At 46.7% G+C, this 72,089-nt stretch overlaps 1 protein-coding gene, 1 long non-coding RNA gene and 1 pseudogene across 13 annotated transcripts; 1 reads left to right on the top strand and 2 right to left on the bottom strand.

Annotated features, from left to right (window-relative positions):
* Nucleotides 1-22,876: 22,876 nt before the first annotated feature.
* Nucleotides 22,877-29,051, bottom strand: LOC123153254 (BAG family molecular chaperone regulator 7-like; annotated as a pseudogene).
* Nucleotides 29,052-45,817: 16,766 nt separating this feature from the next.
* Nucleotides 45,818-47,841, bottom strand: LOC123152153 (UDP-glycosyltransferase 92A1-like). The gene has a single exon (XM_044571773.1). It carries the CDS (start codon nt 47,821-47,823, stop codon nt 46,408-46,410), a length of 1,416 nt encoding a protein of 471 aa, XP_044427708.1. The 5' UTR covers nt 47,824-47,841; the 3' UTR covers nt 45,818-46,407.
* A 4,607-nt stretch (nt 47,842-52,448) lies between these two features.
* LOC123150904 (uncharacterized) lies at nt 52,449-56,537 on the top strand. 12 transcript variants are annotated; one of them, XR_006475410.1, is made up of 10 exons: nt 52,449-53,122; nt 53,295-53,389; nt 53,584-53,661; nt 53,746-53,808; nt 53,908-53,971; nt 54,101-54,183; nt 54,327-54,440; nt 54,520-54,599; nt 54,693-54,894; nt 55,758-56,537. It is a non-coding gene; the product is annotated as an uncharacterized lncRNA (long non-coding RNA). The 12 variants fall into 12 exon arrangements; XR_006475404.1 differs by having other exon boundaries at nt 54,520-54,894; nt 55,758-56,536; XR_006475403.1 differs by lacking the exon at nt 55,758-56,537 and having other exon boundaries at nt 54,520-54,588; nt 54,697-55,185.
* Nucleotides 56,538-72,089: the final 15,552 nt, after the last annotated feature.

Here is a 72,089-nt window from a genome sequence, read left to right as displayed (position 1 = left end):
TTCGCCCCCCCCGGTTGGGCGGCCTTCCTTTTCTTGTCTCCCCCGGCTGGAGGGGGAGAATCTTCATCTTCCTCCTCCTCGTTTTCACGGGAGGAGTGCGTCTCGGAGTTATCGGACGATGAGTCCGATACCACCTGGCGCCGGGAACTCTTTCGGGTTCCTGTGGCCTTCTTCTTGATCTTCTTCTCCAGCACCTCATAAGGAGTCGGGGTCCGCATCTCCATCAGGAGAGCGTCTGCAGGGTCTTCGGGCAGAGGGGTCGGGCAGTCAATCTGCTCCGATGTCTCCACCCAGTCCTGTCAAAGGCATGGGAGCTCAGATCCCGCACATAGTTAAACTATGGAAAATAAATACCCTACGATATGTACAGAACTTACCGGATTCGCAGGGCGCGTCGCGCTTAGCCCGCGGTCCTCGGTAAGGGGAGGGGGACCTCGGCGCCCTTGAACAGCACCTTCCAGACGTCCTTATGCATCGTGTCGAAGAACTCGCGTAGAGTCTGGTGCTGGGCCGGGTCGAACTCCCATAAGTTGAAAGCTCGTTGTTGACACGGGAGGATCCGGCGAAAGAGCATGACCTGGACTATGTTGACAAGCTTGATTTTCTTGCCTATCATGTTCTGGATACACTTCTGGAGTCCGTCCAGCTCCACCGATGAGCCCCAGGACAGGCCCTTCTCCTTCCAGGAAGTAAGCCAAGTGGGGATTCCGGATCGAAACTCGGGGGCCGCCACCCAGTTGGTGTCGCGCGGCTCGGTGATGTAGAACCACCCCGATTGCCACCCCTTTATGGTCTCCACGTAGGAGCCCTCGAGCCATGTAACGTTGGGCATTTTGCCCACCATGGCTCCGCCGCATTCCGCTTGTTGGCCGCCTACTACCTTCGGTTTGACATTGAAGGTCTTAAGCCACAGGCCAAAGTGGGGCTGGACGCGGAGGAAAGCCTCACACATGACGATGAACGCCGAGATGTTGAGGATGAAATTCGGGGCCAGATCATGGAAGTCCAACCCATAATAGAACATAAGGCCGCGGACGAATGGATGGAGGGGAAACCCCAGTCCACGGACGAAGTGGGTGAGGAAAACCACCCTTTCGTAAGGTTCCGGGGTAGGGACGATCTGCCCCGCGGCTGGCAGCCGGTGCGCGATATCCGCGACTAAGTATCTGGCCCCGCGTAGCTTTTTGATGTCTCCCTCTGTGACAGAGGATACCATCCACTTGCCTCCCTCTCCGGACATGTTTGGAGAGAGTTGAGGAGAAGGATGTGGACTTGAGCGCTGGAGCTCGAGTGCGCGAAAATGGATGAGCAAGGAGGAAGAAGGAGTGGGAAGAAAAAGGTGAACCCTTATCCCTTTATAAGGGCGGACAAAAACTATGCGCCCCCACCAGCCTGGTAAAACTCGCTTATCCCCCAAGCGCCGTAATTGATGGCGCGGTTGGGTTACCCACGTCCGTATTGATGGGAATCTCGTAATAAGGGGACACGATCTCTGCTTCGACAAGACGTGCCAAGGAAACCGCCTCGCGAAACACGCTGAGTTTGGTTGTGAAAGATGATTCGAATGGTGACCTGGTTGTGGTGTGATGCCAGACTGCGAAACGCATCGGCAAATTAGATTTGTGGAAATATTATTCTCTCTACGGTTGTACGTGGAACTTGTTTTGCAGAGCCGGACACGATCCTCGTGTTCAAAATCTTCTATGAAGTATTCGGAGGAGGAACCCGCCTTGCAATGCGGAAGACAATATGCGTGCCGGACTCATCGTCATTGAAGCCTGGTTCAGGGGCTACTGAGGGAGTCCTGGATTAGGGGGTATCCAGACAGCCGGATTATATCCTTTGACCAGACTGTTGGACTATGAAGATACAAGATTGAAGACTTCGTCCCGTGTCCGGATGGGACTCTCCTTGGCATGGAAGGCAAGCTTGGCAATACAGATATGTAGATCTCTTTCCTTGTAACTGACTCTGTGTAACCCTAGCCCCCTCCGGTGTCTATATAAACCGGAGGGTTTAGTCCGTAGGACCAAGAACAACAATCATACCATAGGCTAGCTTCTAGGGTTTAGCCTCTCTGATCTCGTGGTAGATCAACTCTTGTATTACTCATATTATCAAGAACAATCAAGCAGGACGTAGGGTATTACCTCCATCAAGAGGGCCCGAACCTGGGTAAACATCGTGTCCCCTGCCTCCTGTTACCATCCGCCTTAGACACACAGTTCAGGACCCCCTACCCGAGATCCACCGGTTTTGACACCGACACCACCCATGGCAAGGGATCCGGCAGGGGCCATGGCCCCTTGGGGCAGGCAGGGCGGCGTCGCCGCCACCGCAGAGTCGCTAGGGATGACAAACCCTAGCATGATAGACTTCTTTGTCATGATGGACTCGAGTGCTTGACCTCGAAGAACCACAGCTTCATGCAAGACAAAGAACGAATTGATATGCCTACATGCAACATGCATACGCCAGATCATGGGCCCCTCCCAAGTCGGGGCCTAGGCGGCCGCCTCTCTGGCCATATGCCAGGGCTGAGCCTGGTTGTGTCTCAATACACAGTTTTGTCATTAGGAATTTCAACTGCTAAAAAATACCATCAATGCATTAGGCGCATGATCAAAAATGCCACTAGTCATCATTACTGCTAGATCAAAGCCTGTTTACCATGTAATAATGGCTAAAATATCCATGTACCAACATGTCAGATCTCCCTCTATCTCACTACAAAAAGTGTGGGTCCCACTTGATCCCCAACAACATTCATATTTTTCTCTAAAATGGTTCGCTTGCTTACTCCTAACAAGTGAGGCCCACACTTGTCATTATGCGATTGACAGATCTAACATGTGGGTCTTGGGGTATTTTGGTCATACTAGCAAAAGGGCATATGCGTTGAAACGGGAGAAAAAATCATAATCTCCAAAGACCACGATCATAGGAAACACATCTCCCCCCCCCCCCCCCCCCCGCTCCCGCGACGCACCCCGCGAGCGCGTCACGGGAGGTTCCCCTCGGTCGTCGGTGCAAGGCTCCCCCCTCACTCTCTCCTCCTCCTCGCCGCTGCCGGAGGGCGTCCGCCGGGCGAAGCCCGTGCAGGGCTCTCTCCTTTCTCTTCTGGTCGAGATCTCGGCGGCGCGGGCCACCGCTTGTGGGGGAGCTGGGTCCAGCGGGGCCTCCGGCGGTGGGGACGTAGGTATAGGTTTTTGTAATCTGAAAATATAAAAACAGCAAGGTAACTAATGATAAAAGTGAGCACAAACAGTATTGCAATGCTAGGAAACAAGGCCTAGGTTTCATACTTTCACTAGTGCAAGTTCTCTCAACAATAATAACATAATTGGATCATATAACTATCCCTCAACATGCAACAAAGAGTCACTCCAAAGTCACTAATAGCAGAGAACAAACGAAGAGATTATGGTAAGGTACGAAACCACCTCAAAGTTAGCCTTTCTGATTGATCTATTCAAGAGTCCGTAGTAAAATAACATGAAGTTATTCTCTCCGTTCAATCTATCCTAGAGTTTGTACTAGAATAACACCTTAAGACACAAATCAACCAAAACCCTAATGTCACCTAGATACTCCAATGTCACCTCAAGTATCCGTGGGTATGATTATACGATATGCATCACACAATCTCATATTCATCTATTCAACCAACACAAAGAACTTCAAAGAGTGCCCCAAAGTTTCTACCGGAGAGTCAAGACGAAAACATGTGCCAACCCCTATGCATAAGTTCACGAGGTCGCGGAACTCGCAAGTTGATCACCAAAACATACATCAAGTGGATCACGTGATATCCCATTGTCACCAAAGATAAGCACATGCAAGACATACATCAAGTGTTCTCAAATCCTTAAAGACTCAATCCGATAAGATAACTTCAAAGGGAAAACTCAATTCATCACAAGAGAGTAGAGGGGGAGAAACATCATAAGAAACAAATATAATAGCAAAGCTCGCGATACATCAAGATCGTGTCGACTCAAGAACACGAGAGAGAAAGAGAGAGATCAAACACATCATGGAGAGCACCGGGATGATGAAGATGGCCACCGGAGAGGGATTCCCCCCTCCGGCAGGGTGCCGGAATGGGTCTAGATTGGTTTTCGGTGGCTACGGAGGCTTCTGGCGGTGGAACTCCCGATCTATTATGTTCTCCGATGTTTTTAGGGTATATGGACATATATAGGCGAAAGAAGTCGGTCAGGGGATCCAGGAGGGGCCCACGAGGGTGGGGCGCGCCCAGGGGGTAGGGCGCGCCTCCCTGCCTCGTGACTTCCTCGAAGCTTCCCCGACGTCTACTCCAAGTCTCCTGGATTGCTTCCGTTCCAAAAATAACTCTCTCGAAGGTTTCATTCCGTTTGGACTCCGTTTGATATTCCTTTTCTGCGAAACACTGAAATAGGCAAAAAACAACAATTTGGGATTGGCCTCCGGTTAATAGGTTAGTCCCAAAAATAATATAAAAGTGTAAAATAAAGCATGTTATCATCCAAAACAGATAATATAATAGCATGGAATAATCAAAAATTATAGATACGTTGGAGACGTGTCAATCTGCTGGACAAGGAAGCGGTAGCTTTCCATGTGTAGCCATGCTCCATCTCGTCGGAGTAATTGTGCGTGGACTCTGAGGGAGGGAAGGGTCAGCTGCTAGAGGCCGGCCCGCCCCGAAGCTGCCTTTTGGGGGAGTGTCGTCTTCTGGGAGCTCATGGACAGGTAGGGCCCGCCACCTGTGGGCCTTACCGACTGCCCGTCGTGGGAGCATGGCCCCTACTGACGAGGGCCATTTCATGAGCCGCGTGGCTATAGGGCTGCACTGGGCAGGCAAGTGACCGCTTGGTCAGCTTGCACCGTAGCCACACTCCTCTAGGATCTGGGGGAGTGGGAGGCCCTGTAGCCATGCCCCGTCTTGTGGTAGTGATGGAGTGCAGACTTCGAGGGGAGGAGGGGCCGTCTGCTAGGAGCCAGCCTCCCCTGAAGAGGCGTCGCCTTCTGGGAGCCGGCCGCTTGCGACCCAGCCGGCCCAAGGAACCGGCCGCATGTCCGGAAGGTGCGAGGACCTTTGCTAGCCCCGATGTCTTGAAATGCTAAGGGGTGTGGATGAGGCTACCCGTGGTCAATCCCTCTGACAATAGAAGACCCTGGAACCCGAAGTCCACAAGATTACATGTTTCCAGAACGTCCTGAAGGCCTGCATCTGAACTTCATTCCTTGGAGAGGATGACATGTGTTCGAAATACCATAGGGCTTCATTGAAATCCCCTATAACACACCACGGGAGATCGGACTGCACCTTCAGATTTTGTATTGTTGACCACATACGGTGACAGTTTTCTGTACGTGGTTCTCCATAAACGTAGGTCAAATGCCACATCAGAGCACTAGGAGCCACACGCACATACACATCAATGCATCTTTCATTTGAATCCTTGATGTCCACATACATATGATCACACCAAAATAAGGCAAGACCACCACTAAGACCAACACTATCAACACCAGCGAAACCTCTAAGACCCAATCTTCCTCGAAGACGACGCATTTTTTTTGAACTTCGCCTAGTCTCACAAAGGAACACAATCTTTGATTTAATAGCTCCAACCAAAGCCACCAAATCCCGAACTGTCGGTTTGTTTCCAACTCCTCGGCTATTCCAACTCAAACAATTCATTGCTCCTGACAGGGCATCACATATGCCCCCCCCCAAGTTACCAGCGGCCCCTAGGCTAGTTGTGTCCATGTCCACCTGTCCATCCACTGTAACGCCCTCGATGCGGCTATAGCTCCCACGTGTCGAAGCACGACTTAGAGACATAACCGCATTGAAAGCAATGTCGCAAGTCAGGCAATCATTACAATATCCCATGTAATATATAATAAAAGGGGGAGAAGAGATCCGAAAATGGAGGGGGCTATATATAGGCATAAGTGGAGCTAGGAGAGTCCAAATGAGGTGCGGCTTTCGGCCACGCGATCATGATCGAGCGCTCTATGACATGGAGCAGAGTTTGGTGGGTTTTGGGCCAAATTGGAGGGGTGTTGGGCTGCAACACACACGACGCCTTTTCGGTCCCTCGGTTAACCGTTGGAGTATCAAACGAAGTCCAAATGACACGAAACTTGACAGGCGATCTACCGGTAGTAAACCAAGGCCGCTTGGCAAGTCTCAGTCCAATCCGGAAATGTTTAATCCCCACACACGAAAGAAAGCTAGAAATGACCACCGGAGGAGAACAAAGCACCGGAATGCAAAACGGACAATGGGGAAAATGCTCGAATGCATGAGATGAACACGTATGCAAATGCAATGCACATGATGACATGATATGAGATGCATGACAAAGAAAACAACACACGGAGACAAAGACCCGAACCCGAGAAGTAAATATAACTTAATGCCGGAAACGGCAAGAGTTGGAGTACAAATAGGGAAGGTTACATCCGGAGTGTTACAACACTCCACCACTATGAAAAGATCTCGTCCCGAGATCTAGGACTGAAAGAACTCCGGGTACTCAGAACGGAGGTGATCCTCGCGTTCCCACGTAGCTTCACGGTCGGAATGGTGTGACCACTTGACTTTGAGAAATTTGATTGACTTGTTGCGAGTCTTGCGTTCAGTCTCTTCAAGAATAGCAACTGGGTGCTCACGATAGGAGAGATCTTTTTGGAGCTCAATGTCCTCGAAGTTGACTATGAGGTCAGGAGTCTTGAAGCACTTTCGAAGCTGAGAGACGTGGAACACATCATGAACATTTGCAAAGTTTGAAGGAAGCTCGAGTTGATAGGCGAGGTCGCCTCTCTTGCTGACAATCTTGAAAGGTCCCACGTATCTAGGGGCAAGCTTCCCTTTGATACCGAAGTGACGAGTACCTTTCATAGGAGAGACACGGAGGTAAACATGATCTCCGATCTCGAAAGCCAAATCATGGTGCTTACTATCATAGTAGCTCTTCTGGCGGGATTGGGCTGCTTTGAGGTTATCACGAATGACTTTGCACATTTCTTCTGCTTCTGTGATTAAGTCATTACCCAAAAGCTGACGTTCACCGGTTTCAGACCAGTTGAGAGGGGTACAGCACTTCCTGCCATACAGAATTTCAAAAGGGGCCTTGCCCGAACTTGCTTGAAAACTATTGTTGTATGAGAATTCAGCATAAGGAAGACAATCCTCCCACTTCATGCCAAAGAGATCACACAAGCCCTGAGCATATCTTCAAGAATATGGTTGACACGCTCGACTTGACCGCTTGTTTGAGGATGGAAAGCTGTGCTGAAGCGGATGTTAGTGCCCATGGCCTTCTGAAAAGAATCCCAAAACTTCGAGGTAAAGATGCTGCCACGGTCTGAAGAGATCACTTGAGGAATACCGTGCAGAGAGACAATGCGAGAGGTATAGAGCTCCGCCAATTGAGCTGCAGTGATCGACTCTTTGATAGGCAGAAAGTGAGCCACTTTGGTGAGTTTATCGATGACAACAAATATAGCATCATTGCCACGCTTGGACTTTGGAAACCCAGTCACGAAGTCCATTTCAATGTGGTCAAACTTCCATTCTGGAATGGCAAGTGGTTGGAGGAGACCAGCTGGCCTTTGGTGTTCTGCCTTCACTCTTCTGCAGACATCACATTCATTCACGAATTGAGCGATCTCGCGCTTCATTTGAGTCCACCAATAAGCTTGCTTGAGGTCCTGATACATCTTCGTGCTCCCAGGGTGGATGGAGAGGAGAGAATTGTGAGCCTCGTTCATGATCACTTTACGGAGGTCACCTTTGGGCACAACAATACGATCCTCGAAGAAGAGAGTGTCCTTGTCATCAAGGCGGTAGCACTTGTACTTGGACTGACTCTTGGCAATCCCAATCTTCACCTTTTTCACCATAGCATCAAGAAGCTGGGCTTGGCGAATCTGGTCTTCTAGGGTAGGAGAGACTTGAAGGTTGGCAAGGAAACCTTGAGGAACAACTTGCAGATTAAGTTTGCGGAAAGCTTCACAAAGCTCGGGTTGATAAGGCTTGAGAATCAGACTGTTGCAGTAAGCCTTTCTGCTCAAAGCGTCAGCAATCACAATTGCCTTTCCTGGAGTATACTCAATACTCGGATTATACTCTTGAATCATTTCAACCCATCGAGTTTGCCTGAGGTTGAGATTAGGCTGAGTGAAGATGTACTTGAGACTCTTGTGATCAGTGAAAATGTCCACTTTTCTTCCCAATAGAAGATGTCTCCAAGTCAAAAGAGCATGCACAACTGCCGCCAACTCGAGATCATGAGTGGGGTAGTTCTTCTCATTAGGCTTCAACTGGCGAGATATATAAGCAACAACTTTCTTCTCTTGCATCAAAACTGCGCCAAGACCTAGGAGAGAGGCATCACAAAAGACCTCGTACGACTTGGATTCATCAGGCGGAGTCAGAACTGGAGCAGTGATCAATTTCTCTTTCAAAGTGTTGAAAGCAATATCACACTCCGGAGACCAAACGTACTTGACGTGCTTCTGAAGAAGATTTGAGAGAGGCTTCACGATCTTAGAAAAGTTTTCAACGAATCTTCGGCAATAGCTTGCGAGACCGAGAAAACTACGGAGTTGTTTCACGTTCTGAGGAGGTTCCCAATTCACAATAGCAAACAACTTCTCAGGATTCACAGAAATGCCCTTGGCAGAGATGATATGACCAAGATAAAGAACCTCATCGAGCAAAAATTCACACTTGGAGAACTTGGCATAGAACTGATGTTCTCTGAGCTTATCAAGAACCAAACGCAAATGCTTGGCATGATCTTCCTTGTTCTTCGAGAAAACCAGAATGTCGTCGAGATAGACCAAAACAAAGTCATTGGTGTAGGCATTGAAGATGAAATTCATCATGCGAGAGAATGTCGGAGGAGCGTTGGCGAGGCCAAAAGACATGACAGTGTATTCATATGAACCAAAGCTTGTTCTGAATGCTGTCTTGGGAATATCTTCTTCACGAATGCGAATCTGGTGATAACCCATATGGAGATCAAGCTTGGAGAATACTTGGGCACCTTTGAGTTGTTCGAACAGCTCATTGATGTTGGGAAGTGGGTATTTGTTCTTGATGGTCTTCTTGTTCACTGGACGGTAATCAACACAAAGTCGGTCCGTTCCATCCTTCTTCTTCACGAAAAGAACACCACAACCCCACGGAGAAGAACTAGGCCGGATAAGACCCATTCTTTCCTGCTCATCGAGTTGCTTCTTCAGCTCCTTCAACTCTTCAGGTCCGAGCTTGTAAGGACGTTTGCACACAGGTTCCGTGCCAGGCTCAAGTTCAATAACGAATTCAACTGGCCGGTGCGGAGGCATTCCTGGGAGCTCTTCTGGAAAGACGTCTTGATATTCGCAAATGACTGGAATTTGTGAAATAGCGTCCAATTCACCCTTCTCATTGAGAGAAAACAGACGGATAGTATCATCCCGAGCGGCAAAGACAATTACATCCTCAGACGAATGAATCAATTGAATCTGTCTGGCTGCACAATCAAGCTGAGCCTTGTGCTTAGCAAGCCAATCCATTCCGAGAATAAGATCAATATCCGAGTTACCAAGAACTATCGGAGAAGAGAGAAACTTGTAATCGCCGAATGTGATAGAAACATCTGGGGCAATAGAGCTTGCATTCATAAATTTACCCGGAGAAACAACAGATAACTGTCTAGGCAAATCTTGCAAAGGCAACTCATGCTTAGAAACAAATGGCCTCGAGATGAAACAATGCGATGCACCCGTGTCAAAAAGAACTTTAGCAGGAATATCATTAACAGGAAGGTTACCCATGATCACATCTGACGAGTCCTCTGCCTGAGCTGCATTCATCAAATTGACCTTGGCGGACTTGGGGTTATGCTTGACCACAGCTGTACTTGCTGATCTGACAGGAGGAGGAGGAGGAAGACGCCTCTGGTTGAAACACTTGTTTGCATAGTGACCCTTCTATTGGCACTTGTTGCACGTGACCTCTGAAAGCGGACGATGATACGGAGCACTCGATCTTGGAGCTTGAGACGAAGTCTTGTTCTGAAAGCCAGGGTTGGGTGGGTGGGAAGAACCACTGCCACCTTTGCCCTTCTGCTGATACGGCTGATGGAATGGAGGAGGAGGAAGCCAAAACTTCTGCTGCTTGGTCACTTGAGTAGAGGAAGAAGGAGTAACATCTCTGACTCGCTTCCTAGAAGCATCACACCTCAACTGAGCAGCCTCTTGCTTCAGTGCCATGTTGTAGAACTCATCGTATCTCAAGGGCTCGAAGAGGACAAGAGCGAGCTGAATATCTTCTCTGAGACCACCCCTGAACTGATATAGCATGCTCTTCTCATCAGGCACGTCCTGCTTGGCAAAGCGGGCAAGCTTCTGGAACAATTTGTTGTAGTCATAGACAGACAAAGAGCCTTGCTTCAGATTGCGGAACTCCTCACGCTTGCTTTCAACCACGCTCTGCGGAATATGATGAGCTCGGAAATCTCGACGGAAATCATCCCAAGTGATAACACGTCCATCTCTGGAATCCTTGTACTGCTGGAACCATTCTACAGCTTGATCTTTGAGTTGGAAGGAAGCGAACTTGACAAAGTCCTCAGGCCTGACATTACTGCACTCGAAATGCTTACACAGATCCACAAGCCAATCGTCAGCATTGGTTGCCTCAACACAATTGCTGAAAGTCTTTGGTCCGTTAGCAAGGAACTGGTTGAGTGTAGCAAAGTGACTCTGATTGCTGCCTTGATTCCCTTGACTGCCTTGATTGCGCTCTTGGAGAATTTGCATGATCAGCTGAGTGTTTGCATTGGTTGCGGCCATCACAACTTGCCATGCCTCTGGAGGAGGTGGAGGCGGTGGCGGATGTTGATTCTGATTCTGACTGGTGCTCTTAGCGGGAGCCATCCTGAAGAGGTTGACCACCATTAGCACATTGACAGATAATATTGAAGCTGAATCCAACGGAATGAAAATTGTAACATATAGTCTTCACATCCGAACAAAATGAACGAATGCATTCCTCTTCAAATGGTCACATATCCATAAATTGAGAAGCCACGTAGAATTAAGGTAGAAGAATTAAATCAACAAGGTACGGCTCAAGAATGAATAATCAGTAAGAAATCCCAATCTCAAACCAATATTCGTGGAAGAAGAACTAGAGCTACTAGAATTCCCACCTATGAAACTCCCGAACCTTTCCGGTTATGCAATTAGGTGTTGGGGATACAGGGGAAGCATAATATCTCACCCAAACTAGCAAATCCTACATCCAGTTGTATCCATCCTTCAACACATAACCAAGAAACCTTCGGAAACCATCTACCTCAACCTTCGAAAAGCATTCGTTATACAAGTTATGGCGATACTCCCGAACTCCCGCCCCAGTACTGGGTGGCGTCGAGGTTATCTCACCAACGAACTTCATAAAAGAGATTTTCGATGTCGGCGAACATATCTCAAGTATTCCAGAATTGCAACGATAAAATTATGATGACAACACCTCAGAGCTCAACTCCCCGGGACACTTCCACTAAACCCCTCACAGGAGGCACCAAGACAGTATTCTCATCATAAGCCATCGGAACAAATCCAAGATACTCGCGTGATCCTAAAAAAAATTAGTGAAATTTGAGAAGAGAAGAGTCAAAACTCTACGTCAGGATGCCTTACCAGAGCGATGAGGAGACTGGGAAGTAAAAAGAATTCCTAAGCTCTCCGATATATAATTCCTAAAGACTCAAAACATTTTTCTAGACACAACTCGGTCGCTAAAAACGATCAAGCAATGGGGCTCCTAAGGTCGGGGAAGGCTCTGATACCAACTTGTAACGCCCTCGATGCGGCTATAGCTCCCACGTGTCAAAGCACGACTTAGAGACATAACCGCATTGAAAGCAATGTCGCAAGTCAGGCAATCATTACAATATCCCATTTAATATATAATAAAAGGGGGAGAAGAGATCCGAAAATGGAGGGGGCTATATATAGGCATAAGTGGAGCTAGGAGAGTCCAAATGAGGTGCGGTTTTCGGCCACGCGATCGTGATCGAACGCTCTATGACATGGAGCAGAGTTTGGTGGGTTTTAGGCCAAATTGGAGGGGTGTTGGGCTGCAACACACACGAGGCCTTTTCGGTCCCTCGGTTAACCGTTGGAGTATCAAACGAAGTCCAAATGACACGAAACTTGACAGGCGGTCTACCGGTAGTAAACCAAGGCCGCTTGGCAAGTCTCAGTCCAATCCGGAAATGTTTAATCCCCACACACGAAAGAAAGCTAGAAATGACCACCAGAGGAGAACGAAGCGCCGGAATGCAAAACGCACAACGGGGAAAATGCTCGAATGCATGAGATGAACACGTATGCAAATGCAATGCACATGATGACATGATATGAGATGCATGACAAAGAAAACAACACACGGAGACAAAGACCCGAACCCGAGAAGTAAATATAACTTAACGCCGAAAACGGCAAGAGTTGGAGTACAAATAGGGAAGGTTACATCCGGGGTGTTACATCCACCACCATGTCCTGCAAATCAAATGTCATCTCTATCGGTGTCACCTTAACTCTGCCCTTTCTTTGGTTTGCCACCCTTTTCTTCCCTGCCTTGGTCCATCCTTGGTTCCTCATGTGTATCCTGCCAACCTGCAGCCAAAAGATCGCAGCCTGCATCTTCTATCTCCATGGATTTTTCCGTGCTCATCATCACCCGCCGTTCATGTACTGAGCTCCTGATGTGTGATTGTGGTGCCTGTGAGCCTCTTGCCACCGTCGTCGTGACACGCACAACAGGGCTTCCAATTGCTACACCCTCAGTTCCACCGTCGGACGGCTTCAGGAGGGCGGCGTCTGCAAGGCGAGCCTCGTTTTCGCCCCAACCATCCTTCGACTTCTCCTTAGCTTTAGCCAACAAGATCACTATGGGTTGCATGGTCGACCACAACGCAGTAGAAAAGTTCACCTTGATCTCTCACGTTGGAAGAAAGGAACGATCTGGGGGTTCACGATTGTGATGGGGAATTGTAAATCCAGCTGCCCTGTCCAAAGGATTTGTAAATCCAACCGTTTGGAGACGCGAGCTGCCGCAGACTCGTGGAGTCATCGATGAGCGAATGGGCAGGGCCGCAACGTGGCCATGGGGCGGACGGAGTCCACCCATGGCAAGGGATCCGGCAGGGGCCATGGCCCCTTGGGGCAGGCAGGGCGGCGTCGCCACCACCGCAGAGTCGTCAGGTATGACAAACCCTAGCATGACGGACTTCTTTGTCATGATGGACTCGAGTGCTTGACCTCGAAGAGCCACAGCTGCATGCGAGACAAATAACGAGTTATATATGCCTACATGCAACATGCATACACCAGATCATGGGCTCCCTCCAGGTCGGGGCCTAGGCGGCCGCCTCTCCGGCCGTACGCCATGGCCGACCCTGGTTGTGTCTCAATAATGAGTTTTGTCATGAGGAATTTTAACTGCTCAAAAATGTCATCGATGTGTTAGTCGTATGCTAAAAAATGTCACTAGTCACCATTACTGCTAGATCAAAGCCCGTTTGCCATGTATAATGACTAAAATATCCATGGATCAACATGTCAGATCTCCCTCTATCTCACTACAAAAAGTGTGGGTCCCACTTGATCCCTAACAGCGTTCTTATTTTTCTCTAAAATGGTTCGCTTTCTTACTCCAGACAAGTGAGGCCCACACTTGTGATTATGCGATTGAGAGATCTAACATGTGGGTCTTGGAGTATTTTGGTCATACTAGCAAAAGGGCATATGCATTGAAACAGGAGAAAAAAATCATAATCTCCAATGACCACAATCATAGGAAACACATCTCCCCTCACTCCCGCGACGCGCCCCCCGAGAGCGTCACGTGAGGTTCCCCTCCGTCGTGGTGCAAGGCTCCCCCCCCCTCACTCTCTCCTCCTCCTCGCCGCTGCCGGAGGGCGTTTGTCGTGCGAAGCCCATGCGGCGCTGGCAGCGGCGGGGCTATCTCCTTTCTCTCCTGGTCGGGATCTCAGCGGCGTGGGCCGCCGCTCGTGGGGGAGCTGGGTCTAGCGGGGCCTCCGGCGGTGGGGACGTGCGGATCCGGTGGCTTCGGTGCTGGGAGGCGGTGGTGCGGTCTCGAGGCCACAGCGACGGGGTTTGGTCTAGCGTGGCCGACCTGGCCCCTTGGTAGCGACGGGCGTTGTGGGTGGCGGCGGCCTCTGTTGGAGAGGGCGTCTCCCCCTTGTCGACGGGGTTTGGCACTGGCACTCGGTGCACCGTCTTGGCCATGTTGGGCGTTGAGTCGGCGGCGGGCTTGGATTCGATCTGAAGTTGGCGTCTTCACCACGCTTTTCCTCCTATGCAAGCCGGTTTGAGGGCTTCCTCCGGACGTCTTGCTCGGCTGGTTGGCAGAGCAATGGTGATGTGAGCTCTGGGTCGGGGGAAACCCTTGACCGGCAGTGCCGGTCATGATGTTGGCGACGCTCGTGGCGCCGTTCTCCCTCTGGTGGGCGACATCGTGACCCTCTCCTCGTCTCCACCCCATGGTCCCGGGCGAAAGCCTAAAATATCTTGATTGGGCGGCAACGGTGCATCGGCATCGTGCTCTTCTTGAAGACGCTGCCTTGGGAGTCCAGGATGGTCAGGGGCTCGGCACAGTGGTGGTTTGCTTGTTTCTGTCGTGTCCCTGCTCAGCAATGGCGGTGGTCTTCTTGGTCTTGGCAGGTTATGGGCGCGATGTATGGGTTCCTGTGAGAGGTGGGGTGGCCAGGGCTCGTCCTCTCCCCGACAACATGTTGGCCAGTCCATCCGTGCTCGTGGGTGAGCTGTTCTGCCTCCTGACAGTTCAGCATCCTTCGATCCAAGACGAGAGGGCAAGGGTGCCCTCTTTGGAGGTAGCAGCGGAAGGTAGGACAACAGGGTTGGCCCTTGGGAGCTGATGGAGCGTGGCCTCCCTCCGGTGGCGAATTGCTCACTTGCCGCGGTTGCGTTGATGGCATGATCGGAGGCCGTCGCTTGTTGTTCCGGAGTGTTTGTATCCTTGTCGATTTTCTTTTCTCTTCTTTCCCCTCTTTGTTGTGGTGATGGCTGTAATGTGTGGTTGATGTTTTATATATAAAGTGGGGCAAAAGTCTTTTTCAGTAATGACCACGATCACATTTTGCTGCATCATCGACATACTCTATCACTCACCATTTCGTGAAATCGTGAACATTTTCTAAAAGTCGTGACCATTTTTTAAATTCATGAACACTTCTACAAATTTTTTAATATTTTCTAAAATCGAAAACATATTTTGAGTTCATGAGCATTTTATACTATTTACAAACATTTTTTAACAATTTTCTTGAATCGGCAAACATTTTTAAAATGGACGAACATTATTTTGGAAATTGGCGGAACAATTTTAAAATTTACGAACAATTTTCGGATTTAATAAATATTTTTTGAAATGCATGATCATTTTTTAAATCAGCGAACATTTTATGAATGAATAAACTTTTTTGTAAGTCGCGAACATGCACCACCATACAAATGACAGTCGGGAGAGAAGTGATATGAAATTGAACAAATTCTAGCTCAACCACATAGGGTATGATAAATAGCAGACAGAAAAAAGTCATCGTGAAATGACAGAAAGCACCTGTGAGCTGTGAGCATCTTGTTTCTGAGGCTACAGACATCCATAAAATCTGTGAATCGTGGCGAAAATGGAGTGATGCTAATGTTGGCCCTAACAAGACGTGTTCCAGTGTGCGAGTGGAGGATGAGGTAAGTCACGTGGTACAGACAAGGTGACTGGCAGAGGCACATCTGCCACTGCGGGTTTAAGACCAACCTTATTGAATAAGTATACTGAGCTGGCATGTAGGTCATGGATGAACCGATATGCGATCTGTTCCAATGGATTAAATGGTAGCGCATCCATTGTGACCCTCTGGAAAGAAGGGGAATATTATACATTAGTAGTAGAACCCTTTGATAGGGTTGCGAATGAATGGATGATATGCCATAAAACTTACAGTCTGGTCCGACGATAATGGCGTGAAAGATGGCAGTTCCACTCCTAGTCTGTTTGATGTGAGCATATAAAACCTTTGCCGTTGTATCCCAATCTCTATAGATGTCCAGGTTTTCTGTTTCACCACTTTACATGTCTGCAGTTTGTTAACATGGTACAGATGTTTGAAAAATCTTATAGCATGCTACAAATGTCACAACTATATTTATAAAAACAACTAAGTACAGGAACCCGGTGATTAATGAAGGAGCCACAGGTGATGGTGCCATGTACATTAATAATAATAATAATAATAATAATAATAATAATAATAATAATAATAATAATGTCTGTGCATTGCAACGGGATATAAATATTCTGTATATAAATGTCCATGATTACCTAACCATATTAATGTGATTGTGTAAATAAATGTGCATCAAATCCAGTCCATGATTTATCTTATACTAGTTTGCTGAGAAATTTGTTAAATAAATTAGATGAATTTGGTTCAAAAGGTAATATATAAAAGGACATTTACATTTATGCCTCTAATTTGCGTCCACTCTCAGATTTATCCCTAATTTTTTATGTGCTCAAATTTGCCCCTAAAAAGCATTTTAGGTTGCAAGAATGTCTTTCAGCTGGTCAAAGTTGTTTGACCGAAACTTTGAAAATTCATATGAACTCAGAAGAATGCAAATAAGATAGCAAAATGTTCATAAAAATATCACCTATACGCGCATATCATTTACGTTCATCACCTACATGTGCATTTATTTGCATTCACCCTAAATAGTTTTCTAATGTTATAAATCCTAAAAAGATTTAAAGAGTGCTTTTGTTATGAATGTAAATGAGTTAGAGGTTAAATTTGAGTAGTGAGTTCGAGTTAGAGGCACAAATGTGAATGTCCCATATATAAATATTCTATAAATAAATGTCCATGATTTACCCGCCCATATTAATATGACTGTGTTAATAAATGCATATCAAATCCTATCCATGATTTACCTTATAGTTTGATGAGAAATTTGATAAGTAAATTTAGTTTAGAAGATAAGTAAATCAAGATGATTGATTAGCATACGAGGAAGGTACAGACAAATGGCATGTAGGCGTGGTGGGACAAAACCAACTGAAAAAAGTCAATGGAGGATTGTGGTGAAAGGGGAAAGAACCGGTTGACGAAGTGTTAGGAAAAGAAACACTATTACTTTTTAAAGTAATTTTTAAGTGAGATAAGAGAAGTTGATCAAACTTTAGAAATGTTGACATTAGACAAGTCTTACATGAAGAGTAAATAAAAACGGAGAGAGGACGTGTTTATTTTACGGTCCACATACTAGGACAATACTTGTGCGTTTCAACGGGGTACGGGTATTTTGTAAATAAATGACCGTGATTTATCTACCCATATTAATGCGACTGTGTATCATACTCGTGCAATCTGCAAATCGCATCACACAACGCTGATAGTACTATATACGGAATGTGACAATTAATGCAAATCTCATAGTAAATTAGACATGTATCCTCTATATATACCTGAGGCGTGAGGGGTTGTGGCCATTACCCAATATTGCGTCTATCTTATCATCACGTACGCAGTTTGTGGAAAATATGAAGGAGAGCAGCGTGGTGCCCCTGATTACTGTTTTGATCATCGGGTGCCTTTTTATGGTTGGACAATGTAAGTATATCATCACAATCATCTTTTTAATATATATTTGCATACTTTTGACTTGTATATTCATATATATTACCTATGTAATAGGTCGGCCTGAGCCCGAAAGCACCTACGAAGATGGCCATGCCAACGCGACTATGGCAGTCTCGTCGTTAGATGAGAGCAAACTTACTATTAAATTTTGTGTTATTAGGGATTGTCAGACCAAAGGTGAATACTACGGCTTCGTAGGGTGCTACTACTGCTTCAGTTTGAAGGGCGTTCCGTGTTATGATACCGTAGATGAGTGTCAGAAGATTTGTCCAGCTCAATCAACCTAAAAGAAGGTTGCACATTATCATGAGGATATAGAGAGGCATCGTATCCTGAGAATCCAACAATGATGGTGTACGAAAGTCCTCTTCTGAGCTCGCGCACATATGCTCTCGTCATCGCTCCCGTTCAGCCCCTTCGAGATTGCCAACCCGACATGTACAGGCCCAGATATAACTTTTGTATAGCGACTTTTTTTAAGAGCCGGTGGCCCACATCTGGCCCACTCCGACAACTATTAAAGTCAGACGCCGTTAGCTCGGATAGGCCGGCTCTGATTTTCGCTCACGATGTGGGCTGTTACAGCTAAGATTCTGTTCCAAAGACGTCCGTTCACACATGGCCATTATTACATGATAATATATTATTGTACATTATACACAGTTGCACCTAAAGCCAGGCATAGTACCTGCAATGACCCATCGGAGACACCTGAAACTGCACTGACTGCCACGCTGATTCACGGATGATTCTGACACATCTGCTTCCAACACCGTCACGTCAATTTCAGGTTACAAAATATCAATACAATACACAGGAACTGAGCTAATGCTCTGAACTTACCGCTGTTAATAAGAATCATCTATAATCAGTTCAGTATATTTTGAAACCCGTAGCCACAGAGGAGGCGCTAGATAAGTCGGTCAGAGCCATTCACTCTATTTCACCTCCCACTGAAACTTGATCTTATTCCAACTACAGCTTCACGTGGATGACTGAAACCAGAGTCTGCCCCTCAACTACCCCTCACCCCCTGCTTATACACTACACAGCTTGGGCGAACCTCCTGCCCTTGGTGTTAAATTTTTGAATTTTTTGTGTTATCCTCAAAATTTTACTGCAATCTACTGCTCCCATTCACCCAAATTTTACTGATTCACCCTTTCCTTATCAGCCTGCACAAGATACGTGAAATGTCGATCCTTTGCACCCAGTTCAGTGAAAACCTACATAGTTTTGCTCACATCGTCCTATGCCTGCTCATGGTTTATTTTCACACACAAATTATGGAGAGCTCGCTTGGTGAAAAAACTCTCTATGATGTTGTATACCTTGGCTAGATTGACGTTATTTTGCCGTAGCTGCTTCACCAAGTCTCGGTTGTAAACGTCGATGTGTTTGTGTGTATTGTCTCTCCGCAATTAGGAGACAAACATTGGATGTGTTGCTCCCGATGCTCTGATATGCACCAACCATTGCCTTCCGATCGCAACAATCGTATAAGAGCCCAACACTCACAATGGCATGACCGACTGTTCTCAACGCCAGCCTTCCCTGCATAGCACAAACAACATTCAGAACTTTAGATTTGGCCATTGACATCACAACAAACCAGCAGTGCAACATGGAGAATTCCAAAATGAAGTACTCACCGCACAGCTGCAAATGATTTCCGGCCTGCATTTTGTCCTCTAAACATTTAGTCTGCTTTTCCAATATGTGATACCAAACCCCTTCCCACAGGAGTACAAGTTGTAGAAGTTGTATGCTTCACCTAGAGATCAAATCTTATACCCAGTTTCAGGACAATCACATTCTCTCCTGGATTCTCAGCGAACCCACGAATTGCTTTCTCCAACGAACTTGGGCGATTAGGACAAGGTGTCCTCCTTTACGCAGCCACATCAATCGTTACCCTGCATGCATTCTAGAAATGTTTAAATCAGCAGATGCTTTCGTCGAACACATGATAGTCAAGTCAAAACTTTTGATATGCGTGTGCATATCACAGCTCAATGTGAAGGCACAATAAGTAATCAGACTGCCACCTAGCTGTGCCATCACCTAGATAAAATATTGTTTCAGTTATCAGAAGTACACATTGACTTTGCAGTACCAGTTTGCTACGAACACCAATCTTCAGGCTTCTACAGAAATCATCCACTTTTAAAGATGTCAAATAATTGTCAAAATGTACCAGCACTGTCTACATATGCCAATGAAAAATTACTGTCCAAAATAACTGCTAATTATCGAGATACATTGCTTGTTAAAATGCTCTTCATCACTGTCATGATTAATTTATTTGAGCACCCTCACAAAAATAAAAATATGCATATACACCCATCACTTCAGGCTTGACCCACTTTTTCGGAATTTGTAGCACTGAATGCACATACTGTTGTGTCCAGCTAAGAGCTCTAGGGTTCATCTCGCCTGTAAACCACTCAGACACCTGTAGTCGCAAATGGCTGCTACCATTCGTCCACATCAGACATTTTATTCGGCCCTCCAAATCTGCTTGAACTTGATATGTGAACCGCGGATTGTTGGCACCCAACTCCTTAAATAATTCCATCGTTTTCCTCACATCATCATCCGCTTGTTCACAACCCAAGTTCCTGCACAATGTTCTCAGTGATCACTTAGTGAAGGGGACTTTTCTATTTAACCAAAAAATCTCCTAATTATGTTGTAAACATCTATGTGTTTGTGGGAGGCCAGTGAACGGTTACCCGCCAATTTGGAGAGAGTGAATGATCACTACTGGAATCTGGCACTTTGCCATCTGCCATGGCAGATGGCAAAGGCATGGTCGGCGGATGGCAAAGGCTTTGCCATCTGCCAGCAGATGGCAAACAGTTTGTCTGAAACCCTGCCGGCAAAGGCTTCTTTGTCGTCTGCTGGCTGATGGCAAAGAGCCTGTGGCTTTGCCATCAGCTGGCAGATGGCAAAGCCTCTTAACGGGGTTAACCCCATTAGAAGGCTAACGGCATACTTTGCCATCAGCCAGCAGATGGCAAAGGCTGCAGGCTCTTTGCTGTCTGACAGCAGATGGCAAAGTATGCAGGCTCTTTGCCGTGTGCCAGCAGATGGCAAAGGCTGCATGCTTTGCCGTCTGCCAGCACATGGCAAAGAGCTCTGCCATCTGCTGGCAGATGGCAAAGAGCCCAAATAGGCCAGCCCAAATTTTACATGTAGATGACACGTGGCCTCTTTGCCATCTGCCAGCTGATGGTAAAGTGACTATATTGCCCCATTTAATTTTGTTTTTTCTTATATCAATTCATTTTCATAGAAAATCAAACACAAATATATTTATATGACCAATATAGCATATTCAGCACATATTACCAATAGTCATGAACACATATATCCAATACATGTTACCAATAGTAGCAAGTTTCATCCGTACATATACATAGTTTCATCAATATTACACAGTTTCATCCATAGGTAGCAAGTTTCACAAGGTCAAAACAAAAACTAAATACAAGCACTCCATCAACCCAAGCTTCCGTGATCTTAAGCAAATCTGTAAAATGGGAAAGAAAGTTAGAAGAAGACTAGAAGAAGATTATTATGATGCAACTAAAATGTGAAGATTATTATGATGTCCGAGTTCAATTTGTTTTCTATCATGTCCTATCATTGTGTTGTTCACTCCAAGGATTAATTCCCGAATATACTCACCTGCAATCTTGGATGCCATATATCATATATCCGGTTACAGTTTTTTACATCTTTGGACAGCAGAATAAATTGGTCCCATTATTAATGAACTGGTGAACACTTGATGCAAAGGAGCATGTCATCTATTAGTTTCTCACTGATCGAACTACCACTGTATAGGTCATTATGTTCACATAAAAAAGGAATTGGAAGTTGAGCATGCTCTCATGTGCTCTTTGTTTCTGAATCTCCTAGACTGAGCAAAGGCAGGCACGTGGAGATGATCATGAACCAACACGTTATGAATTCTGATGTCAATGGTGGGGAGTATTTTAGAAAACGTTTCGTGCAAAAGGTGTGCTCAAGTTTAGATGCAGAGAGGTCTGCACCACTGTATTCATAACCATCCGTACATTATGGTGGAGTTGAGGAAAGGAGCATTACCAGGGATGTGATTTTAGCAGCATCTATAGATAAATGGCTGCTACAAAGGGCAGAAGATGCATGCAGTCACCAGCATCAACTTTTGGAGTGTGCGCTACTGGGATCAGTCTCTCCAGCTTCAGGTAAGCTATTCACTCAGCCACTCAGCTATTTATGTCAGATCTAGAAGTATTTTCTATAGCACACCATGTGTTAGTTTGATCTGATAAGGTTGAAATACTATGAAGCTCATGGCAATCAATGGATTGATTTTGGGGAGTATAATTTCTGTAATTACTGTGACAGTATGAAACATATATTGCTATATAATCAAGATTTAATGTACACTATTCAGTATACCTGATATGACTATGATAGAGAGAATATAATATACTGTATTTTATTTGTAATTTTGTATACATCTATCTATCTATCTATCTATATGTATCTATCTATAGCTATACTAATTATATATAGACTCCCAACAAATTACACATTAATCAGAAAATAAGAGCCGTTCTATCTAATCCATGTAATCCTTGCTGAAATCTTGACCAAGATAAAATCAGCCAGAAAAAACTTCTTGAACGGCCCACAAATAACAAACTATCTTTTTTTAGAAGACTCGCAGTTTTCACGGCTGTAGAAGAAATAGAAGCCGAGTGAGATACTCCCTATCAACAACCTTGAAGATAAGTTAGAAAAAAACATGAAAGGATATACAAAAGCGCTTAAAAGGAGAAGAAGCCGAAAGAGATAAGGGTCACAGTCCTTTCACGTACAAGCCAAGGACACCCCAAAAGTATCTACCTTCTCCACGTCTCTTTCTCTCTCCTTTAAGAAAACAACCTGAAGCAACAACGGGCCATGTAATCTCCATGGTCTCCTTAGCCCCAGGAACAATTCATGTTGCTCTCAAAATGTGCAAGCAAGTTCGGGCGTCGATCCGATGTGCTCAAGGAGTGTATTGCATCACAATTGTTTTCTTAAGGTTTGTTTTCTCATCTAGATGAGGTTCGTTTTCTCATAATCTTTTGTTCTGAATTTCTTTCTTCCCTTGAATCTACCATGACTTTGGATCGGGTTCAATTTGTTTTCTATACTATCATGTGATAGTGTTCTGCTTTCCAAGGATTAAATCCCGAATATTTTCACCTACAACATATGGATATCTAATCGAGATCATCAGGTCAGATCTGGTGAGCTTATAAATTAAACCTGGTGTCTAGACAAGCAACATCACAAGAAGGAGCATCCTTTCAGTTGTCAACATCGAGCTGGTCAAGCTACTCCAAATTCAATTTTTGCACCAATAAAATATGTCCAGTAACTTTCTGTGAATCACATGTGACAACAACTATTTTTTTCTGACAACTACAGGTTAAATAGAGCATGACTAGCTGCATCGACTGCTCTTAACTGATTCCTACCTGCAGCTCTATAAATAAGCAAGTATTCATCTGATACCTATTGACTGCAGATTGGGGATAATTAGCAACATAATATTGATACATAGAAATACTGAGTGAGAGTATGACCAGCTGCATCGACTGCTCTTCTAATAATTCCGCATCAGCTGCCACTCATCTTGACGTCCACGCCAAGCCTCATATAGATGGTAGGATATCTTCTGTACATAGTAGTTCTTTTGTAACATGATTGTAATATCATTAATGATGTATCTGTGTAGTCCATATATATGTGAATATGAGACGGGCGAGGTGTGCAATTAGCAGCCCGTTCTTTCTGGGCTATACGAGTTTTTCTTGGTTATCCTATTTCGGCGGTTTCATATTTAGAGAAGCTTATGAAATTACACATCATATGCCTATTTAATAAGGATGTGTTTCACTGGTACCTGTTTTGGCTGATTGAGGTTAATAAGCAACAATATATTGTAAATAAAAATATTGAGCTTTTCCCAATTTGTGGCGCCTAAGTTTTATTTTGGCAGTTTCATATTACAAAACGTTATGAAACTAAATAGCATAGAATTCCTGCAAAAAAAGAAACCGTGCATTTCATAAATAATAAGATGTCTGCAAATGGTTTCGCATCTTGCAGTGATGCTATGAGAACTTTGAAATATATGATAAATTTTTACTAACAATATCAATGATAAATAATGGTTGTTTTTGTAAGTTGCATTGCTTAAAGATTTTTCGAAAGCAATACCTGAATCTGGCTTTTGTATAGTTCTTTTTGTTTTACCTTTTTTATGGATTAACTTAGCACATATACTGTAATTATTTTCGTTCTGAAGGGGACTATAGGAGGAAAGGTAATACGAGATGATCATCGCACTTCTCCAAATCTGCTCTATCCATGTTCTACCACTATGTTGTCTCTCTCTTTTCTTTCATACCTACTATTTGTATAAGGTCTGTACGTTCAAATTATCTATCTTACGACATTTTTTGTTGATCGGAATGCTTACTACCTGGCCCTGTACTACGTAATGCATGCAGAAAATATCCAAATTGATCTGAATTGTATACTTTTAAATTAAACCAAATATAATGCATGTGACAAACCAGTTTCAGTATTCATTTTTCACTTTCCCCAAGGCACGTGCTCTAAAAGATTATTTTTTTGATATTCTTACGGTGAGAGAGACATAGGTCAAACTCTCAAAGAATTTGTTGAGGAAGATGATTCCTCTACATAGTCTATATATGTGAACTATGAACCCTTTGGTTCTTTACACCGGCGTGAGTATATGATGCAGAGAATAAAGTGCTTTCCATTTGACCTGTTGGTCAGTAGCGTACACGTTGCACTAGAAAATCATAATTTAGAAAAGGTTCATTCTTAGGATCTGTTGGTTAGGACATCACTTATTGCTATATATGGATTAAATGCCCAAAAAATCCAATTCCTATGGTAAAATATAGTAGAAAGACTAGCCCGTGCATCGCACGGGTTTGACGACTAGTAGTGTTAACCACTGTATGCAGTAACTGAATTTCAAATCCACAGCACAGCAATGGCAATCAGCAATCAGCAATCGGCAATCGTAAACAGGCCGTGACGGAGCTCACCTCGAGCGCTTCGACAGTGAGGAGCAGGACAATGATCTTCTCGGAGAACCTCTGGTGCTCCTCGTGGTCGTGCCAGAGGCGGCGCCTATAGGAGAGGTTGTAGAAGAGGGACCGGAGCTCCTTGAGCTTGGCCTTGGCGACGGCGAGATCGCGCAGGCAGCTGAGCACCTGGGAGCGGTGGGCGAGGTGCGCCCTGTAGTTCATCTGGATGAGCAGCGCGGCATCCTGCGGCGACAGCTCCTTGGCCTTCCCCTTGCCGTTCCCCATGGCAAAGGCCTGCATCATCAGAAAGAGAGACAAATGTCAGGCGGTCAGTACACATATGACAGTAGTGCATTGCAAGGGAGCAGAATCCTCAAGCTGATATCATTCAGAGCAGAGTTCAGTCAATCTGTAGCCAGTACTAAGCACAGATCTAGAGTGTGGACACTAGCATCCTCTAAAATTCCAAATTTTCTCTCAAATCCAGCGAGAGGTAACTTGGTTCTATTGGAAATTCTACTGGAAATCACACATTTCGTTCAGATCAGGCCACAGAACCCAAACCCCCGCAAAAATCTCATCTTTTGTGCTGAGTACCGTACCTTGCGGATGGCGTCGCAGCCGGCGGTGTTGTCCTCGGGGATCTCCTCGATCTGGACGCACGTCCTCGCCGGCTTCTTCTTCTTCTTGTCAACCTCCTTGTCCTTGGCGGCGGCCTTGATCTTCTTGGGCTTCTCCGGCCTGCGCTCCTCGACCTCCAGCTCATCCTCGTCGTCGTCGGAGGCGGTGAAGTCCTCCTCCCAGGTGTAGGCATGCGACCATGGCTCGAGCGAGCCTTTGCCCTTGATCTCGGTTCCCCACTTGGTCTTGGTCTTGCCTCCGGCGCCGCCCCTGGACTTGGCCTCCCACCTCCACTTGCGGTCGAATCCGTCGTTGTTGGGGGAGGCGAGCTCAGCCTCCCACTTGAGCGCCCGGCCCCCGCCGCGCGGCTTCTCCTCCGCCGTCCACTTGACCTTCCGGCCGCCGGGCTCCGTGGCCGCGTAGGTGTACTTGCGGCGCGCCGGTTGCGGGGCGGCCGCGCGGGCCGCGAGCTCGAGCGCGGCGACACGGTCGGTGAGGTCGTGCAGGAGGAAGGCGTGTGGGGAGGGGATGGGGGGCGGGGCGAAGAAGGGGTCGGCGGGGAGGTAGAGGTCGAGGAGGTCGGGGTGGTGGGGGAAGGCAAAGCGGGATGGGGATGGGGGTGGGAGGAAGGGGCACAGGAGGCAGAGAGGGAGGAGGTAGGTGGTGGTGTGTGGATGAGATGCGAACGTCTTTTTTTACCTGGATGGGTGGGGAGAGAGGGAGGGGATAACCCCACAGTTTTTTTTTACCTGGAAAAAAATAACCCCATCTCTTTGCCATCTGCCAGCAGATGGCAAAGAATCTTTGCCGTCTGCTGGCAGATGGCAAAGAGGTGGGGCTAGTACGCCGTTACATGCTTGACGGCCATAGGATTTGCCAACCTCTTTGCCATCTGCTGGCAGATGACAAAGATTATTTGCCATACACTAGCAGATGGCAAAGAATTGGCTGATGGCAACCATGTTCTTTGCCGTCTGTCAGTTCTTTGCCATCTATTTTTTATAAGCAGATGGCAAAGACGTTCTTTGCCATCAGCTGGCAGATGGCAAAGAGCTGGCTGATGGCAAATTCCCTGTTTCCAGTAGTGGATTGTGTTTCTCCTTGTGCTTAGATATTTACAAACCATTGTCCTCTGACCTAAGCAACTGGGTCAGTGCAGGGCATTCACAAGGGCATGATTGTGTATTCTCTAACCCTGCTTCCCCTGTATATCAACAATATAGAAATTTAAAATCATTTCCTTCACAAACTAGTTCACCTTTTTTCCTGGTTTTTGCATCATCAAGACTTAGCACGCAACCTCAAATAATTTCCTACATGCATTTCGTCCTCTCAACATTTAATACTAACCCTGTTAGCACAAAAATACAAGTTGTGGAAAACCGCACCCTACATGACTTAGTTGATCACATTTGCAAATTTCCGGTGTCCTAAAAATTGATTACTCAACATTACTTATATCACGAGTGTGGTATATTCCATAAATTATTGAGGAACTACAGAACATATCCTATGAAGCACCCTACAACAAACTTATAACTATGAAATAAGCTATAATGTCAACTACAAGTCAACGACATGTTCCTAGCACTTAATTAACTAATTACACGTACCTATAATCCTTAATTTGTAATCTGACGAGGATAATAATGCTACAAACTAACCTTTTTGTCCATCCAGGAGTCTCTGGATTCACCTTCCCCATTGATTGCTGAGATATAGTCAGAGAGTTGCGCTTCCCCTTAACTGGTCCGGCATCCACATCTAGGAGCTATGCCTCCCACTCATCACTTCCACTGCTTATGACTCATGGCTGCCAGCAGTGGAGCTCCAAGGGCCGGCAGGCGTACTTCCCCATATCCAGCAGTTGATCGGTGCCATCCATCCCCTCAAGGATTGGAATCCTGACATGTTGGGAGGGGGAAATCTCTAAGAAATTGCAGCTCCAGCTATACCATCTTACATAATTGAACTAGTCTAGGGATACATCACCTGTTAACCGGCTGTCGAAAGAATTCCATGTCTTCAATGGCGTCGCCCTCCTACGCAAGCAAGCACGCCGCCGCCCCAGCTTCTCTTCTGTCTAGGAAGAACTGGATAATTGCAACCTTCTGTCAAATGGAAAAGTGAAGTTCCTGTCCCCGCAGCCAGACAGAATGTAACGTTATGGGCCACGGCAAGACCTTGTGTTCTCAACCCCAGCCTTACCCGGCAAAAAAATTCACAAACTGAATCGAATTACTGATCACAAACCAGCAAAAGCAAATTAGTCACTAACCGAGCACCCACAAACTATCTCCTGCATGCACTTTGTCCTCTCGACATGTAGCCGGCTCTTGCCGTACCGGATGGCAAACCCCTTTTCCCATGAATACAAATTGTAGAAATCGTATGCCTCGGCCACAGAGGTGAAAGTAGTGCCAAGAACCAATGTCATCACATTTTCAGTTGGGTTCTCCGCAAAACACCTGACTGCCTTTTAGAACATACTTACTCGGTTTAGGCGCGGTGTTTTGCTCGGGGAGGCAATACCAATCCTTAGCCTGCAAACACAGGCACATACAACATGAATTTTCTAATTGCAGATAGCAAACAACTTGCAAACACAGCCTCATATAGCATGAACTTCCTAATTGCAGAGAGCAATCAACCTACAAACACAGGCGCGTATAGGATGAATATTCTAAATGCAGGGAGCAAAACAGACTGCAAACACCAGTACATAAATCAATATTTTTTTCTTAACGATGACAGCAATCGGCCTGCAAACAGAGGCGCACATAGCCTGAATTTTGTGAATGCAGAGAACAAATCAGCCTTCACACACAGGCACACACAACATAAATTTCGTGAATGCAGTAGAACAATTAGCACTCATTCTAACTGCATGATTTACTCACTCATTCGTTTTATTCCTAAATCACTCAATACGTGTTGGAAGGCAAAGTTGTTATTCACTGACCTCTTGTTCCACCCCGATGCTCGGGGATTCGTCTTCCCCGTTCACAGCTCCGACGTCGGCGGCGAGCTCTCCCTTCTGCTCGCCACCGCTATCTGTTGTCCGCTGGTGTGCCGCGTCGTCCTCAGCCTGCGGTACCGCCTACAAATCCCCCACGCCAAAGACAATGACAACCAGCAGCCGGCACCAAGCTATTCCCTACCTCCTCCAGCGGACTGGATCTGAAAATTGGGAGAAAGCCATCCTCTGGATCAGCTAAAACAGAGGGCTCAAAAAGGAGGCGGCATCGCCGGAAAAGCAAAGATCGACTTACCTGCTGATAGGCTGCATCAGAACTCCATGTTGTCTCGCCGCCGGCGCTCATCGCCTCTGTGCCGCAGTCCTCAGCTTCCTCCAAATGGCCCACACCGTACCCGCAGCCCTCAGCGATTGTCCTGGTCCACGGATCAGACGGAGAACACCGATTTTGTTCCACGTCCTACCTCGCCGGAGACTGACGGCCGTCCAAACTATCGTCAGATCCGTCGACTCTCCCCACGCGAAAGCCCACCACCCAACGCTGTCGCGTACGTATTTCCCAACAGTGCTCGATTTTCTGGCGGACCGCATGCGCGCATACAGAACTATGGCACAGATCGAGAAGCTCCAACCAACGACCTAGATAACGAGCTCCTGTGAGCTCGCGGTCAGTTACTCCACGTCCCTGGTGTATCCATATATCCAGTTATTTTTAGTTGTCCGATCTACATTCTGAGTGTCTGCTTTAATATTTACAAGTTTGCACTGAAGCGCTCGCCTCCAGCTCCCTTATTTTTAAAGTGCCCCCTGAGCATTGTGGCCCCCCAAAAATACCCCCTGAGTGCCCTAATGACCCAGTCCTCGTCTTCACCTAAGACTAGTCACAATGGGGACTAACTTAGACTAATAACATCATACTTTACTAGATTATATTACTACCTCCACAGTGGGTAGTAACATATGTGTGTTGTCATGTTATGGTTCATTTATTAACCTATAGACTCATATTGTCTTGGTGTGCGTGATGTTACAGTAAGGCTAGTTATAGTGGGGACTAACTTAGACTAGTGTCATGCGTATGACACTAGCCTAAGTTACTACATTCATAATGCAAAGTAACATAATAGTAGTATCTTAGATGACTTCATTTATTAACTTATACTCATTTTATCTTGGAAAGTGCTATGTTTTTTATAGAAAAGGAGGATGACCCCCGGCCTCTGTATCTGGGCGATGCATACGGTCACTTTATTAATTATTCTCACAAGACCTTATAAAGTGATACAACAGTAAGACTAAAGCCACCGTCTAAGCAAGAGACTGTCGCTACACCTATCCAGCTGATGAAGGGGCGCAGATAGCCTGGGCCTAATACCAAACAGACATCGCAGCCAAGCCTAACATCTAAGACCTGAGACCCCAACCTAGCCACTTGCCGGGTCTAGGGCACACACTGGTCCCGCGTGCTCTCAGAGGCCGCCGCCGCCAACTGCCACCGCTCCATCTTCAGAACTGTACTGATGCATCAACCTTGCTCGGTCTAGCTATCGTCGACGCCACCACGGCGCCCAACGGCACCTCCTCCCTGCACACAAATAGCTGAGCACGTCGCGGTCGCCACTGATACACCTCAGCGCCATGCTGCAAGTACCACCAGCCAACACAGTTTGAAGTCCTTGGAAGATCAGTCGTGCCTAGCACCTGCCGACCAGGCATGACAAAGCGTAGCACCTATCGGTCAGGCATGACTTGACATCTCCACCGAAGCTCCATGCAAGACGAAGCCGCTCCACCTCCTGCCTCTGACTTCCAGCGCTGCTCCACAAATGATGCTCCCAAGAGAGAAACGACACCGCAGTGCCGCCATCGTCTGAACTGGAAAACCAGATCATAGGGTTTCCCTCGGAGCAGCACGAGTGAGTCGACAGTAGTTACAGAATGATGCCTTCATCAAGGTAACGGTGCAGAACGCCGCCATCGTCCGCCATCGGCTCGGTTTTCACCGACAACTATGTCTCCCCGACTCGTAGCTGGGACTAGATTACAGATCACGGGATCCGATCATCCAGTCTTAGGTCGACCACCTCCGACGTAGGAGATGACCACCATCGCCATAATCCTCGTGATGCGATGCAGACCCGGAGTGCTTCAGCGAGCCGTCACCGAATTCGATGAAATGCAGCAGTTTGAGGACGTAACGGCAGCCCGGGACGCGCCCTGGCCGCTGCTGCCGCCATCTCGTACTACTCCCGCCGGCTGCAGCCAAACCCCCCGTCGCGCCCCGGCCTCCGCTGCCCGCCATCCTCGTCGGGAGGGAGATCCAAATCAGGCCGCCGCCGCCTCAGATCTCAGGATGCCAGAGGAGGTCCGCCGCCGCCGCGCCACGGGGCCTTCGCCCATCGACGTTGTCGGCGGTGGCGCGGGGAGGGGGTGCACGGGGAGTCGAGGGGAGATCGGGATGTGACCGCCCGGTGCGGCCCGGCGGCGGCCGCACGGGGTCGGGAGGAGGAGTCTGGTCGGGAGGAGGAAAGAAACATATTATGTTACAGTAACATATTATGTTACCACCTCTTATTTATTACTTGCCACATAAGAAAAAATTAGAGTGCACTATGTTACTAGCTAAGTTACTCCCACTATGATTAGCCTAACTAGCTAAGTTACCATCATCACCTCTCTCAACATTAAATATGTGTCACATAAGCAAAATTATCTTGAAAAGTGTGATGTTACTAGTGATGTTATTCCCACTGTGGCCAGCCTAAACAACACACGGGCTCGGCTAAAAATAACACGTACTAGTCCCGACGGCGGCGAGCTCGGCACAAGTCTACGAGACGCTTTCCCAAAGAAAATCCGTCCGCGCTAGCCATAGCATCTGTTTCTTACCAGGTTGGAATCTTGCAGCAATAATAGCATGTTCTTGTTTACAAGTGTGTGAAAGAAAGTTGAAATGTAGGAGCACCATGTTTCACCAATTTCACATAAGGTGCTTAGATCAGTCATAGTTTACCTAATCTTATTTTGACCTGATATTATGGCCTGATTCAGATATGCTAGGTTCACATGAGAAGACCTCAAATTGCCAGTATGAACAAGACCAACGGCCGAGGTAGGGGGGCTGTAGGCCCCAACATGGAACCAACTTGAGAGCTTAGATGGGAACATTTTTAGCTTTTGGCCACTGAACAAGACAATAATAAGTTGTTGTTTTTTTCTTCTGAAATCTGCATTCACAACAACTAACAATCACTTCTTTGTGAGAATTATTTTCAAGTCGATCTGGAGCTACACATAGGCAACAAAGAATAATCGCAATTTATAAACTCAGAAGCCACATTCCGGAGGCCAATCTGCTAGTACGAAGTACTACATGCATTAAACAAGAGCAAGCATAAATTAGGGATAGGGTCCTCGGCTGCTCGCAGCCCACACGAGTTAGAGCATCTCTCTCCTCCCCCCCCCCCAAATAGCCGCAGGGTGCCTTTTTATGGCCGACACAAAAAAACGCCCAGCCGCGTCCTAGATACTCGTTTTTCATCGGATTGGGCCAAAATTATATCCGGCGAACCCAAGTCGAACCCAGCGCACCGGGGGCGCCTTAGGGCACTGGCTGAAAGGAAAAGGCGCGTGGACCCATACTGTCGGTGACACTGGCCTATTTTCCCATCCTTTTCCGGTTTTCCCTCCCCATCTCCCCCGCTGCTCCCGACATTCTTCCCAGATCCGCCCGCCATGCCGCCGAAGAAGTACACGGCCCCTCACATAGCCACCCCCCCAGCCGCCAAAGCCGGGGAAGGCGAGGGTATTGGAGATATGCCCTAGAGGCAATCATGTATGATGATATTTCCTATGTGTTTATGAATAAAGATAGTCCTTGGACATTATCAATGATGTGTATCAGCAAGTACGTGACTTGTTTGTGGGACTATGCATTGTATGATGACTGTCCTAAAAGGTCCCTAGTCGAAAGGGCTGTGTGGACGCGCAGCCAACTAGACTAGCATATGACATGGTCAATGGCTTGGTCTCACTAGCCATGGAGCATTGGATGCTAACCGGATAATATGGACTTGGAAGGATCTTGTTGGATTCGACGTAGTCGGATCCGAGTCGAGATAAGGTCCGAGTTGGACAGACCCAACTATGAGACGCAGCGATATGTCATCTGTGAGTTTTTAGTACAACATATGTTCTATGTCCTAAGACCTGAGCTGAAGCATGTACTCGGGATGGTGACAGACTTGCTTTGGGCCGACCAAATGCTACTCCGTAACTGGGTAGTTATAAAGGTAGGTTTCGGGTTTGTCCAGAACCATGCTGCGAGACGTGGTCGAGCAAGATGGGATTTGCCCCTCCGATTAGGAGAGATATACTCTGGGCCCCTCGTGTGATCCGACCAGGATAAGCATGGCCATGCGACAAGGATTATGAGATAATCCGGTTTGTGGTCGGCATCACTGGAACGAGAAAGAGGTCAGGCTAGCACAAGGATGATAGACTCGCCTTGAGCTCGACAACATATATCGTGTGGCAAAAGGAATGGAAGTGTGATGTACAGGTTCGCTAACCAGCTTTATAGTCTGCTTGGTGTTCGGCATGCCTTGCTAGAGGCCGCTACCAACCGTGCAGTTCGGAGGTGATCCGAACTGCGACCAAGCCGACTTGAACCTAAGGGGTCACACGCTTAAGGGAAGAAATCTATGAGGTCGGATCCGAGGACACTGGTCGGATGTGATTCGAACTGTATTTGGATTGTGGCCGAGTAGACTTATGGGCTTTAGGGTCTGTGCGAGGCCCAAGTGTTAAGCCCGCGACAGACGCCTATATATATAATGGAGGTGCGGCACACTCAGGGGTTGATCACTTCGGCGCTGTCACTAGGGTTTGCATGTGTTGCGAATAGACACCTCCACTCGCCGCCGGTTGTGTGATCGGACCTAGCAGTCCATCGCACGATGTTCCTCCTGCACGCATGGATACCGTTAGAGGCGGTGCACTTGCCTCGCTCCGGCGAACCTGTACATGGGAACCGACCACCGGTTGTACGAGGGAGATCGGACAAGGAGGAGACGATCCACGCGGGCGCGCTGCTCCAACTCTTCTTCCGCTGCACGGCACTGTGCGTTTAGTGGTACGAACTATGATCCATCTCCCGTAGCATGTTCTTGGTTGTTCTACGCGTAGGAAATATTAATTTGCAATCGACGCACCCTACCGTAGATCCCAACAGAGGGCGCCGATGCCAAGGCCGCCGGGCTTGACGAACGCATAGTGGAAGGCCGACGTTGATCGCCGGACGGCGGTCGCCAACGATCGGTGAAACAGGCTCAACATGAAGAAGGCCAGGGATGCGGCGGCGGAGCATGAGGAGGCATTTCGTGCAGGCATGGCGAACGAGTGTCAGCTCCTTCCGCATCAACAGGCAGGACAGTACCCACAAGGCGCGTGAGGTAGCCACCAGAGCGTCGCATCCCCGGCCAACTTCTCGCCACCAGCGTGGGAGTACGCGCCCTCGCCTGACTACGTCGACGGTGATGTGCTCGACGGCTTCAACCCCAACATCACCTTCCCGCATTGCTCTGCGCCCCCCCCCTCTGGCTTCATCAGCCCCGACCCACGCACACCCTCCCCCACGTTCTCCGTCGGCCTCAACTCCCAGTACGGCTACTGGCCGACGTACTCAGCTTGTGCCAACTCTGCGCCGTGGACCCCTGTCCTTCGCACTAAGCTTGGTGCCACAACTCGGCGGTACTGACATCGAGATGGATGAGATCATCACGAACGGCTCAGTCGCTGCCGCTTCATGCCCCGGGTTCCGCACGTAAGATGAAACGCTGGACACCGTCGTCGACATGGAGGACATCGAGCAAGACGATGTCGAGGAGGTGGTGGAATAGGAAGAACTGGCGGAGCCAGCGACCCAAGGGAGAAGGAAGAAGAGTGTGACGCCCCCGATTTGACCGTACACTAATCATGCACGCAAATGTGTACGACCAAGATCAGGAACTCACGGGAAGATATCACAACACAACTCTAGACACAAATTAAAATAATACAAGCTTTATATTACAAGTCAGGGGCCTCGAGGGCTCGAATACAAGAGCTCAATCATAGACGAGTCAGCGAAAGCAACAATATCTGAGTACAGACATAAGATAAACAAGTATGCCTTAAAAAGGCTAGCATAAACAGGGATACATGTCGAAAGAGGCGCAGGCCTCCTGCCTGGGATCCTCCTAAACTACTCTTGGTCGTCGACAGCGGGCTGCACGTAGTAGTAGGCACCTCCCGAGTAGTAGTAGTCGTCATCAACGGTGGCGTCTGGCTCCTGGACTCCAACATCTGGTTGCGACAACCAGAAATAAAGGAAAAGGGGAAAAAGGGGGGAGAAAGCAACCGTGAGTACTCATCCAAAGTACTCGCAAGCAAGGAGCTACACTACATATGTATGCATTGGTATCAAATGGAATAAGGGTATCATATGTGGACTGAACTGCAGAATGTCAGAATAAGAGGGGGATAACTAATCCTGTCGAAGACTACGCTTCTGGCCACCTCCATCTTGCAGCATGTAGGAGAGAGTAGATGGTAAGTTCACCAAGTAACATCAAGTAGCATCGTATAGCATAATCCTAACCGATGATCCTCCCCTCGTCGCCCTATGAGAGAGCGATCACCGGTTGTATCTGGCACTTGGAAGGGTGTGTTTTATTAAGTATCCGGTTCTAGTTGTCATAAGGTCAAGGTACAACTCCAAGTCGTCCTGTTACCGAAGATCACGGCTATTCGAATAGATTAACTTCCCTGCAGGGGTGCACCACATAACCCAACACGCTTGATCCCATTTGGCCGGACACACTTTCCTGGGTCATGCCCGGCCTCGGAAGATCAACACGTCGCAGCCCTACCTAGGCACAACAGAGAGGTCAGCACGCCGGTCTAAATCCTATGGCGCAGGGGTCTGGGCCCATCGCCCATTGCACACCTGCACGTTGCGTACGCGACCGGAAGCAGAACTAGCCCCCTTAATACAAGAGCAGGCTTACGGTCCAATCCGGCGCGCGCCACTCAGTCGCTGACATCACGAAGGCTTTGACTGATACCACGACGTCGAGTGCCCATAACTGTCCCCGCGTAGATGGTTAGTGCATATAGGCCAATAGCCAGACTCAGATCAAATACCAAGATCTTGCTAAACGTGTTAAGTATCCGCGAACACCGACCAGGGCTAGGCCCACCTCTCTCCTAGGTGGTCTCAACCTGCCCTGTCGCTCCGCCACAAAGTAACAGTCGGGGGCCGTCGGGAACCCAGGCCCACCTCTACCGGGATGGAGCCACCTGCCCCTTCAGCCCCCATCTCCGAACAGTACCACAGGTAATGTAACTGTGTAAAGTATATAGTATATGCCCGTGATCACCTCCCGAAGTGATCACGGCCCAGTAGTATAGCATGGTAGACGGACAAAGAGTGTAGGGCCACTGATGGAACACTAGCATCCTATACTAAGCAGTAGGATAGCAGGTAATGGTAACTACAGTAGTAGTAAGGACAGGCTATGCACCAGGATAGGAATAACGGAAAGCAGTAACATGCTACACTACTCTAATGCAAGCAGTATAGAGAAGAGTAGGCGATATCTGGTGATCAAAGGGGGGCTCGCCTGGTTGCTCTGGCAAGAGAGAGGGGGACAACTCCGTAGTCGTACTGGGTAGCAGCGGCGTCGGTCTTGGTGTCTAGCGAGACAAGAGGGGGAAGAAACAATAAATATTTGAGCAAATAGATGCATAACGATGCATGACAAGACACGTATCGGTGCCAGAGGTGCCCTAAAGCGGTATGAGGTGATACCGGTGAAGGGGGGAAACATCCGGGAAAGTATCCCCGGTGTTTCGCGTTTTCGGGCAAAGGAGCCGAAGGGGGAAAGTTGCGAGTTTGATATGTTAGGGGTGCGTGGCGGACGAACGGGCTGCGTCTTCGGATTCGTCTCGTCGTTCTGAGCAACTTTCATGTAGAAAGTATTTTCATCCGAGTTACGGATTAAAAGATATGATTTTCTAAAGATTTTATTAATTTCTGGAATTTAATTAATTAATTAATTAATTCGAAAATGAATTAATGACATCAGCATGATGTCATGCTAACATCAGCAGTTAACAGAGTTAACTTGGTCAAACTGACCAGTGGGACCCACCTGTCATACACTGTCTATGTTAATTAGAGATTAGGCTAAACAAACTACTGTTTAATTAACTAACAGATTATTTAGATTAATTACTAGGATTAATTAACTTAATTAATTTAGTTAATTAATTAATTATTTAAGTTTATTTTTGTATTCTCTTTTTTTATTGGAAACGTTCTGTGGGGTGGGGCCCCTAGTGTCAGTGGCACAGGGGCCGTAGTGGGTTACGGGCGGTACGGGCGGGTCGGGCGTTGCGGCGCCCGACTGGGCGTTTGCCCAAATCGCCGGGGCGAGGAGGGCCGGGGCAAGGCCGTGACCGTGGGCGTCTGATGGGGCGCGGCGTCGCCCGAACGGGCACGCCGGCGAGCAAAGGCCCGAGGCGACGGTGGGCCGCGGGCGTTGGCTTGGCCGCGGCCGAAGGCGGAGCAGAGCGGGGGGAAGCAGGGGCGCCATGGGGCACGGGCGCGTGCGCGAGCACGGCCAGGGCACGGCCCTGACGCGCATTCGGGCACGGAACGGCGCCGGCGACAGTGAAGGGAAGAGGCAAGGCGCAGGGGGGGCGCGGCCCGGCACGGTGCGGTGTCGCCCGGGAGGGCCGCCGACGAGCAGCGCCACCGAGGGGGAAGGCGAGGCCAAGGCCCGCGGGGAAGCGCGGCCACGAGGCGAGCGTGTACGGGGGTGGCGAACAGGGGCACGCCGGGCGGGGCGAGGCCACGGTGAGCACGGGCCGGGGCGCGACGAGCGCGGCACCGGAGCGAGGCAAGCACTGGCGAGAGGGGACGGGGAGCAGGAGGACCGGGGTCCTCACCGGGGTGCGTAGGGAACGGGCAGCGTGCTCGATGGATGTCGGGGAGGACCGTGGTGGAGGGGGACGGGGACGGCGTCGACGAGGAGGAGGCAGGCCGGCGGAGAGGAGGAAGCAGGCCGGTGGGGAGGGCTCCTGGCGGCGGGGTCGTCGAGCTCCGGGCGCCGGCGTGTGGCGGGAGCGCACCGGGCGGCTTTGGTCTCCTCTAGATCCCGATCCAGATCGGGAGAGAGGAGGAGGGTGAGTGGGTGCGGGGATTGGGTTAGGGTTTCCCCCTGGTGGGGTTATTGAGGGGAGGGGTTGGGCCGGTGGGTGTGGCCGAATGGGCTAGGTGGGTTGGCCCAGTTGGGCCACGGCCCAGGGAGGGGGGGCTTTCTTTTTTTTCTGTTTTCCCTTTTTGTATTTTCTTTCTTTTCTGTTTAAATCATTTTAAACCATTTAGCCATTTTATAAAAATGTGTTTGTTGCACCATAATTACCCTTGTATTAGTTGTCACCGTTTGTACTTTTTAGTTTTGACATTTGAAAACTTTACTAGTTTGACTTGAGTTTGAATTTGAATTTTGAATCGGTTTTTGAACTAACCCGAGATTAACTACAGTGACAGAGGTGACGCGACATCGTTAACGAGGGATTACTGTAGCCTAATTATCCGGGCGTCACAATTCTCCTCCACTACAAGAAATCTCGTCCCGAGATTTAAGAGGGGAGGCAAGGGGGAAGGGATTGGGTTAGGAAAAATCTAACTGATCTTCTCGGTCTTGGTTGCTCTCCTCGAACAGGTCGATCCATTACATTGACGTCTTCATTCCTATGCTTCAGGTCATCATGGTGAAGTCGTCCTTTTCTTCGGGATCTCCAACGTACTTACGAATAGGTAAGGGGTAACTGCGGAAGAACGGACCTTACAAGGTTGGCTATCTAGCAGATAACTCAGGGAATGTGGTAGAAAGTAACTCTCGAATAGATAATTAAGAAAATATCGAGAGTAAAGTAAGAAGGTACCATGAGAAGTTTCAAATGGATAGGTAATTGTTCGATGTCTGAAACAACATGCGAAAGGGGTCCAGAGCAACGAGATTGAATATTGCGTCTGTTACTAGAATAGATCACTAGGACGGTGGCCCATGATCTTTCCTACGAAGCCAAGCGTGAGGAATGACTTTAGAAACAGGGGTGTACAGGAGAGTCAGGTTTCGATCCTGTGGAACTGTGGGTTATGGGCCCACCATGTGGTTAAAAGTAGGAAGGTCGGTGATATCTTGCACGATCGTGTAAGCAAGGCATGTCAGAGGATAGTCCGTTGGCCATGTTGGCAACAACATAGGTACCAAGGGCGAGGGACAAAAAGAACCATTTTCCTGCTCGTTGAACGAGGCGGACCAGTAGGCAAAGTTCTCGTCCATCGGTGGTTACCGGAATGTCATCAACAATAGTACAGGGTCTTACTGACCGAGTTGTACACCACGGTGTTTACATAAGCCGGGAGATATTTCTGCTTAGGTCATATAGATCACAGAAAGGTTAAACAAAACAATGGAAAGGAAATTATGTCTATCAGATTAAACCAAACAATGGAAGGGAAAATGTGTTTAAACACATATTTCAAGGGTATATCCTTCCCAAGGACAAGCAGAGCAAGATATCCTTGATAGGATATAAAGTAGAAAACCCTTTTAGGTAAGGGGAGAGAAATTTCATGACATTACCCATACAGCTGTGTTTGGATAATTGAGCAGGAAACATTTAGCATTGGGCTTTAAATTTTCTTGTTGAAAATCGGAGTACCATAGCCATGTTTCGAGATAGCATTAACATGGTCTTCAAGCAAAGGTCGGACTTTGGATACACAAAGGATTCATCAGGAAGAACTTATAGAATAAGTCTTACCATTTCCTCGTGGAAGAATAGATAACCTTGCTAGAAGTAAGCTATAACAATAGGTCCTCCAGCCAAGTGTGCTAGGCATGACAACACCTTACCGGGTCACATAAAGACCATTGTTATAACTCTTGGGAATATGTTCCAATCATCATATCTGACCAAGATTCAGATCTGATTGGTGTCAGGATAACTCAGACTCAGAATACTTGAGAAGAAAGGTGCAACACAAACTGTCGAGATGACATTGTAAGATTCTCGGGAAATGAACTATGGGAGTGAGTATCAACATCAGAGTTCATCATTAAACCAAGGAGAGGTGAGGAGGTGGCTGATTGACTCAGCGATAATTCATTGACATTTCCAAAAAGGATGGATTTCCACAATTATGTGAATAAGGAGATAACATTAGCCAGATCAAATGACTTAATGATGTATGTTGGAGGAAAACATACACAATTAAACATGGGTTGAAAGGTGCACCCGAAATATGGGCTGGGTTGCACGATCAATGTTAGAATGGTGACTTGACGAACAAAAGAATTAGAATGAAACTTGACCATTCACTTCAAAGCAATAGGGTTGCTAGAAGTTTTGAATTCACACATCATAGTTCAATTGTCGGTATTCCGGTTAGAAACAACACGGGTACCAAGAAAGAATGGTGATGGTGAGAAGTATCACCATACCAAGAATTCTTAAGAGGTGGTGAAATTCTCACGACCTTCTTGACATAAAAGATGGTAACACTCCGCGGTAGAACATAACATAAGTTGGATAGCAAGGAACTGAAGGTACAACACAAAACAAGATCAAGTTTGTGTTGAACGGAAGGCAATAATGTTGTCGATGATAACCCAAATCTTCAAGGGCAAAGGATGGTATTTCTCATCATGAATTTGATTGATATTCTGGAAGAGCTTAGAATGTTGATAATGATCACGACACATTTGTCGAGAGATTACCTGAAGATGTAATCGATCAGCGATGACATCAAGTCAAAGGAATGATGAAGAAAGAGGTTATTGGAACCATGGGTACGACACAAACTCGAAAACGAGCTTGTTGTCCAAAGCAAAATGATATGATGAGGAAAGATCGACGTAAGCTTAGCTGATCATCAAAAATTTGTGCTCTGGGAAGAAGGACCAGGTAGCACAGTTAAAAGTTTGCACGATAATGATATAGTCGATTAGGCTAGGAATGACTTGAAGGATTATTAAACTCATAAGCAACAAAGATTACTTAGAGTTATCAAACCAGAGTGCGGAATCGGTTTACTTACCGGTGTTCTTGAGCGACTAACAACTCAGAACCCATGAGAAATTGGAATCAGTGAGAAATAATAGCTGATGGAGACTCATAAGATGCAACACAATTCTTAGAAATTCTCGAGATACCATAGGGTAATACTCGACGGTAGATCAAGGTAGAGGTTAGACTGGTGTATTGACTTGCAAAAGACAAGTGCTTTAACTTGTCCGAGAAATGAGATCAAAGAGAAAATATGGTCGAAACCACGATTGCATAGGATCAGTTCATATATACCAGATGATATTATATCAACGAAATAGTTATTATTACAAGAAGCTTCTATGGTAGGATCTACGTCGTGTCCATGGGCATGAACACAAAGTTCAAGGTCGACTCCCACTTCTTCAATGTATACCCTTCCATTCACCTCTCACTCTCGAAGAAGTTGTAGTGTTGAGATTTTATCTAGCAAAACACCAGAAGAGTATGACTCGTGAAAACTTTCGAGTTTACACCATGCCAAATCTCTCGATAAATGTTTATTATTCATTCTAGAATTGTATTATCCGGAAACTTAGTACATGTGTGAATACATAGACAAACAGAATGTCACTAGTATGCCTCTACTTGACTAGCTCGTTGAATCAATGATGGTTATGTTTCCTAACCATAGACATGAGTTGTCATTTGATTAACGGGATCACATCATTAGATAATGATGTGATTGACTTGACCCATCCGTTAGCTTAGCACGATGATCGTTTAGTTTGTTGCTATTGCTTTCTCCATAACTTATACATGTTCCTATGACTATGAGATCATGCAACTCCCAAATACCGGAGGAACACTTTGTGTGCTACCAAACGTCACAACGTAACTGGGTGATTATAAAGGTGCTCTACAGGTGTCTCCGATGGTGTTTGTTGAGTTGGCATAGATCGAGATTAGGATTTGTCACTCTGATTGTCGGAGAGGTATCTCTGAGCCCTCTCGGTAATGCACATCAATATGAGCCTTGCAAGCAATGTGACTAATGAGTTAGTTGCGGGATGATGCATTACGAAACGAGTAAAGAGACTTACCGGTAACGAGATTGAACTAGGTGTTGAGATACCGACGATCGAATCTCGGGCAAGTAACATACCGATGACAAAGGGAACAACATATATCGTTATGCGGTTTGACCGATAAAGATCTTCGTAGAATATGTGGGAGCCAATATGAACATTCAGGTTCCGCTATTGGTTATTGACCGGAGACGTGTCTTGGTCATGTCTACATAGTTCTCAAACCCATAGGGTCCGCACGCTTAAACGTTCGGTGACGATCAGTATTATGAGTTTTATGTGTTTTGATGTACCGAAGGTAGTTCGGAGTCCTGGATGTGATCACGGACATGACGAGAAGTCTCGAAATGGTCAAGACATAAAGACTGGTATATTGGATGACTATATCCGGACACCAGATGAGTTCCGAGGGTCACCGGATAATTATCAAAGTGCCGGGGGTTATCGGAACCCCTGGGGGAACTAATGGGCCAACATGGGCCTTGTGAGAGAGAGAGGAGGGCCATAGGGCTGGCCGCCCCCCCTTGGGAGTCCGAATTAGACAAGGAAGGGGGGTCGGCGCCCCCTCTTCCCCTTCCTCTCTCCCTCTCCTTTCTTCTCCCTCCCTCCTCCTAATTGGACTAGGAAAGGAGGAGTCCTACTCCTACTAGGAGGAGGACACCTCCCCCTCCTTGGCGCGTCCCAAGGTCGGCCGGCCTCCCTCTTGCTCCTTTATATACGCGGGCAGGGGGCACCCTAGGACACACAAGTTGATCATTGATCCCTTAGCCGTGTGCGGTGCCCCCCTCCACCATAATCCACCTCGATCATATCATAGTGGTGCCTAGGCGAAGCCCTATTCCGGTAGCATCATCATCACCGTCATCATGCCGTCGTGCTGACGAAGCTCTCCCTCGACACTCAGCTGGATCGAGAGTTCGTGGGACGTCACCGAGCCGAACGTGTGCAGATCACGGAGGTGTCGTACTTTCGGTACTAGGATCGGTCGATCGTGAAGATGTACGACTACATCAACCGCGTTGTCATAACGCTTCCGCTTACGATCTACGAGGGTACGTGGACAACACTCCCCCCTCTCGTTACTATGCATCACCATGATCTTGCGTGTGCGTAGGATTTTTTTGAAATTATTGCGTTCCCCAACATGCAACAAGTGGCATGGGATTTAGGAGGCGGTCATTGCTCGCACGGAGAGCGGCGCCAACGTCGAGCGTCTGGTATGTCCATGGCTCACCGGCCTAGCTCTTCGTCGTGTACTTCGCCGACACTTGTTCTTCGTCTGTGCAGATGATCCGAATGTTCGACATGTTTCGCTAGGACAACAACGACCTGAAGTTCAAGTTCCTTCATGTCTTAACCAGGATTGAGTCATGCGAGAAATGGACAAAGTGTCGGCTCGCTCTCGCCAAGACCAAGGATGGTGTCTACAACCTGGACGCGCCTGCCTCAGCGGCGACATAAGGGCGTCTTGATGGCAACAAGAAAGCCAAGGCGACGAGGGACTCGGCTCTCGCTGCCGAACGGCTGCGGTCGTTGATAGAACAGTGCATCGCCGACGCCAGGAGCCATGCCGCCAAGAGGGAGGAGAAGTCCGAGGCGAGGTGGTCGGCTTTGATGACGAAGCATGACGTCAAGCTCGATCTTCTCAGGACCAACGTCGCTGCGAAGAAGAGAAAGACCGACATGGTGCTCCTGATGGGAGCAGACATGGCGACAATGGATGAGCAGGTGAAGACGTGGTACTTGGCGGAGAACGACCTCATCTTGAACCAGATGCTGGGACCGGCGGCGACCACTGCCACGCCTACGCCTACGCCCACCACTGCAACTACGCCCACGCCAACGCCGAGCACTGCAACTGTGCCCACGCTTACGCCGAGCTCTCCCACCCCTATGGTAGAGGAACCTATCGTTTGAGTTCCATGTCTATGGTTCCTACCCTTTTGATCGCCGGACTTTGGCTATGTTCGATTGTCGGCCTGTGGCATGATGATCGCCAACCTATGGCATGATGATCGCCGAACCTATGTCATTTTTTGGTAGCGGGAAAGAGAACTTTAAATTTTTGTGCGTTTGGGGGCCGAAACTTGTGGACGCGGCTGGAAACGTGAGCCCCACAAAGCGAAAAAAACGCCGGCGCAAACGCACAAAGGCCTTTGCCGGGTACGCTGGAGGGCCAAACGACTAAAGATGCTCTTAGTAGCAAGCCGGTGTCGTCAGGAGGAGGGGCACTCGCAGGCCGAGGAATAGTGAAAGCCCATGGTGCCGAGGTTCCGGGCCGGGCACCGCAGCGTACAGAGCAGCAAAACCCTTTTTCTCTTGGGCCGGGCATAGGCAAACTATAGGACAGCGAGACACAGGAAGAAAAACCAAGGCTAGTACGCTATGCGATGTGCGGTTCGCTCAAAAATGGTACTCCCTCCGTAAACTAATATAAAAATGTTTAGAATACTAAAATAGTGATCTAAACGCTTTTATATTAATTTACAGAAGGAGTACACCGCTACCAGACACTATGCTTTTGTATGGGAGGCTGCTAGTCTGCTGCAGCTTTCCTTTTCTTTTCGTCATGTGCACGTCTTGTATATATCTCCAAAATGATCCTTCTTTAGTAAAAACTAGCATGTGGACTAAGTATATTTTCTCATATATTTTGCGTACAATTAAACTACTGGTAATTACTTTTAAAAATTTGGTTATAAATCTTTCTGACAATTGCGTGCAACAACCCAGGAAGCAGTACGAAATAATGTGGGAACTCAGCACAATTAAAAATCGGAAATGTTAACGCCTATACGTGTGGGCGTTTGCATTTCGCCCACACGCGTGGATCCGTATCCGTTCGTGAGCGCACGAATCTTGGCATGTTTCTAGTGCCACGTAGGACTGGCCTGGTGTGTGGGCGTTCAGCCGGTCGCCCACACGGCCGTTTCACCACATAGGAGGGGCTGGTGTGTGGGCGTTCAGCAGTTCGCCTACACGCCGCTTTGCACGCACACACAATGGCTAATGTGTGGGCATTTGCCATCTCGCCCGCATGCCCGTCTCCTCTCACACACCCAAGCTGCTAGTTGCCATGTGTTTTGCAGTGCACATGGCAACTGCCCTTAGTGTGTTTTATAAGCAGGTGGCAACTCTCTTTTTTTACCCGAGTTTGCCATGTGTTTTGCAGGATACACGACAACTGCCTAGTGTGCACGTAAGTAGATGACAACTCTCTTTTACCGAGTTGCCATATGTTTCTGCATGGTACATGGCAACTGCCTTAACGTGCATGTACATGGCAACTGCCCTAACGTGCACGTAAGCAGATGTCAACTCTTCTTTTTTACATGGAAACTGCCCTAGCATGCTTGTGAGCACATGTCAACTCTCTTAACTGTCTAGTGTTAGTATGTGGCAACTCCTAAAGTTATGAAATCATGGCAACTACATTAGATCAGACCATACATGGCAACTGCAGTTGAACAACCATGACAACTGCAGTTGTCCGACATGGCAACTGTAGTTCAGCGACATGGCAACTGCAGTTAAACGAACATGAACGAGGGTCTGGACCATGACAACTGCGGGCGCGTGGTGACCGTCACGCGTGGCGTGCGGGACCAGAAGGTACGAGGGCTGACATACGGACGTGTGGGCGTTATCAACTTTGCCCACGCACACGCGTGTGAGAGGGATCGGAAGGAAAAAAAGGCGTGTGGGCGCTAGTTGTTTTGCCCACGCATAGATGTGTGGGCTGTTCCTCTTATACACCACACAAAATGTGTGGGCGGACTCGCTAACGCCCACACGTGTGGCACTTATCGGCGTCCTTAAAAATAGCAAGCATGGCAAATATTTTCCAGCAATTATTTCTAAATACCTCGGGAAGCGGTAAAAATAACAACTTGGCACAATTTAAATATGACAAGCATGATAAATCTTGGCACAATTAAAATATGACAAGCGTGATAAATCTTTCCGGCAATTGAGTGTAAACGACCCGGGAAGCAGTATGAAATAATGTGGCCACTCGGTACAATTCAAAATGTCAAGTGTGACAAATATTTTCCGGCAATTATGTGTAAACAACTCGAGAAGCGGTAATAACTTGACAACTTGGCACGATTAAAAATGGCAGGCATAAAAAATCTTTTCGGCAACAAACAACCCGGGAAGCTCTATGAAGAACGACAAAGCATAATAATTCTTTCATTCAATTGCGTACTTGGCATAATTAAAAATAACAAGAAATCATCCAGCCCAATATATTTGTTGCACTCTACTCCTTCCGTCCCATAATATGAGAACATTTTTTAAGCTAACATAGTTTGAAAAACATTTTTATATTATGGAACAGCCGGAGTAATACTTTGCTCGCAGCTAAAAACTTCATTTCTCCCACAGGAAAAGTCCATTTCTCCTTCGAAACTACTGCACACACGATGAATAGTTTGTACGTCCACTGAACGACGCGACGACCCAACAACTGGACACAATTTAAAAAACTTCATTTATCAAGAGGGGTAGGTGCGGTTTCGTTTCCATCCTAGTGTGTCCTCCTGTCCCAACAGGCATTTTCGGCACCAGTTGACGATTACTACAGTACTACTGTATGATTTATGGAGGATTGGCCAGTTGGCGAGTTTTGATTAGAAATAAGGGGAGGAAGTTTACGTAATTGACCGGAAGTAGGTGTAGAATGATTGGACGTAAGTCTAACATTGCCCTTTGTCATGTGAGCGAGCCCATGTTCCCCACCCATGCCATCTTCAATGCATCCTCGTTGCTCCCAGGAAGCTCTCGAGCGCCTTCTTCGATGACCCAACGTCGTCTGTAGCTGCGCCTCTCATCAACTCGCCGATGCACTTCATCCGTCTCCGCATCTCCGCCGCCTTGGACGTCTGCCCCATCACCGTCTCGACCAGCTCCGCCACCCTGTCAATCTCAGGCGGCGCCGCGTCCTCCGTGCTTCCCCTCGCCACCTCCACGCACACGCCGCACTCCTTCTCCAACATCTCCACGTTGTAGAACTGGTCGGCGGCGAGCGGCCATCCGAGGAGCGGCACGCCGTGCACAAGGCTCTCCAGCACCGAGTTCCACCCGCAGTGCGAGAGGAACGCGCCCGTGGAGCGATGGGCGAGGATAGTCACCTGCGGAGCCCATCCACGGATGACGAGCCCTCTGTTCTCGTCGCGCGCTCTCTTCTCGAATCCTTCCGGCAGCCACTCGCTCGCCGCGACGGCGAGCCCCACAGGCGGCCGGATAGCCCAGATGAACGGCCGTCCGGCGTGCTCCAGCGCCATTGCCAGCACCGCCATCTGCGCCTGCCGGATGGAGTTCTGGGACCCGAACGACACGTAGAGCACCGAGGCCGGCGGCTGCGTGTCCAGCCAGCTTACCATGCCGTCGTGCACTTTGTCGGCGGAGGCGGCCGGTCTTGCGCCGGCGACGCGGATGAGAGGCCCGATGGGCCAAACCGGGACGCGCAGGCTGCTCCGTAGCAAGCCCAGCCCCGTTGGCTCGAACTCCTCCACGGTGTTGATGAGCACCCCGTCCGTCGCGTGGCTGTGAGCTATCTGCCGGTGACAGAAAGCCGACGCCCGGTCCTCGCCGTCCGCACGGAGCATGACCTCGGATACCTGCGTCTTGTGGAAGATCTTGCCGGGGAACCCGGGCACGGGTACGTGCCCGGTGGGGGTGACCGAGAGCGGCACGTTCTCCCACAGTGAGCGCAGGATGGCCGTGCCGAACGCGCCACACGAGGCGAAGAAGGCGTGGGAGCACCCGTTCCTCCGCGCGACGCTGGCGGCCCACGCGACGAACAGGTCGGAGACGATGGAGACGACGGAGTCGTCCTTGGCCATGCTGGCCACGTAGCCGTCGAAGGCGGGCTGCAGAGCCTCGAAAGCTTCGAAGAGGGTGACCAAGGGGAACCCGACGGGGAGGGCGTCGGCGGACTCGGCGTGGGTCGGCAGGCCGTGGTCGGCTGGGTTGAAGGGGAGCGAGTGGAACGCAAGCCATGGCGGCGCCGTGGCGGAGAGGGCAGCGACGTTTCGAGGGGGGGAGACCAGAGTTACGGCGGCGGACGGGATGGCGCGGTGGAGGAGTTCGGCGAGGGACATGAACGCCCCGAGGTGGCCTTGGGCCGGGAACGGGAAGAGCAAGACGTGTTTGGTGCTGGCCATTGCTAAGGAAGAAGGAACGGTAAGTGTGAAGTTTGACATGTACGGTACCCAAATATAAGGACCTTTTTGACACCTTACCCGTGGACTTTTAAAATTGTCGAGGTGTGAAAGGAAGTAAATTAATCAAGGGACCACCAAATAGACTCTGATCCCGCAGCTACCTCACAGCACATCAAAGGAATAAAATGATTCCGCTGCCGTCCGTGTTTTATTTAGTGTATGTATGCTTTTTTTTAAGAAAAAAGAGGCATAGCTGAATTTATATATAAAGCCAACGGGTATCAAGGTGGCAATCTCTATCTCTATCTCTATATATTTATATCCTTACCTAATCTTTCCCTATATATATATATATATATATATATATATATATATATATATATATATATATATATATATATATATATATATATATATATATACTACTTAAAAAACGAGCAACGTTCCCATTTCGCTCGCCTCCTTCGTCTAACCTCCACATCCCCTTCCCACATAATGAATCCCCTTCACGTTAGTTTTTTTTCCTTAGTAGCCCTCCCTCCATGTTTGTTTTTTTCCTTAATAGACATAATTAAAACGGCTTTTATCTACTATCACTATAAAAGAAAAAAGGCGGAGAATCAAATCATCCTATCCATCGAAACCTGTAATCTGATGGTCTACATCCCTTTAGGATACTAAACGCGTTTTACGCTTTAATTATCCATCATGCCATTACTTAATTAATTGCCAATCATTGCCATTGAGTTAAAATCGTTCCCCGACCACGTCGCTAGCAACCAGCAGTTTTGGCCCGGCCCAACCACAACCCCATGTTGCCCGCCCAGCAGTTTCGCCCGCCCCGCGCCGCGCCGTCCGCCGCGCCCGCGCCGTCCGCGCTCCATCCGCCAGGAAGCCCGCGTCGACCCGCCTCGACCGCCGCCGCGCCATCCGCCTCGATCGCCGGCGCGCCGACCCGCCTCGACCGCCGCCGCGCCGTCCCGCCTGGTCCGCCGCGCCGTCCGCGCTCGAGGCGCCTGGACCGCTGCGCCGTCCACGCTCCATCCGCCCGGACCGCCGCGCCGCCAGGACACATCAACTGAAGATCGTGGGGGTTGCCGATGGTGGAGCTGATGGCAGTTGCCTCCTCCCCCCTCCCCAAAAGGTGCAAACTCTCGAACGTCTCCCTCATTCCCCTCTTACCTACTCATTCGTTCTTCCATCGGCGCCGCAGCAACAGTGGAGGCGGAGCGGCCCACGGGTTCCTGGCTTACCTGCCACGCGGCGAGGTAGCCGCGGCCGGACTAGGAGCCTCGACATCTAGGATTCGCAGGCCGTGGTCGACTTCTGCTCCGAACATCACAGGTCGGTATTACTTCACACTTGGCCCCCCTTCAGAATAAAAATAAATCAATGGATCGAGCTTTTTTGGTAATTTGATAACACCACGAGCAGTAATCGTGTTTGAAAGCCAAAAACACAGAATGTGTAAACTGTTTTGATGTACTGTCAGTTTAGGAGCAAAGTAACCATTAGTAAACAGTCTAGGAAATCTGAATACATCTGCACGTCAATGTGATCTTCTGTTCATCCCTTGTACTGATTCTAACATTGATGGGTTTTTGCGGACAATGTTTTAATGCTAGCTGTTGTAAGTAGTCACTGTGGTTTCAGCATGATGCTTGCTGTATGGAGTTTGCAGTATCAGTTTGACGCATAAGCCTTTCGAAATTAATTCAACTTGACTGAATTTTACTTTCCTCTCTTCTCTCATGCTTAAATTTCTTGCTTGTGTTTAGTATGATGCGCAAGAGAGTTGAAGCCCGCCGCGTTCCAACTCTGAGGGATGTGCATCCACACACGAAATGGAGTTTATGTCTCAGAGTATACCACAAATTCCACATTGAACGAATTGGCTTTGGTAGGAAGAGACTAAACTTGGTCGTGTTGGACACAGAGGTAAAGCTTGGGACATCTTTTTTTCCTATAATGATTAACCATTTTGTTTATTCCTTGGAATTTTAAGCTGAAAATAGTAGGAGAAGTGCCTAATATGCTATAAAGAACAGAGTGGCAAATATATTAAAAAAAGACAGGGAGCACAAGAAAAAGTATTCACCTTTGGACATGGTCTGTATGCTTTTCTCTGCAAACAAAAAATCGTGTTTTATGTTTCCGCTCATTGATTTCAGCATGCCTGAAACCAGATGCAACTCCATCTTCCTCTGGTACAAAACTGGAAAAAGTAGGAAATAATTTTCTCAGTCTCATTTCCCTGTACTTCACAGTATTAAACACCACGTCCACCAAGAGTAACATATAATTCCACAGCCTTGATTGCAGCTTTACCAGCTTCATCCTTTTCATTAATTAAAATGCAACAAGTTTGCTACTTCTATGACAGTCTATTGACATGAAAGCCTAAAGGAATATTTCGATATTGTAGCACATCATGTGGATTTTTTATGTTAAACTGTATGGAGTATTGGACATGAGATATTTTGTCTGATCAGTTCATTCAGGTATCTCTTTTTTCTTAATAGCATATTTCATCTCAAATGGTGCTTTTTAACCAATTATTTTTAATTACTATATGCAGGAGGACATGAAAGAATTTCGACGAAAATTAGCTGTCATACTGTTGGAAACAGAACTTAATATGTTAAAAGGAAGTCCAATATATTATCAGCCTGACAATGAAGAAAATGTATCTGATTCTGATGTTGAGTTTCTGGAGGATCGAAAGCGTAAGCGGCAAGATTCACCCGATGGAGCCAAAGACAAAAGCCCCCTTCCGAACCCTATCATCGCCGCGGACCCGCAAGATTTAGTTGACGAACTATGCAACCACATCATGTTAATTAATGATGCTGATTCCCTGGAGTAAGCAACATGTCTAAGAAGTATAAAGTTTCAATGTACACTATTAGAATGTTACAATTATTAACAGTTTGTTACCTACAGAAAGGAGTGGGTGCGAAGCTCTAAACCCCATCTGATAGGATTAAGTCTCAGAAGGATTCAAGGTATACTCCACAGGGATCAGCCGTTGGACATTGATTGTTTCAACATGGCTATACGTATACTTGCATGTGACAAGGCCTTACTGCCAGTAGATCCTCCAGTGCGCTTTATGGATCTACAATTTTGTGTAAGTTATCCCAGATCACAAACTATATTAATATTGTCACCATCATGTTTATTAACCATTTTTTACCTAGACGTCCGTGATCGAGGCCGCCCTCGCTTCCGCACGAGATTTAGATTCGCGGGTACAGCCAGATATTCAGGCGCTAGCATCGTTGCTCCGTAGCTCGACTGAGATAGACAACATATCATCATGCAATTGGGTAAGTTTGGTCTATTTTATATGGTTGTCGTGATTAATGTTTGTTCTGAATGAGTGTTGCTTGCAGATATTGCTCCCTCATGCATTCCTCGGCCACTACATCTTGTTCGCAATCGACAAACATTCACGTCAAGTAACTATTTTGGACCCACTATTTCCGCCCTTATCCCCAGAGAGATATGCGTTAAAATTTCAGAGGGTTGCATTCTACCTGAATGATGCACTCGAATTAGCACAACCGGGTTGGAAGTCTGATACATTTGCCTGGCCACGTAAATCACCAATTGATGTTCCGATGAGCCTAGACCGGTCAGTTACTCTGAAAATCACTATGCATGTTTTAGATTTATTGTCATAACCTCCGAAGATAATGATAGTGTATTCATCTACAGGAATGAATCTGGTTATTTTGTTTTCAATTATATGCTCTGGCATGGTAACAAATTTGTTCGTCCAATTTGCACGGTGAGTGTTCTATATCACACGTTCATAAAAAGTTTGAAGCAAAATTGCATCCTAACATCATGCATTGCTCATGTAGGATGGTTATGAGTTGAGAAAGAATATTTTGATACACTTGCTCGAGCATGATGCGAATGAAGCTGAAGACAATATCCCATATGATGTACGAGAAATTCTCAAGTGCCTCAAGTATGAAGTTAATAAGAGATGATAAACTGGACTTGATATCTACGCATTGGTAGTCACACTGTACTTTTTTTTTATCAAAATTTCTTTTCCATCTCCATGGATTTGTTTACTGTATTTGCCATATGTTGTGGCTATTTATTTATAGACATGAATTTTGCGATGCAATATGTTTTGGAGACTGAAAAAATTAAGCTCCGGCACAACACAGATGCAGTCATTATCTTCTTTTCAATTTTATTATGCTCTCTGGGTTGGTAACAAATATGTGCAAAAGGCATGTAAAATATATAGTCTTCCGGCTGTCATAAAACTCTTCGGTCGGTATCCACCGACCCATTGCTGTTAAACCCTACCTATATGAATTTGCATGCTACTTAATAATGCATGTGCAATTCACGTTGTACGGGTCTGGACAAGGGAATGGCCATAAAAATTGACGTGTTTGTCTTCTAAATATATGCAAAGGCAGGCTTGTTTGTCTTTTCTTGATTTGTAATATTTTTCGGTGCAATCAAACTATCTTTATATGCATGTTATTCTCATATATACTTGGATATTAGTCGATTCCGTTTTCGAGAATCCAACCTGCGGTCCTTATTTAAGTGGATATGAGAAAACGTTTCGTTTTTACAAAAAGAACCCTATGTTTGTGAGAAATCGACCCGCGGTCTTTCTTCTATCTTATCCAGACGTTCCTTTCCAGCGCGGCGGGGCGGCGCCCTTCACCGCGGCGACAGCTCCAGGTGGGCTCGCGGGAGACGGCGCTGGGCTTGGGAGATGCGGCTGCGAGGGCTCCGCATCAGGCAGCGACAGCGAGGCGGGGATGCGGCGCTGCGCTTCCGGGATGCAGCGGCGAGGCGTCGAGGCAGCGCTGCGCTCGGGCGCCACATCAGGCGGCAGCAGCGAGGCGGGAGGCGCACACGGAGATGAAGGAGGGGAAAATGGAGAGTCGGCCGGGGCGAGGAGTTCGCCGACGTCGAAGCCACGGACCCCGGCGCTGCAAGCTTGCAGGGGGCGGTGGCCATGGCCGGGAGGCGGCGCTGAGTTCGGGCGCCGCATGCCTCCTCTGTCGCTCCTTGTTTCTTTATTCCCCAACTCCTCTCTTGCACGTCGTCATCTTGCCGCCCACGCAGCAAAGAGATCGAGGAAGAGGCGAGAGTCGGGTCAATAGATATGTCGCACGAGGGTGCGGCACTCCCTGTTCCATCTAGATCAACAAACGCAGAGGGAGGTGGAAGAAGAGCCACGACCTGCGAGCAGGAGGCTGCCGCCTAGCACGCATCTGACTGCGGCTATTTTATCCATGAGCGGGAGGTTAAGGTATTCACCTCTAAAATCACACTTCTGTTTTCCCCGTTTCCATCTGATGTATGGATGACCAATGTACCACTCTCACTTGGATTTGCCCATGAAAGCAATATAAATACTGCACCAAACTGTGTGATTTGTTGAACCAAGTGTTGAGTCTGATATGACATCTTTATGCTTTCAGAGAAGCACATCTCTGAAATTCACAGTTTTGAACCCAAAGAGACGCATCTAGACAATGGTTGCATCAGTGGTTCCAGTGTCATATACGCCAACATGGTAAGCATGTCTTCGTGTCTGATTCTAAGTTAGTTGTACTCCATAAGCTATCCTACAAACTTTGTCCATTTCTTTGTCAGAAACATGGCCAAATATTGGTCGACTGAGCTGGTTGGCCTGGAGTTTCAGTTGTCTGATGTTTGTAATTTGTACCCTCTAATTACTTGTACTGGCTACTGACTGAGCTTCTTTAGGTGGCCAATCTTATTGAGAAGAATGACACAACAGCAGGCAGTGGATCAGAGCCCAAACTCTCACTTGTTAGGATAAAGGTAAAGAAATCAGGTCACTTCTGATAGTTGTGTCCAATTTTCATTCCAGAATTGTCAAATGAAAGACCTCATCTTATTCTACAGGTGGACTACTCTGTGTTCTTAACAATACACCCCCAACGGTTTGGTCAAAAGTATGTTGAGAAGGTACCTCAAGAACTATGTGGGAACTTTCTGATATCATCCCCTTTGTTACTTGTTAGTACTACTTGGATAGTTTATTTGTTTACAACCTTTTCGTTGTAGGTTGCCAATCCACAAGTCATTGTTGTTTTCTGAAGATCAGCAAAATGGCGCCAAAATATGCACGGTTAGCAAAACAAGAACTTCAATTACTTTGTAATGATAAGGAAAAGTAACATATTCAGAGTAAAATTCTTTGAAGTACAAAAGCAGAGCTGGGCACTTTATCTGAAAAATGCATCTTGCTATCCTGCAGACAATGCTTGAGGTTCCGGAGAACTCTACCCAAATGAGCTTAATCAACACACTGTCGAAGCTCTGGTTCCGGAAAGTAACTTGGTACTTCCTCCATTACAAATTAAGTGAATTGAAGTTTTACCTTTGTTCCAAGTCAACTTTTTCTATATTTTATAAAGTCTATAGAAAAATATAATAATAACTATAGTATAAAAATATATTGCCATATTGATATTTTCTTACAGAATATGCAGGTTCTTCCACTGGACAACCTGGACACTGCCATTCATGTTTTCGTCAACAAGGCAGACAATATGGCATTTCACTCTTGCCTGCAGAAGAACACCGAAGAGGCAATAGTAGGTAAAACTACCAATATATTAGACTCCACTCTACCGATTGAGAACTGAAAAGAAATTTCTCCACTTGAATTCGCAGAACGAGTTGACCATCACCAAGGTAGATACTGCCGTCGAAGATGAAGATGCAATGGTGTCATTGTGACAGGTGAAGAAAAAGTATGTCTTATGTTTACTTGATTCCGTAGATTAATATCTCTTTTGGTTGGCAAGAATGACCTGGACACTGCCCTTCATGTTTTCGTCAACAAGGCAGACAATATGGCATTTCACTCTTGCCTGAAGAAGAACACCGAAGAGGCAATAGTAGGCAAAACTACCAATATATTAGACTCCACTCTACCGATTGAGAACTGAAAAGAAATTTCTCCACCTGAATTCAAAGAACAAGTTGACCATCACCAAGGTAGATACTGCTGTCGAAGATGAAGATGCAATGGTGTCATTGTGACAGGTGAAGCAATAGTATGTCTTATGTTTACTTGATTCCGTAGATTAATATCTCTTTTGGTTGGCAAGAATGGATCAGACCTATTTTTGTTTGAAGTTAAGATTTTTCTTCCTGAGGTAGCGAAAATCTTCTGTCGGACTACCTCCCCCCCCCCCCCCCCCCACCCGTGCGTTGCAAACAAATTGATATCGAATAGTGGGATTGAATTACTGTAAATATTCATAACTCTAGAACGGAAAATTGTACACAGTATCGCCTTCAATAATACATAATAATGATTGTTGATGCCACCAACCCCAACTGTATTGTGATAATGATATTGAACTGTTTTAATTTGGTTGTGTACTCAAATCTGAAAGCATTCTATTTTATTTAGGTCCTGTACATATGTACCTGTAGCATAGCTATTTGAGATATGCCACTACAGTATTATTAGTCCTTTCATGTCTCTGAAATGGGGCTTTACATTCTGTGTGTTCTTATTGTACATCAACAATAAGAGCAGAGGAAGGCAACTGATGCATCTGAGTTCTCTTCTTATTTCAAAGAAAGGCATCAACTTGATGCATCTGATTTCTTGGAACTAAAGCATAATACAATGAAAGGCGACAATACGATACAGTCGATACTTGCTTGACCCATGTGAAGTTGAAAGTGTTTTCTTAAATCCCATGTTTGTTGATCTAATAATATTCACACGTAATTTGTTTCTGAACAGAAAGATTGACTAGGTGAGTATTATGTATTGAGGTAGGGAAAATTGTGGTCGTGCAGCCCTATAGGTACACTGCAGGATGCGAAACTTATTGATGTATTTTTGTGCTAATTTTTTGCATCAATGATTGATTTTTCTATCAATTGTAAAGAAATCCTCACCTTGAAGAATGAAGCCAATGGTGAACAAGGATGTTCTTTCTACCAAAGAACCAGGCCATGCCGAGGTAGTGGTGTGGTTCGGATGATGGTGGTGAGGCTAAAATATGGGAGATGACTTGGAGTTATTTTAAGCATGAGTTGTGTACTGGTGTGGTTCCTTAAGTCACCCCTTTCAGGTCAAACCCCTCTATGTTATCGATCACCTTTTTCATTTTGTGTTCAGTGATGTGGAATTTAGTACACTATTTTTTGCCACTAATGACCAATCTATAAAATAAAGCAAACTACAGTGTCAGCTACAAGGTACTATATGCAGTCTGGTTTATCGATCATTCGACTACTTCACAAGGGAAAAGTGCTAACTGCCAACTGACAAGATCAATAGTAGAATAAAGGGATGGAAGGAAAAATAAGTGTCTCCAATTTCCTTGGTGGTGTGTGCAAACTTTGAAGGCTGTATTGTGATGAATAATGGAGCGTGTTCCACTTACCCTTGTTCGACCCATTCCAATCTTGGTGGGCAAGTACTTGCGATGACGGCTATCCGCACAGACAAGCCAAGGCATCCCTCACCATGCTTGTTTCATGGACAATTTGGAATGAGCGAAACGCACGAGTTTTCAGGCATAAGTGTGCCCCTCCGACGGTGCTGTTTTCCTCCATCGCCATCGAGGCTAACCTTTGGATCATCGCCGGTGCTAAAAAATTAGGGTCTTTGTTATTGCACAAGTAATCCGCATGCCATGTACTCGAGTTGTTTATAACTAATTCTATTCTCTCTTATTTAATGGATAAGGCAAAGCTTTTGCCTCCGTTTAAAAAAAATGGAGCGTGGGCAGTGAGCGGACAAGATGGACAATTGGCCGGAGGTACCGAGGTGGTAACTGAACCATGCGTCATGGGGCAATTTATTTTACTCCCTAATCATCTCATTTTCTAACTGAACCTGAGATGCAAACTGAACATAAGCCGTAATAGTCGAGCCAGCAGGCCTCATCAACTCAGACGTCTGGCCGCTGCCCATCATGGCCCCACGTGCTCATGGCAGCGCCGCTTGACGTCGCGGACATACTCATGTGGACGGCCCATTTGATCCATCCTCTTTGGACCACATATATGCTGTATAGAGGTGTTATGTTTGGTGTTTTTTTAGGGTCTTTAAATTTATCATGTCAACGGTCAAATTGTTCTTCCCCGCAAAAAAGGTCAAATTGTTCAAATGTGGCCGCAAGTTCTGGGTAGCTAGCGAACACTTCTCGGTTTTTGTGCCTGATATTCATATAGGTGCTAAGTTGTCTGGCGGTCAATGAATTACCTCTTGTGTTTCCTGGGTTTAAAATCTAGAAATCGCCGGCAAGTTATTTTTTTATGACATTTACTCGCCAATAAATCGTAAGAGTAATAGAGTACTGAAACCTACCAGTTAACAGTGTTTTTCTTGTTTTCTACTAAAACTTGAGATATTATCACAATTAATTTGCCTAAGAGGGCCAAGATAGGCATTTCCACTAATTGTCCATATTTGGATCTTAGGTTAGCCAACTCTGAAGAAATTACTCTGAACACAAAATAAATCTGCAACATTATACATCAAAGGGTACAGTAGGTTCCCACTATTTGTGCAGCAATCATGTGATAATTTTTTCAGTTTATCTTTGATACAATTCTGTATACAATCTCTGTATTTGTTGCCTTATAAGAGACTGAATTCTGTGTGGATTTCTTGATCCGCTTTCAACAATGGCAGTTGGTAGCAACATCTAGCAGAAACAACCAATTATTAATCACAAGCTAAGGTAATGACGGGGAAATGCAACAAGGAGCATGTAATGTACTCATCAGGAATGGAAGCTGCGCCTGCACACACACTTGCTTGCCCATTTACTGCTATCTACTGCTCAAGAGGACGACAATGTTCACACCGAATTTGTTCGAAGAAATGACCCAGTGGGTGGGAGTGGCTTAAATAGTTGTTGTGGCTTGGTAATTTACTTTGTGTTTTCTCCCCTCTTACCTATGATGACATTGTACTGGAGCATCACTGAAAGGCTTGCTGACCTGGTGGAAGAAACATATGGGTGCTCTCACCTTATTTATTTTGTCACTGTAAAATTCATGCTTGAACATAAAATTGTCCTCTATTTGGTTCATATTTCAGTAGTTAGATATTTTTTTGTGGGGGAGTAGTTTTTTTTGCGGGATTGTGGGGGAGTAGTTATATATATATATATATATATATATATATATATATATATATATATATATATATATATATATATTTGCGAAAAGAGTAGTTAGATATATTTAAGCAGGAAATGCACGTTCCTGCTACTGTACTATGCTTTAACACATAAGAAAATATGTCCCTCATCCATCACGCACCTACGGAATGGGTCAAAAAATTAAAATATGTATTACGTAGAGGGAGGTGGCGTCTGATGAATTGAGCATTGTACCGCGTGCTGGCGCTGATACTAAATTGATCTGATGACTATTGTTATCTACGCAACTATATGTTGTTAAGAGAAAACTGATTTCCAATAGTGTAATTCTATAAATCAACCCATAGCAAAGCACAGGCATATTTGCTAGACTTACATTATTTTTAACATTTGTCAAAATTGGATATAAGGAATATTGCAGAATGACACGCGGAGCAGATTCTATTAATTTTATCACCCGTTGCAACGCACGGGCATTTGTACTAGCAATAATAAAGTAAATTGGGTTTCTTTCGTCCGTCATGGCATTTTTCAGAAAAGTCCCTCTATTTTAAAGAATTCAACCCGCAGTCCTGTTTTAAGTTAAAACGAATCGTTATTTTCGTATTTTACAGAAAAGTCCCTGTCTTTTCTTGAAATCAACCCGCCGTCCAGATTTAAGTCACACTCGAACCGTTGTTTTACATTTTTCGAAAACCCCCTAATGTTTTAGGTAATTCATCCGCAGATCATATTTAAGTCAAACAAATGCTTTTTAAAATCATCCATATCTTTTAAACCGTAACTCCGATTTGAACATGTTATATATGAAATTTGATAAGAAAAATATGTAGAATATGAATATGAGATTATTTTTACATGTTAAGTATTTTTAAATATTATTTTGGAATATATTTGAGTCAAACCAAATGATTTTATAAATTATCTGTATCTTTTAAACCGTAACTTTGATTTTAACATATTTTATATGAAATTTTATTAGAAAAATATGTGGAATCTAAATATGATGTTAATTTTACCTGTTAATATTTTTAAAATATTGTTATGGAAGCAAACTTATAATTTATAGCGCAAGATCCATTTTTTCATACCGGCGGTGATCCAGATTGCAAATAAACACCCTACTACAACCATATAGAGAAAGGAAAATATCGATAACTACACATGCATACCTCTGAAAAATGTCACAGGGAAAACAACAGATTTCTCATCGCAAGAGAGAGAGGGAGAGGGAGGAGAGAGGGAGAGAGAGACGTCTTAGGGTTAACCATATTCAACACACGTTTTTTATTTTTTTGTGTGAACACCGAGGCCATCGCTGGCGAGGGTGAGAAGAAGGATAAGCGGCAACACAAATATGATGCCTCGCAAAAATAAAGGAGATGGACCTATTGTGGTCTTGAGTGATGGTTGTTGAGTTAAGAGCGTGTGTTATGTTTTCCCTCCCGTTGCAACGCACGGGCTCTTTCGCTAGTACTACTTAAAAAGAACGTAAGGTTTTCATTTCACCTCTCTTTCGTCCAATCTTTCATATATATATATATGTCCCACTCTTTCCTTATCATGTTTGATTTTTCCTCTCATATTTGATTTTTCTCCCATCCATTCAATTGTCTCATGTTTATTAACTTACCAAAATAAACACATATTTTGTTGACAAGTCATTAAATTCTTACAAATAAGTGCTTAACAATAAAATGGCAGAGGAATCATGGCGATTGCATACAAAGATTTGATAAGATTTTAACGTATCAATATAATAATAGACGTGGATTCTCAAAAATAATAATACAATAATAGACGTGCAGTCAGGGGTTAATCTACTAGAATGTTTATACCCCCGTTGCAACGCACGGACAATTGTCTAGTATAGTAACAAGAGCATCTACACTTAGACCCCTCGTATCTTTTGCCCGATAATTGACTGGTCATGAAAATGTCATCCAGCGAACCCCCTCAAACCGGCTTTACACGTCCGGATTGTCCGACAATCCCCAAAAGCAACACATATTTAGGATGGATATGGGGAGCCTCAGATGTGTCCTTCACATCGGATCCGACAGACCGGGCCCACCCAAATCCCTCCAAAACATCCCCATCCTAAACAGACATGCCCTCTTCATGTCCTCTTTCCTGCCTCATCCGCACCGCCCCCTTAGCTGTGCCGTTGTCCTGACCCCGCAGCGTCACCACCACCGACACAAAGCTCTTCCGCGCCATCCTCGTCGCCACAGTATGTCCTAATCCTTTAATGAAGTTAGTGCTCGAGTTCGACATCCAATCATTTTTCTCCCAAACCGCCAGCACAAATCCTAGGCTTCGCGAGAGAAGACGCACCCTAGTAACATATGTTGGATTATCTCTAGTTACTAATCGTAGAGGAGGCACACAACAGGGCTATGCAGAATCTCTCCAATCTATTTGCGGTACAACACTGATTCCGGGTCACCAGTCAACCAAAGAACTTGCAAGACATAGGAATCCTGGATTGCTAGATCGGCGTGGCACTAATGTTAAGCACAACTCCACCGAACAACACCGAGTATGCAGACCTGACCGAGAAGCAACCACTGGGCTCTCAAGCCCAAAAATTTTGTCCTCAACCCTTTCCATAAGCGAGATGTTGATCACTTGATCCCCTAGGTGAAGAAACTTGTCTAGGGCCGCTAGACCCATGTTTGGATTCACATCTTCCCACCAGCCACCCGCTAGATTGTCCATCATTCCCGTCTTAGTCGCACGCTTGCCCATGACAAAGAACGGGTTGGGAGCAAACTCACTAATTCTGCCTTCCTAAAGCCACTTGTCTGTCTAGTAAAGAGTGGTGGCTCCATCGCCAAGCTTATTCTTAGTGGCAGCGCGGAAGAGAGCGAGGCAGAGCTTTGGCACCTGAATGTTGAAGTCCTTCCATGGCTTGTCGGGGATGATGCATCGAAGCTAGGACCATCGGCCCGAAGAGGATCCTGAGATTTGGTATGCCAATCCCACCTCGCTCCTTGGGGCAGCAGACCTTCTCCCAGGCCACCACGCAATGATCGCCTCACGTTCTTCAGGGCACACTATAAGAACCCACGAAAATCTTCTCCACCCCTATGATGGTATTAACCGGTAGGTCCAATGCTATCATAGCACGAAGTGGTAAGGCAAAGAAAGTGGTCTTCACCAGAATCAAATGACCACCACAGCAGGGCATATATGCTCGCCATCTGGGTAGCTTGTCAACAACTTTATCCACAAGAGGTTGAAGCTGAGCAATAGTTGGCTTTTGCAATACAAGGGGAAGGCCCAAATACTTGCATGGGAATGGGAGTAATGGGAAAGTTAGAGGTTGAAGAGCAGCCTCCCCTTTGTCCTGGTGAACAACATATGAAATGAGCCACACATTTTTCTACATTGTTCTGCAGGCCGAAAGACTCTCTAAAGTCTTGCATGATTGAGACGTAGGTGAGCAAACTCCCTCCTTCAGGTTTAATGAAGGTGACCAAGTCGGCAGCATTAATGGATGACCAATAGTGCAACCCTGAGCGCATAAGCATCTGAAAAAGTCCAACGTCCGCCGCCTTTCGCAACATGAAGTGCAGTCTATCCATCACTATAACGAACTACAGGGACAAATGGGTCCTTGATGACCAACAAGTATAGGGGATCGCAACAGTATTCGAGGGTATTATTTCACCCAAATTTATTGATTTGACACAAGGGAGCCAAAAAATATTTATAAGCCTTAGCAGTTGAGTTGTCAATTCAACCACATATGAGAAGTCACTTCCTTGCAGCAATGTATTAGTAGCACAATAATATGATAGTTTGGATAGCAGTGGTAACAATAATAGTAACCATAGCAGTTTTGTAGCAATGAAACAACAACAACAATAGTAACTTGAGCAAAGACAATATTATGAAAAGCGTAGGCATGGAGTAGTGATTGATATTTGGATGAAATTCATAGTGTTAACAGTCACAACCTAGAGCGATACATAATAGCTTCAATTCATCAGACATATGTAGACATGTATTCCGTATATAGTCGTACATGCTTGTAGTAAGAACTTGCATGCCATCTTTTGTCCTATCCTCCCATGGCAGCAGGGTCCTAATGGAAACTAAGGGTAATTAAGGCGCTTCTTTTAATAGAGAACCAAAACAAAGCATTTACAAATAGTGAATATATAAACTCCTCACATTACAGTCATCCCCGGGGAGTTCCAATTATTGTTGCCTTGGGGGTCTACGGTTCAGAACAATTACATGTGCAAATAAGTTGCTGATAGGACCAAGAACTCAAATATATTCATGAAAACATAAGAGTATCCGATCTGAAGTCATGGCACTTGGGCCCTAGTGAAACCATTAAGTATAGAAAAATTATAGCAACATCAATCTCAGAACATAGTGGATACTAGGGATCAAGCCCTAAAAAATTGACTCGATTACATGACGAATCTCATCCATCCCCATCTACCTCCAATATGCCTACGATGAAATCACTCACTCCCGGTGGTGAGCATCATGAGGTTGTTGATGAAGAAGGGTTGTTGATGACGACAACAATGAATTCCCCTCTCTAGAGGCCCGAACAGACTCCAGATCAGACCTCCCGATGAAGAACATGAGGTGGCGGCGGCTTCGTATCATAAAATGTGACAAAACTTCCTCTCTAATTTTTTCTTGGGAAGACGGTACTTATGGACTTGAGTTTAGGGAACGTCGAGCCTCAAGGGACCGCAAGCTTAGATGGCAGGTGGAGTGCGCCCCCTGAGCTTGTGGCTCTCTGGTTGTGACGCCCCGAGACTGTTGTGCCAGGTGTCTTCTAGTTATTCGCTGTTGTTGCCTTGTCTTTCGCTTGCGTGTTGCATCTTGCCATGTCATCATCCGCATTGCATCATCATGTTTTCATAACTTGCATCCGTCCGGGTCTCTACGTTCCTTCCGTTGTCTGTTCTGAGCCCAGACACACTTGCACGCGCCCGCGGCATGTCCGGAATATTATTTTATAAATGACCAGAAAATGTTCTCGGAATGGGATGAAAGTTGGCGTGCGGTGTTTTTATGTTGTAGGTAGGCCGCCTGCCAAGTTTCATCGCATTCGGAGTCCATTTCACGCCCCAGCGGTTAAATATAGCGGCAATATAGTTGGTCTATCGTCGGACGTTTTCGGTCTTCGGAAGCAGTTGCCGGACTGCACTCCTTCCCTCTCTTCTCAGACCAACCCCCTCTACACAGTCCATCTAACCCACCTAGCTACCCCTCTGCTCCGGGCCGTCCGATGATGATAGAATGGTCCGAAAGCAGATGAACCCCCCTAACCTAATCCAATAACATATATAGAGAGAGCAACCCTAAATTTTAGGGGAGCTGTCCCATCCTCCACTCGTCGCCGCCGCCACTTCAAATCCTCTCGAGATCATTGCCAGATCCACCTCAATTTCCCCATTCCTCCAACCAGCGAGCTCCTCCCGATCCTCCTCCTTTTTCCCTGCTTATCTCTCTCTGTTGCCTCCACCAGGACACCATGGACGGCCTCTTCTTTTGATCCATCGCCGCTCCTTCTTCTCCTTCAAGCAGTAACAGCCCCCACGCGTCGTGGGTCCCCTCTGCCTCGGTTGAGCTCGCCGGGGAGCAGAGCACCACAGTGCCTGTTTTTCCCGCGCCCCTCTCGATCCAGGAGCCCGAGCTCCGCTACCTAAGGCCACTGTCTTCGACCAGACTCGTCATCGACCAGGCGCCCCTGCAGCCCCCCTGCAGACTCATCTCCGGCCGTGCCGGCGACCAGTGGCCGCTCGCCGAAACACACCGGACCAGCAGCTGTTCCAGGCCGTCGCCCCAGTCTTCCTCGACCTCCATGGCCTTCTCCCTGTCCCGTTCGTCCTGGAGCTCCTCTACCCCGCCAAGTCCTGCGCCGCTATGCCTCCTTGTCAGCCACGTCGCCGGTGACCAAGGCCACCAGGACCTCCTCTACGGGGCAACGCCGCCGACCACCTCTCCGTGAAGAGCCGCCGGACCAGCAGCCAAGCCATGGCCACCGCGACTCGCTCAAGCCCCCTCTGTCCGTGTAACACCCCGGATATAATTTACCTTATATGTATCCCAACTCTTGCCGTTTCCGGCACTAAGTTATTTTATTTCCTCGGGTTCGGGTTTTTGTCTCCGTGTGTTGTTGTCGTTGTCATGCATCTCATATCATGTCATCATGTGCATTGCATTTGCATACGTGTTCGTCTCATGCATCCGAGCATTTTCCCTGTTGTCTGTTTTGCATTCCGTCGCTCCTATCTCCTCCGGTGGTCCTTTCTACTTCTTTTCGTGTGTGGGGGTTAAACATTTCCGGATTGGACCGAGACTTGCCAAGCGGCCTTGGTTTACTACCGTTAGACCGCCTGTCAAGTTTTGTGCCATTTGGACTTCGTTTGATACTCCAACGGTTAACCGAGGGACCGAGAAGGCCTCGTGTGTGTTGCATCCCAACACCCCTCCAGTTTGGCCCAAAACCCACCTAAACCCTCTCCATCATCTAGAGCGTTCGATCACGATCGTGTGGCCGAAAACCGCACCTCATTTGGAGCTTCCTAGCTCCTCCTACCTCTATAAATAGCCCCTCCTCCGAAATCCCGGGTCTCCTCTCCCCCTAACCCTAATTTTTCCCTCGCGCCGCGCCGGACATATCCGGAGCCGGCCGGATGAACCGCACCGCCGCCCCAGCCAGTAGGAGGGCGCCATGTGGCCCCAGCCATCGTGCCCCGCCGCCGGCCCGCTCGGGCCGCACCGGGCCCTCTCCACCGCGTGCCCGGGCCGCCGCCTCCTCTCACCCCGCGCCACCTAGGGAGCCCGATCCGCCGCGGCACTTCGATGCCGGCTGCCGCAGCGCCATTGCCGGCCGGAGCAAGCTCCGCCGCGGCAAGCTCCTCTCTCCGCCGAGCTCCCTTGCCGCCTGACCTCGTCGTCCGCCGCCCGCCGCCTCTTCCTCAAGTCCGGCGAGTCCCCGGGCTGGACCTCTCCCCCGGCGACCTCATGTTTTCCTTCTCCGGCGAGTTCCCCGGGGAACCTCGGTGTCCGTGCCTCGCCCGATCTAGATCCGGATCGGAGCTACAGTAAACCCTAGGGTTGACCTCGTTTTTGTCCCAGTTTTGCATATTTTTTAGCATACTTCATCATGTCGTAACTCCATATCCGTAACTCCGTTTTGGGTGTGTAGCATATCAAAATGTTCTTCTCAGAGAGTACATCATTTCATCTCATTGCATCATTTTCATTTGAGATAATGTTGATGCCCGAAATGCTGTTGGAAGAGAGCTATTTGAGTTAATTGTCAGATCTGCTGTACCAAATAGCTATTTGTCATTTTCGCCATGATTAATGTGTGCATGATATGCTCCTGAGTTCTACATGTGTTTTGTTATATGCCATGCCATATTTACAGAGGTGCTTACCATATATTTTTGTGATATGTGTTGTGACTAGCACAAGCTTACAAAGTAGTGCATTCGTTAATGCTGATTTCAGGGACTTAGAAATTTCATTAAGTCCTTGATCTATTTTTATCAATATGCCATATGTTCATGTTGTTTTCTAGTGATCCGTGCCTCTTTTGAGGATGATCAGTAAGGATGATTTGTTAATATTGTGTTGCTCTATCCATCCATGTCTTTGTTTGCAATTATGGAGCACCCTAGCTTGAGTCAATCGAGCTCTACTTTTGCTATTTCGTGAATCCTAGCAGATTGTCTACTTGTTAGTGATTTTGCCGATGATGTTGTTGTTGATCCATGCATGCTATGTTGTTGTTCTTGCCATGTCTAGCTTCTATGATATGTATTCTTGATGGGTATATGCTTAGATTGTCATGACATGCTCTGTAGTGAGTGCATCGAGCTCGTGAACATGCCTACTCGTTAACATATTTGCATGCTCCAGTTTTTCACTAAGTCTGAGATCTGATTATGTTTTTGCCATGTTCACATGCTTGCAATTGTATTTTCTGATCCCTTTTGGCTCAAGGTCAATAAGGGACTTTTGTTAAGAGCTTTGAGTAGCTTCATGTCATGCCTTGCTTTGCCATGTTAAGTTCCTGTAGCATATAGTTTTCCTGCTCCAAAGTGTGCTTCCTGATCTGAAATTCCAGACTTGTGTTAATTTCACTAAGTCTGAAACCTGTTATCGTTTGCACTTTTGCCATGCTTGTTTGAACCTGTTAATGGATGAATTGGCCGTAGCTCAGTGTTCATCTTTTGTCAAGCATCATGAGTGGATCCCTTCCATGTATTTTGTTGCCATGTTTGAGTGCTGTAGCATAATTATCTTGATGCATTTAGATGGCTACTTGCTGTTTATCGCAGACCAGTGCCATATTTGTTGCTTGCCATTTCCAAACCGTGCATCCGATTCTGGTGATCTTTATATCGATTATAACCGAAATCACCTCACCTTTCCAGTGGCACCCTTGGATTTCCAAGTTGAGGCCAGGTTCAATCATTCCTTGTCAAATCTTGCATATGCATCACATATCGCATCCCGCATAGCATACCATGTTTGCATCATGTTGTTCGAGCATTTGCACGTGGTTGATTGTGTTCCTTTTGCTTGTTTGTCTTGTTTGGGTAGAGCTAGGAGACGAGTTTGCTAACGAGGTGCCCGTTGAGTTTGCTTACGAGGATCAAGTCAACTCTGACAACTTTGCAGGCAAGATGATCATACCCTCGAAATCACTTCTACCTTTGCTTGCTAGATGCTCGCTCTTTTGCTATGCCTATGCTACGATGCCTACCACTTGCTTATCATGCCTCCCAAATTGCCATGACAAACCTCTAACCCACCATGTCCTAGCAAATCGTTGATTGGCTATGTTACCGCTTCGCTCAGCCCCTCTTATAGCATTGCGAGTTGCAGGTGAAGATTGTAGATCGTTCCTTGTTCGAACATTGTTTATTTGTTGGGATATCACCATATTATCTTGTTATCTTAATGCATCTATATACTTGGTAAAGGGTGGAAGGCTCGGCCTTTTGCCTAGTGTTTTGTTCCAATCTTGCCGCCCTAGTTTCTGTCATATCGGTGTTATGTTCCCGAATTTTGCATTCCTTACGCGGTTGAGTGATAATGGGAACCCCTTGACATTTCGCCTTGAATAAAACTCCTCCAGCAATGCCCAACCTTGGTTTTACCATTTGCCACCTAGCCTCTTTTTCCCTTGGGTTTCCGGAGCCCGAGGGTCATCTTATTTAAACCCCATTGGGCCAGTGCTCCTCTGAGTGTTGGTCCGATCAAGCAGACTGCGAGGCCACCTTGGTGCAACTTGAGTTTTGGTTTTACTCGTAGGATGTCTCATCAGAGTGTGCCCTAAGAACGAGATATGTGCAGCTCCTATCGGGATTTGTCGGCACATTCGGGCGGTGTTGCTGGATCTGTTTTACCTAGTCGAAGTTGTCTTATAGAACCGGGATGCCGAGTCTGATCGGAATGTCTCGGGAGAAGGTTTATCCTTCGTGGACCGTGACAGCTTGTGATGGGCTAAGTTGGGACTCCCCTGCAGGGATTTGAACTTTCGAAAGCCGTGCCCACGGTTATGGGCAGATGGGAGTTTGTTAATGTCCGGTTGTAGATAACATGAACCTTAATTTAATTAAAATGAATCAACTGCGTGTGTAACCGTGATGGTCTCTTCTCGGCGGAGTCCGGAAGTGAACACTGTGTTGGAGTAATGTTTGCCATAGGTTGTTCTATAGTTATTCGTTCGTGCTTTGCCTTCTCTTCTCGCTCTCTTTTGCGAACAGGTTAGCCACCATATATGCTAGTCGCTTGCTGCAGCTCCACATATTACCTTGCCTTTACCTATAAGCTTAAATAGTCTTGATCGCGAGGGTGCGAGATTGCTGAGTCCCCGTGACTCACATATTACTTCCAAACCAGATGCAGGGCCCGATGACTCCGTTCCAGATGATGCGCTTGAGCTCAAGTGGGAGTTCGACGAAGACTCACGCCGTTACTATGTGTCTTTCCCTGATGATCAGTAGTGGTGCCCAGTTGGGGCGATCAGGACCGTGTCGCATGTTGGGGTTGATCTTTTATTTTGGTACCGTAGTCGGACCATGAGTGTATTGGATGATTGTAATGTTATTTATGTATTTGTGTGACGTGGCGAGTGTAAGCCAACTATGTACCTTTCCCCTTATTATCTATTTACATGGGTTATTGTGAAGATTACCTTACTTGCGACATTGCTTTTAATGCGGTTATGCCTCTAAGTCGTGCTTCGACACGTAGGAGATATAGCCGCATCGAGGGCGTTACAAGTTGGTAATCAGAGCCTTCCCCGACCTTAGGAGCCCCACTGCTTGATCGAATTAGCTGACGAGTTGAGTCTAGAAAAATGTTTTGAGTCATTTAGGAATCATATATAGGAGAGTTTAGGAATTATTTTTACTCCCCAGTCCCTTCATCGCTCTGGTAAGGCATCCTGACGTAAAGTTTTGACTCTTCTCTTCTCAAATTTCACTAAATTTTTTTAGGATCACGCGGGTATCTTGGAATCGTTCCGATCGATTTGTGATGAGAACATTGTTCTTGGTGCCTCCTGTCATTTAGAGGTTGTGGCAGTGTCCCGGGGAGTTGAGCTCCGAGGTGTTGTCGTCACAATTTTATCGTTGCAGTTTTGGAATACCTGAGTTTAGTTCACCGACATCGAAAATCTCTTTTATGCAGTTGTTGGTGAGATAACCTCGACGCCACCCAGTACTGGGGCGGGAGTTCGGGAGTATTGCCATAACTTGTATAACGGATGCTTTTCGAAGGTTGAGGTAGACGATTTCCGAAGTTTTTCTCGGTTATGTGTTGAAGGATGGATACAGCTGGATGTAAGATTTGCTAGATTTGGGTGAGCTATTATGCTTCCCCTGTATCCCCAACACCTGATTGCATAACCGGAAAGGTTCGGGAGTTTCATAGGTGGGAATTCTTGTAGCTCTAGTTCTTCTTCCACGGATATTTGGTTTGAGATTGGATGATCCTTACCGAGTATTCGTTCTTGCTCCGTACCTTGTTGATTTTATTCCTCTACCTAAATTCTAAGTGGCTTCTCAATTTATGGATATGTGACCATTTCAATTGGAATGCATTCGTTTATTTCGTTCGGATGCGAAGACTATATGTTGCAATTTCTACCCGTTTGGTTCAGCTTCAATTTTTGTCTATCAATGTGCTAATGGATGTCAACCTCTTCAGGATGGCTCCTCCAACACGCACGACTCCGAATCCTGATCCGCCACCACTACCTCCACCTCCGGAGGCATGGCAAGCTGTGATGGCCGCTACCAATGCAAACACGCAGCTGATCATGCAAATACTTCAAGAGCACAACCAAGCGAACCAAGGCAACCATGACAACAATCAGAATCACTTTGCTACACTCAAACAGTTCCTTGCTAACTAGCCAAAGACCTTCAGCAATTATGTTGAGGCAATTGACGCTGATGATTGGCTCGTGGACTTGTGCAAGCATTTCGAGTGCAGTAACGTCAGGCCTGAGGACTTTGTCAAGTTCGCTTCCTTCCAACTCAAAGACCAAGCTGCAGAATGGTTTCAGCAGTACAAAGATTCCAGAGGAGGCCGTGTGATTACCTGGGATGAATTCCGTCAAGACTTCAAAGCTCATCATATTCCTCAGAGCGTGATTGAAAGCAAGAGTGAGGAATTCCGCAACCTGAAGCAAGGCTCTATGTCTGTATATGACTACAACAAGATGTTTCAGAAGCTCGCCCGCTTTGCTAAGCAGGATGTCCCTGACGAGAAGAGCATGATATACCAGTTCAGGGGTGGTCTCAAAGAAGAAATCCAGCTATCTCTTGTCCTCTTTGAGCCCAGGAGGTACGATGAGTTTTACAACATGGCATTGAAGCAAGAGGCTGCTCAACTGAAGTGCGATGCTTCCAAGAAGCGAGTCAGAGATGCTACTCCTTCTTCCTCAACTCAAGTGGCTAAGCAGCAGAAGTATTGGCTTCCTCCTCCTCCGTTCCGTCAGCCTTATCAGCAGAAGAGAAAAGGTGGCAGTGGATCTTCCCACCCACCCAACCCTGGCTTTCAGAACAAGACTTTGTCTCAAGCTCCAAGATCGAGTGCTCCATATCACCGTCCGCTTTCAGAGGTCACATGCAACAAGTGCCAACAGAAGGGTCACTATGCCAACAAATGCTTCAATCAGAGGCGCCTCCCTCCTCCTCTGAGATCGGCAAGTACAGCTGTGGTCAAGCATAACCCCAAGCACGCTAAGGTCAACTTGATGAATGCAGCTCAGGCAGAGGACTCGTCAGATGTCATCATGGGTAACCTTCCTGTTAACGATGTTCCTGCAAAAGTACTTTTTGATACTGGTGCATCACATTCTTTCTTGTCATGCCCATTTGCATCGAAGCACAATGTTGATACTGAGGTTATGCCCAAAGTCATGCAAGTTGTTTCTCCCGGTAAGCTTTTGACTTCTACTTTGGTTGCTCCCGATGTCTCTATCACGTTGGGCGACTACAAGTTTCTGTCCTCTCCGATGGTTCTTGGTAACTCGGATATTGATCTTATTCTCGGAATGGATTGGCTTTCTAAGCACAAGGCGCATCTTGATTGTGCTGCCAGGCAGATTCAATTGACTCATTCATCTGAGGTTGTAATTGTCTTTGCCGCTCGTGATGATACAATCTGTCTGTTTTCTCTCAATGAGAAGGGTGAACTGGATGCCATCTCTCAAATCCCAGTCGTTTGCAAATATCAAGACGTCTTTCCAGAAGAGCTTCCAGGAATGCCTCTGCACCGGCCAGTTGAATTCGTCATCGATCTTGAGCCTGGCACGGAACCGGTTTGCAAACGTCCTTACAAGCTCGGACCTGAAGAGTTGAAGGAGCTGAAGAAGCAACTCGATATTCAAGAACGAATGGGTCTCATCCGACCTAGTTCTTCTCTGTGGGGTTGTGGAGTTCTTTTTGTGAAGAAGAAGGATGGAACGGACCGACTTTGTGTTGACTACTGTCCATTGAACAAGAAGACTATCAAGAACAAGTACCCACTTCCCAACATCAACGAGCTGTTTGAACAACTAAAAGGTGCTCAAGTGTTCTCCAAGCTTGATCTCCGTATGGGTTATCACCAGATTCGAATCCGTGAGCAAGATATTCCCAAGGCGGCTTTCATAACAAGATATGGTTCATATGAATACACTGTCATGTCTTTTGGCCTCGTCAATGCTCCTCCGACTTTCTCTCGCATGATGAACTTCATCTTCAACGCCTACACAAATGACTTTGTCTTGGTCTACCTCGACGACATTCTGGTCTTTTCGAAGAATAAGGAAGATCATGCCAAGCACTTGCATTTGGTGCTCGATAAGCTCAGGGAACATCAGTTCTATGCCAAGTTCTCAAAGTGCGAGTTTTGGCTCGATGAGGTTCTTTATCTTGGGCATATCATCTCTGCCAAGGGCATTGCGGTGAATCCTGAGAAGGTGTCTGCAATTGTGAATTGGGAACCACCTCAGAACATGAAGCAACTCCGCGGCTTCCTTGGTCTCGCAAGCTACTGTCGAAGGTTCGTTAAGAACTTTTCAAAGATCGCAAAGCCTCTTTCAAACCTTCTCCAGAAGCACGTCAAGTACGTTTGGTCTCCGGAATGTGACATCGCTTTCAACACTTTGAAAGAGAAATTGGTCACTGCTCCAGTTCTGACTCCTCCTGATGAATCCAAACCGTTCGAGGTCTTCTGCGATGCCTCTCTTCAAGGTCTTGGTGCAGTGTTGATGCAAGAGAAGAAAGTTGTGGCTTATACCTCTCTTCAATTGAAGCCCAACGAGAAGAACTACCCCACTCATGACCCCGAGTTGGCGGCAGTTGTGCATGCTCTTTTGACTTGGAGACATCTCTTATTGGGAAGAAAAGTGGACATCTTCACTGACCACAAGAGTCTCAAATACATCTTCTCTCAGCCTAATCTCAACCTCAGGCAGACTCGTTGGGTCGAAATGATTCAAGAGTATAATCTGAGTATCGAGTATACTCTAGGCAAGGCCAATATGATTGCTGACGCTTTGAGCAGGAAGGCTTACTGCAACAGTCTGATTCTCAAGCCTTA

Source organism: Triticum aestivum, chromosome 7A (genome assembly GCF_018294505.1).
Source record: "Triticum aestivum cultivar Chinese Spring chromosome 7A, IWGSC CS RefSeq v2.1, whole genome shotgun sequence".
Lineage (NCBI taxonomy): Eukaryota > Viridiplantae > Streptophyta > Magnoliopsida > Poales > Poaceae > Triticum > Triticum aestivum.
The sequence above is the reverse complement of the archived record's forward strand: the minus strand, read 5'-3'. Positions and strand labels throughout refer to the sequence as shown.

Bases quoted from the DNA above. Each gene is read 5' to 3' on its own strand.
- LOC123152153 (XM_044571773.1), bottom strand. From the start codon at position 47,823: ATGGCCAGCACCAAACACGTCTTGCTCTTCCCGTTCCCGGCCCAAGGC.